General features: G+C 43.8%; 2 protein-coding genes across 3 annotated transcripts in view; both read left to right on the top strand.

Annotated features, from left to right (window-relative positions):
* Positions 1–6,316: 6,316 nt before the first annotated feature.
* LOC118232095 (kelch-like protein 5) lies at positions 6,317–53,423 on the top strand. 2 transcript variants are annotated; one of them, XM_035426713.1, is made up of 11 exons: positions 6,317–7,309; positions 16,460–16,642; positions 29,043–29,179; positions 34,067–34,263; positions 38,971–39,204; positions 43,482–43,668; positions 46,087–46,311; positions 47,633–47,795; positions 50,138–50,350; positions 50,810–50,981; positions 53,311–53,423. In XM_035426713.1, exons 1-11 carry the CDS (start codon positions 6,795–6,797, stop codon positions 53,365–53,367), a joined length of 2,283 nt encoding a protein of 760 aa, XP_035282604.1. In that variant the 5' UTR covers positions 6,317–6,794; the 3' UTR covers positions 53,368–53,423. The 2 variants fall into 2 exon arrangements, with proteins under 2 accessions (XP_035282604.1, XP_035282605.1); XM_035426714.1 differs by having other exon boundaries at positions 6,320–7,309; positions 38,992–39,204.
* Positions 53,424–71,006: 17,583 nt separating this feature from the next.
* Positions 71,007–72,089, top strand: part of klb (klotho beta) — an 8,451-nt gene continuing 7,368 nt past the window's right edge. The window contains exon 1 of the mRNA XM_035424953.1: positions 71,007–72,089. This exon is cut by the window's right edge and continues 444 nt beyond it. Within this exon, the coding sequence (XP_035280844.1) occupies positions 71,721–72,089 (369 nt within the window). The 5' untranslated portion in view covers positions 71,007–71,720.

Below are 72,089 nucleotides of genomic sequence, written 5' to 3' on the forward strand. Positions count from 1 at the left end.
CCGCAAACACACACACACACACACACACACACACATGCACGCACACACACACACACGCACACACACACATATGCACATACACACACACACACACCCCACACAAACACACACACACACACACACACACACATGCACGCACACACAGACACACACACACACACACACCCCACATACACACACATACACGCACACACTCACACACACACGCACACACACACACACTTACACACACCCCATACACACACACACACACACACATGCACGCACACACTCACTCACACACACACACACACACACACACGCACACACACACACATCCCACACACACACACAGTATATTCAGCGAGTCCCTCGTTTTTCTTTTTCTACAAATCTTGAAGCGGAATGGCGTGTAAGGACATGGTGTCAACATCACTGCAATGCGCTTCTATTTGTTCTCAAGGTGCATATCCTTGTTGGTACAGCCGCCCACGGGTTTTTTATTCAATCCTTTCACGGCTGGTGCAGGGGAACGGCAGGAGCCTGAGGAGCCGTTCATTCTTCTCTGGAAGACACTGTACCTCCCTGACCACGGCTGAGGTTTGGAATCCAATGAGTCAGATAACTGCTCTGAGAACGAGAGCTATTGCTGGACGTGCCACCCATTAACCCCCATTGTCTGCGTCTGTGTGTATGATAATCCAATGTGTCTATGCGAAAGGCAGACCAAAACAGAAGAATAAAAACAGGTGACCCATTAACCTGGGTCCGTGTTTTACACTTCATCTAAACCTTGCAAAACCATAAACCTTGTCGGTTATTTATTTAAATAATGTCCAAATGGTTGTACGTTGTGGATATCGAGAGAGCAGGAAAACGCGACGGTTTTTCATCGAAAGACAATTTTCGGCCAATCGAAATTAGCGTGCGCTCCGCTGAGTCGTCGGAGCGTGACGGTCCCTGCTCGCCCGAGCCCTTTTCAGCCCCGCGCTTGGAAATTAATTCCGGACTCCAAATATTGTACCGCCAGATCGTTCAATTATCGCTGCCCTTTACGCGTTTCTGGGGAATAAAGAAAAGAAGAGGAGGGGGGGGGGGGGGAGAAAAAGGAAATCAGAGAAGCAATTATTTGCTTGGCTAGTCAAATCCTATGTCTGTCCGTCAAGCCGGAGTTGGCTTTCGGCGAGCAGAGTTAATCGTGGTGTGAATATCAGGTGAAGGACTCGGCATAAATAAGAGAGGGCTGAAGGTTGAAGTGGATATGACTGACACGCCTGTGCTTTGATTAATTGGAATCCTACCCAGTAAACTTCTGTGGTAGCAATTATGTTCTACTGTTTCTGACAGACAGATGGCGGAAGCCACCATCAGACAGGAAGTGGTGCTGCGGCTCTTCCTGTAGTGGTATTTCCTGATGTCCACGTGTAGGATGGCCCATTAGCCAAAATAGAACTCATTTCTGTACCTTCTCGTTTTGAAAGGCAGTTTTTGCACTCACGGTTTCACATTTCTTTGCCAAATTTTGCCTGCTCACTCTTTACTCTCGTCTCTCAGTTCAATCTTCACTTTAGGCCAGGGTCGTCCGGGAAGCGTATTGAGACAGTTGTTGTGAAATGCGCTATATAAATACATTTTGTTTGATTGATTGATTGATTGGTCTCTACACTCTGCACTCTTCTCTCCGTGCTCCTCTTCACTCCTCTCTGCTCCTCCCTCTGTGCTCCCCCCTCCCCCCACCCCCGGCTCCTCCTCACCAGGCAAACAGCTGGACAGAGGGCGCTGAAAGAGAGCGCGTTTGTTGGGGGTTGGGGCGTCGCCCGGGCTCGCGCGTCTCTCCGGCTCATTGAGATGCAGGGCCAGCCCCTGGGCCTCTCCCATCGCATTACGGCGCTTCGCCGACGGGTCCGCCGGAGCCCTGCGGGGCGCGGTAATGTAGCGCCGCTGGAAATCAGCGCCAATCCCCCCACCCCCCACTCCCCCACCCCCCCCCGGCCACAGCTAAGGGGAGGACTCCAAACTGTCCTTGAGGAAGATGCAATTCAGGGTTTTATATCCAAAGAGGTGTCGTGTCGCATTTTGACATTAAAAAGAAAGAATTGGAAAAGCGTTCTATTTTCTGCTGGTGACCCATTGTATATGCTTTGTAAAAGTTGTGTAAGTCGCTCTGGATAAGAGCGTCTGCTAAATGCCTGTAATGTAATGTAATGTATTGTAAGGCTTGTATTATAGAAACATCTTTATATAGGGGTTGATTTATTCAGCTTTGAATGGAAGTAATTTTAAATGAGCTTTGACTGCGGTCTTAAATGAGCACGTCTTCATCTTTGGATGATTTCAATCACCGTAGTCATGTGCATTCTCTCAAAATTGTCAGCCCAGGATGAGGGTGAGAATTTACAATAAGCAAATAATGGGCCAGATTTTCTAAGAGCTTCAGCTAGCACACCTTTTAACCTTTAACCTTTTAAACACATTTTAACCTTTTAACGCAAGACTAGCACAATCAATTATTGGTGCAAAACAAATACCATGACAAGTCATTGGTCATGTTGTTGGTTTTGTGTGTATTAGAAGGTTTTGCACACACTAAAGGTCTTAGTGAATCAGGCCCTAAGTTGGGTGGCGTACTGCAATCAGGGAGAAGGCTGATTGGTCCAGTGAAAGGGTGTAGCAAAGTGTACTGTGTGATGTATGTTCTAGTATGATGAGAAGGTGTGCACAAGGGAATTGTGGGATTTCCTGCAGACTCAGTGAGAATCATGCATTGTGTGGAGGTGCCCAAAAGGTGTGTCCCAAGTCATTTTCAGATTATGGGTTAACACAGTAAAGTCTACTAGTGTTTGTTGTGAGCTTCACATGTTATGAATTTGCAATCAAATGAAAGATATGATATGAACTCTATCAAATGAATCATAGAGTCATGCAGTTGGTTACTTAGTGCACTATTTGTCTGTCAAGCCCCAGTCACATTAATGACAGGAGATATTAACACAAGAAAAGTTAAAAGGTGAAAAAAGGGGAGACCCTTTGGTGTAGGGCAACAGACTGTCAATCCATAAACAAAATTTCCTGTGAGACTAAGGGTTTGCTTCCTCGTCATGGCACTGTAATCCCATCTCTGTCTCTGACCGATTCTGCTCTCTCCATGCTTGAATAAAGTAAAAAAAAAAAACATAAGGAGGGTGGAGTGTCCGATTTCCTTTTTTTTTTCTCTTTAAAGAAAAGCCTGCAATTTATATATCCTGTTTCCCTGGGGGGACACCCTGGATCAGTGCATTACTTTTACTTCAGGAAATGAAAAATGAGCCCGGACCCGCTTCCTCGCCGCTACGCCGGATTCCCCCGTTCACAGGGAGCGTGGAAATCGTCCCCCCGGCTGCCCGGGACCCACGACCCGGGACGCGTTTCCCAGGGGTCTCGGCGAAAGGCGGGGGGGGGGGGGGGGGGGGGCGTGAGAAAATGTTTTTGGGGTTGCCTGGAAAAAAAACCTGCTTCGCTTGTAAAATAATATGCGGCGATAAATTAAAAGTGCTGCACGATCGTGTTTACTGAAAAGTTAATGTCTTTTAGAGCCCTGTTCATAAAGCCTTTATGGCAGCCCCCGCAGATATTAAAGCTCTCTGCTTTATTTGTATCTGGGGCGCCTCTGAACCTTTGCGATGTGTGGATGCCTATTCAAAACAACACTTCACGAGGCACCTAGGATTGGTGGGTAAGAAAACAAAAAGCCAATGAAAACTAATCAGCGTAGGTGCTTTGCTTAATCGCTTCACCCTGGAGCTATCCTAATGAAAACACCCCTGTTGAGGGACAGAGTGACTCACTGGTATTAGACTGGAGTAGAAACAATGGCAGCACTGTTCTCTGGTGAATGAACATCAAACACCTATAGACCTGTTTGGCTATGGGAATCTTGGCCCAGAAAAGATCCCAGGGTGAATTCAAGCAAAGTAAAGGCGGGAATACCTGACCAGGGCCCTGCACAGACTTTTTGAAGGGTGAATGTTGAAAGTAGTAGATGGAGAATGTGCATGTTCCCAATCCTCATAGTCTTGTCCCCCTTGTTTTGAGGTGCCTAGTCACCTGTGGTAAACATTCATCATCCTTCTGCAGTGATGACTCTGAGGAAACACACTCAACTGACTGGCAACAGCACCATAAGGCTTTGGCCATTATTACCGCTCTACACAACTGCATAATTACCAGAGACTGTTATTGGTTCTGATAACTACCTTCTCCCTTTCACTTCTCTCGCGCTCTCTACCTCCTCTCTCTCTTTCTTTCTCTCACTCTCCCTCTCTTTATATCTCTCCTTACTGTTTCAATTCTCAGTTGATATCTAAGTGAAAATCTGATTGTTGAACACTGAGAATACCAGTGCCTGTTTGTGGCTGTGCCTCGTCCACCAATGTGTGTGTGTACGTGTGTGTGCGTGTTTGTGTGTGTGTGATGTGTGTGTTTCACAGTTCCAATATGGCTATTTTTAGCAAAGGGCTAGCAGCTCTGTGTGTGTCTACTCAGAGTTGATTTAATACAGTACATTTTTAAAAACACACCGTGATCTGCCATTTACAACTACAGTATATACCCCACATTTTGCTTATGGGAATTAATGTCAAACTCTCATCATAACAGACAAGTTGAAACTTACAGATTATTTATTAGGCCTCTTTAATTAATATGTTACTACTCAGGTGTATTAATAAGCTTCTCCCCCATCTTCATATATACTGCTGTTTCTCCAATGTGCAGCTGCTCATGGCCGTGGGTTTTTCAAGGATGAGATTTGATGCCATAATGTTGCGGAGCAGCTGGGCACATTGTGTTCAAACAGGAGAGTGGGTCCTCAAGGAAGATATTGAAAAAACAAATGGCCACGGTCATTTGACAGGAAACATGTGCCACAAAAGGGGGAGAGGGATGAGAAATGATATTTTCTGAGTATAAATTATCACATATTTCTTTGGTAGACAGAGATATGCAAAAGGTTATTGTGGAACGCAAATTCATGTATACCATTGAAGTATGGGTATGGAAGAGTTATTATGGTTTAGCAGAATTAAACATTATAATTCTTAAATGTTATCAAAAAGAGTCATCATTTTGTCAAACACATTATGAAAACACCCACACTAAAATCAGTGTGCTGTAATTAGATTTCCCTCAGTAATTTTATACAGTGAACTAGGAATAGGACATGTCCAGGTTACTAAGGTAACCGATAAACTGGTGGGCTATGGTTGCTTTGATAAGAAATTATGCAGCTCTGCGGTCACACATCACAGCTCTCCCACCGCTGGAGAACCAGTGCGAATATAAATAACGAGGGTTAGGATTGATTTGCTTCCACTGTTTTGGAGGTCCCCAGGACCAGTAGTTGCAAAATACTACATAACCTCACACAGTCACCAACACATCTCACAGTTGGTTGGTATGTATTTCAACATAAGCATCCTTCTTCCTCTGCTAATCCCTCTGCTAGTGTGTGTTTCCAAAAAGCTACATTTTTGTCTCATCTGACTACAACCCCTGATTTGAATTGAAATTCCAATGCTGCTCAGCAAACTACAGATGCCTATTTTTGCTGGTTGCCCTCGGTAGCCAACACTTCCAGAAAACCTACTGGCATAGAGGTGGCATGTGATGGTCGATGGTAGACTTTTGGCTCTTGAATTTTTCTTTGCCTCCCAAACATTTTGCCTCACTGTATCTCTGTGTGCACCAGACAGGTTTATCACTGTTTCAGTGGTTTTAAGTGCCTTAAATTATTGACCCATAGTAATAATGGAAAGTGGTTTCTTTAGTTTTTTTATTTATTTATTCCTAACCATCTCCTGACATGTGAAGGTTACATCATTATAAAAACATAATTACCCCATTTTTGAAATATGGTTCATTGCCTGTTTTGTTTATTTTATATTTATGCTTTATCAAGGGTGTGATTAATTTTGAAGGGCACTGTATGTACAGTATATCTACTTCTTCCACTCAACCGCACTTATTCGCGACTAGCATATCTCTTACTTAACTCACAGTTGCTTGAAACAGTGCGCTTGCTCCGTTAGTGGCAATAATGTATTCCAAGATTCGTTTACTTTAATCATTTTTATTTTGTTTCTATTTCTATTATTTGTTGTTACTGTACATCATAAAACCTGAACCTACACCGGTAACTGTCCATGGATCGCATCTGTCAGTTAGCGGTATTCAACCTATGAACCATGAAATCTTGTGTGGCTCTAAAACGAGACATCTAATTGTAATTAAAGGGTTAAATGGCGCGGTCGCTCAGGGATGCTGCACCCGTCAATCACGCATTACGTGCCAGTAGCCTACCTCCATCTTCTGCACACTTTACTTCTATACGGTGGTTGTTATGAGCGCGATTTTATATAAAACCAAAAGTATCTTAGAAAGCTGTCAACTGTTCAACGCTAATTTCCTCACTATTATTAAACATCCGTCAAATAGATGATTTTTTTTTTTTCTTGAAGCTTATGTATAACAGCAAGCTGGTGGGTGGATGTTTGTAAATAATTATTTAATTATTTATCTGGGAATGTGCAGGGCGCCGTTAATGTGTGTGTGTGCCGGGGTGTCTGTGCGAATTGGGTGAAGCGCACTTCATCAGAGCGAGTCGGAGGAGAGCGAGCAGTGACTGCGTGCTGCGTTCAGGAGGCTGTAGAAAGGAGCCTCCTCTCTTCTATACTCTCTCATTCGCTACCTCTGCGAGCGTGGTGCCGAGTGCAGTTGGTGTGTCGTTGCCAAGGCGATCACGGGCCTCTTTGCTTTCTTTGCTGGAGTGGAGAAGGGGAATGTCTGGTTCCAGGAAGGAGTTTGACGTGAAGCAGATTTTACGAATTCGATGGAGGTGGTTCGGTCACCCGACGTCTCCACCGCCCCACAGCCAGCCACTGGGCGACTTCTTTAGCGGGAGGAGTACGAGAAATCCAGCGGAAAACTCCTCCATGAGCGGGGGTGCCAGCAGCTCCAACAACCTTAGCAGTAGCGGTAGCGGTAGCAGTAGTAGTAATAGTGGCGGTTCCTGCAGCAACAGCAGTGATAATAGAAAGTTTTTGGACTCGTCAAGTAATTCGGTGGCTTTAGCCGCCAGTGCTTCTGGTTGCCGCCGCTCTTTTAGCCATCAGGACTGTCGGAGCCCACCACCCCTGCCCTGGGTCGCCTCCCCACCCCCGGAGGTTCCCGTCCAGGAGTTAGCAAACGAAGGTTGCCCGGAGTCCCAGCAGCATCCTCCGGAGGCAGAAGCAGAGGAAACCGGTGGAAGTGAAGAGGACAACAACAATATTGATTCAGATTCCAGCTCCTGCAGGTATTCAATAGAATATATTTTTAAAGTCTTTGGTACGTCAGGGTATAGCCTAGATTTATTTTTCCAGACGCGATATAGAAGAAATGACGGAGCTTGGGTGTCGCGGTGTTGTCTTGAAACTTTTTTGGGAATGAAGGATTGCTTGCTCATTTACATTATACGGGAAATTGCTAAACACTTTGTTATTACAACTTTGGTTGTGGCGTTGAATTACGGAAACACTCACTGTAGTGTTCTTCCATAGGCGTATAATTGTTTAGCTAGGTTTAGTTCAGTGAGCAGCACTGGGGTTCCGTTGATGGCCTTTTAGCGTGCCTAAAGTGTCATTGGTTCGTACTCCTTGACAGTATGTGTCGGAGCAGTAGTACCTATACCACAAAAAGCGATACGCTGGAAATACAAAGTCCTGCCAGATGTGCGTAAGAACTCAGATACTACTAGCCCACTGGAGTCACGGTTGGTGAGATTCATTATTGTTCAGCTGCACTGCCCGCAAATACTTTGGTACCGTAAATATGCTTCGACAGTTGGCGTAATATAGGCTACTTGCTTTACTCTTAAAAATGATCACGGGAAATTTGACGCAACACGCCTCGATGACTGACGAGACTGGCCGTTTAAAGCCCTCTAAAGCATATTTAAATTCAATTTATTCGTCGTGTCAATGCAGTTGGAGGTCGGCGTTGTATCAATTTATGTCTTGGTGAATAATATCCGGAATTCAAAAGTTACAAACATTTAAATTTAAAGACCCTACAACACAAGGCTATTTTGCATGCGTTTTCGCCCCGCATTTTACGTGGGACATTATTGGTTGGTATTTCTGTCGGTTAGGGTCTGTATCCAGCTGTTGAGAATCCAGCAAGCACAGTTGCAGCCGTCCTATTGTTACGCATTAGAATCATCCATATGTGGCCAACTGAGCACTACAGACTGTTCGCATAAGGTTAACGTTTTTTTCTTCTGATAACTATGCTTGTTTCATTACAGCTCTGCTTTCTTTAAATATATGTTTGGTTCATCCTGGAGATCATTTCTTAGAGTTTCTTATCCCTGTACGCGCTGTGATAACGTTGAGATGACGAACATTTACATGTAAATTCACCAGAAGCACCATGCGGTTTCGAAAATGCATGCACTTGGGCGTGCTCATGAATTCCCCTTCCTCATTCATGTATTTTTTCTTCTAAGCTTTCGTGATAAAATCACTATCGTAAATTCGATACGGTTACAATTTGACTGGAGTATGCATATGGTATTGTATCCTGACGTATCGTATCCTGAATACAGCATGTCGCCAGGTTCGTGAGAGGGGTGGGAAGACGAGCAGCGGTGCTGTAGGAGCACTAAGGACTTCTCCATAAAATCGTGCTACACTGGCAACCGTGCTGTGTTTTCCACTCCATTAATATTTCTGTTTGTAGTGAAGGAATTTCACGCTAACAAGAGCGGTCGTGTGCATTCAATAGGTCTTTTGTCCTGAGGAAAATTGGGTCATTTCAGCCAGGTGCTGGCGTAGACAGTTTTAATAGTAACAATAACAACGATAACAGCAACAACAATAAGAATATTCTTCTTCTTCTTCTTATTATTATTATTATTGATATAAATGACTGATACACAAAATGACAAATCCATATGAAATAAAACATGATGGAGTAGAGTATGGACGCTGTCGTTCAAAAAAAAAAAGAAGGTCCTCATAGACCCTAATACTGTATTTGTGTCAAATATGATCCAGTGCTTAAATGAGATCTGTAATGGGACCCGGTGCCTTCTTAGTTGCCCTTTTCCCTCTGCAGTCATCACTGTTAGCAAAATGCTTAGCGTACGCCCATATCCATGAAGGTGTACGGAGTTGAGCTTTTAGGATACACGTCTTCAGTCTGTACAGTAGGATTTTCCCCAAAAACATTTTTGGCTATACACTGTCCTCCAGGCAACAGGGTTCTAACAGAATTCAGAGCTGAATCCCCTGGTACTCTGCCATATGGAACTGTAGTTTTCCACCTGCTCTGCCCGTTGTGTGATGGCTTGGCATTCGCTGGGAACTCTGACCAGTTCTTTGCACCACTGCTGTGACTTACAGGTCTGCCCAAGCTAGCGACACAAAGGCGCGAGCGCCTATGCTTATATTGTCACCAAATTGGTATCTTTTAATGCACAATAGCACTTGCCTGGCTGGGAATTCAGTAGTCTGTTCGTGTTCAGTTTACATTGTGCTAGAACTGGCAGATTTGCAGTGCAGTTATTCGCAGTAGTTATCACAGGGTGGAAAATTCATATTCAGTTACTATAATGGCACAGAAATAAATTAGTTCCCTGAACAGTACCCATCATGCACCTTAATAGAAACAAGGAAATTGTTGTAGTGAATAGTGGCATGCTTGAAATGCGTTTCATTGCACGTCTATGGGGAATCTTCAGTGAGTAATTCCATCGTTTCATATTGAACTCCACTCTTGTAGACTCATTGGCAGTGAGTGTCTCGCTCGTGTATTGCCAGCTATAGTAATTTTTAGCTGAAATGGTGATCTGAACGGTCAGTCATCACGCAAGATTTGGCTTCCTTTTGCTCTCCTCTGTTATGTGTGCTGTGGTGTTGCCTGCAAATGAATAATATATCATCACTGAAATTGTCTTCACTGAAAAACAACAGTCATCATTCATCACATCTCTTCTGCCCATCGAACTGTAATCTGTGCGGCCCAAACAAGGCCAAAGCTCTGGTAGGCTATATCTCAGCATAAGGCTCATTTATCTTCCTTGAACTTAACAGGAGCTACATTCCTTCTAATGTGGCTATCCGCTCTGAACACCGCCTCTACTGCCATATGGGTGTCAGTATATTGCAGTAATGGTGCCACAGCGCTGTTGCTGCTAGTGCTAACCAAACCGGGCTGAGGCCCATTACCCTTGCAACCACACTGCTCAACTCCTGGCTATATAGGCACAGGCTGTTTTCATACATGGGTGTGGAATTACAGAGGATCAGTGTTTGAGATCCTTCACTGTGCACCCGTTCACACAGTATCTGCAATGCCCACTCATAAACACAATCAATAGCCTATATATTTGATAATCTGTAGTAGGTTTTTAAAAAGAAATTAGTACGACTGCAGAGGGCAATAGGGTCTCCTGATATTCTGAAGTGCACATGGCAATTGATTGTAGCCCCGGTTTTTTTTGTTAGCGTACATTGCGTTGTTCAATCAGAATACCCTGATCTCACACTATACTGTAGTTCTATTGCGCCTGTTCGCAAGGCACCACAATGATTGGAGTGCTCTTTTCATTCAGAGATCTATTACCGCAATCTCGGTTCGCCGCTACAATGTGGGGCGGTCTGTCTTTAGGTGGCGGTCCAGACAGGACAGGTCCCAGGCCAATCCCGGCCATGGGTCCCACAACTCAGCCGGCTGAAGGAAAAGCAGCAGATTGAGGCACGGTCCCAGAGGGGACGTCATTATCCTCCGCGTGGAATGTGACCGAAACCTGTTCCCCATATAACTGCCTCTCAGGGTAGTTAGTGTGAATGAAAGGACCCCTGAATGAAGGCTCAGCAGCAAGCACAGTGCTGTGCTCCACAGTGCTCCAGTCATCTACATCTTTCCTGCAGTTCCATTGGCCCGGCGCTAGAACTTCAGTGGAAACAGTGGAAGTTAACTGCAGAACTTTCCCAGCTGAATGTTCTATCAGAGATCATCTATAACTAATGACTACAGAATCTTCTCTCTGCCAGTCATGACACATTATTTTTTTTCATAATAAATGCCCTCATTTTCAGACAGACAAGGCTTGTGTTTTATACATTACACAGTCCATTATAAACTACACCGTTTTCCGGAAGGATTTTCTATTCCGCATCTTTTGGTTGCTGAAATATGTACATGTTTATTTCATGAACATGAACAACGTTACAGTCATTATTTAAGACAGAATATTTTATACAGAATAATATTTTTGGAATGTTGCTTTTATTCTTGGAACAGCGCTGATGGGTTGGCTCCAAGCCCAGAGGAGCCAAGTGGAAGTAGGTGTGTATTTATCCTGCTTAAAATAGCATTGCAAGAAAGTCCTCTCAAAAGCGCACTTTTTCCCAGATAGATAGCACAGACTGTTTACATATCAGCAGTGAGCAACTGGGGATATTTGGCATGTGTTGAGTTCATTTTCTGGGGTAAGTTTCAATTCAGCTTCAGTTAAATCGCAAACAAACATTTTGCGGTGAAGAAAACCAACGCTTGTGCACCTAAGGAAGGCCAATGCCAATCAGACTCATGCCTATCTATCTGCCAAAAAACACCTTAGTAACATGTTTGGGTGGGGCATATTATTATGTTTAGGCAAACTTTTACAGTGCCCTTATCACATGTTAGGGATAGGCTATATCCGGACCTGAATACCCTACTTGGAAATGCACAGATAATGAGATGTGTACAGATATTTTTTGTTACTGCCAAAGTTGACTAATGACACTAGAAAGATCTGATACTGTGTGTATGTATTTTATTAATATATTATTATTGCAGTATACATATATATATATGTGTGTGTGCGTGTGTATGTGTGTGTGTGTCTGTGTGGGTGTGTGCGTGCATGTGTGTGTGTGCTTGAGTGTGTGCGTGTGTGTGTACACGTGCGTGTACTGCTGCCCTTTTTCCACGAGAAGCCTGTGCTGCTTACAGCCTTTGATAGCCACACAGCTGAAGCTGCGCTCGAGCGAGCTGCGAGCGAGCCCGTCTCCCTGCTCCGGCTCTCGTTTGAAGTCGAGTCGCGGGATCGGGAGGAACGGATTCCCACGCGCTAGAGAAAACGCGAGCGCGCGCGTGCATCGGTGAGCCGGCTGTACTCTGCGCACGCTTTGCGTCTGTGCCCGCACGTGCCCTGACCGAATCGCCCATCTCTCCTAGCGCCACCTCCCGCCCAGCAAAAATCTCCAGTGTCAATTCAACACTAACAGAGTTCATATGAGTCCAGTTGGGAGAGTTTATTTACCGCCGAACGTTTCACGGCGCGTGCGGTTAGCTCGCACTTGCTGAATTCCGCCCGATTTAAAAATTTGGCTGAGCGAAAGTGAGAAGCGAACGCGGGCGCGGCGTTTTTGCCGCGGGATTAGCGGTAACGTCCCGGCACCCACGCGCCGATAACAAGCAGGGGCCTGAAAGCAGCCGGGACCCCGCAGGCCCGCTGTTCCCCCCCCCCCCCCCGGAGCCGCCGGCGGCTCCAATTAACCAGGACGGGCACGCGGCGAACATTTCGACGAGAGGCTCCTCCTGTTGTGTTTCGCCGGACCGTGTGCTCGCCCCCTTCTCGAAGCACACGGCGCAACGCAAACGCTTTTCATAACAGAGAGAGAAGGAGAGAGAGACTCAAGATAAACTGACACGGTCCGTGTAGACGTCCTATCTGCAGGGGTGTGTGAAAACACAAAAAAAGGAGTTAAACACCCCGAGGCTTGTAAATAATTGCTTGGAAGATGAGGTTGAGCATGTCTTGGAAGCAGAAAGACTCTGATCTGTACAGGAGCCTCCTAATTTTGACCATTTGAGACCAGGAATACAATTAATAAATAAATAAGAAAAAGCTTGGTTTAGTAAGAGGAAAAACAACTCTTTGGGAAAAGCACCGCCTGGCCAAAACCCAGCCAACACGAAATGTTCTCACACTGTTACTGGAAGGTTTTGGCAACGTTACGACGTTGCCGCTACGTCTCAGCAACACTGCGAGAATGTTTCGTGTTGGCCGAGAAATGGCGATGCCGAATTGGAGAAGGACTCGTCTCCCTGGTTTGCGCGGAAGAAAAAAAAAACACATTTGCATTCACAGGCGGTAGATCTGCTTGTTATGCTTGCTAAGAGATGGAACATACGCAGAATCGGGGGGAGAAAAAAGAATTGCGTTTAAGGCAGCGAGCCAGCGAGATGACAAGTTAATAAGGGATATAAGAGGCCTCCTGAAGCGAGGAACGGGATTTAAGGAGAAGGATCTGCATTCCAGGAAGCGAGGGAAACTTAAGAACTTAAGTCCAGGTTTTGTGAGAGGGGCTATAGAACCACTGCCAATTGCTACACCCGACATTTCTGATTCGTGTATTTGATATCGCTTAATAACAACACGTCAGCGGTTTTAATGTTGCAATCTGTTACATGTGAAGTGCGCTGAGAATCCAGCCCAAAGGCGTGAGCTGCAACTTTTGGGTACAATTCATTAACAGCAGCAGCGCGCGACTCAAACCGCACAGTGTCTGAAAATTACCAGTTTTAATCTCACGGGGGTTTAATTCCACACAAGTTATTGCGCATTCCTTCGGTTGCTCAAACAAGCCGCCGTGTGCTTATTGACACCGACCTATCGACGGAAACGCACGCTTTCGTTGTATATTTATTTTCGGAGCGGCACTTCATATTGAACGCCTATCATGTCCTCTGAAGGGTGAAATAGACCAGTATGTGGATGATGAATAATGCATCGGCGGTAAATGAACCTACGTGGTGCAGGGTAGGTCAGTGCCCGTGATGCGGTTCCCCAGCCAAAGCTGTAAAAACTGGAGACTCTGCAGGACCACGGACAGCGAGTGCTCACGTTTATATTTCAGGACCTTGGACAGCACTGCTAGTGTCACCTGAGCACTGACAGCATCCATCTTACCTGTACTGTCCTGCCACAGGCAGAGCTCCATGGAACCTTCATTGTGGCATCACGGACCACCCAAATCCTTGTATTACAGTGGCGGGCTACACATACGCAGGCGAATTAGCACATCTGTGGGTGGTAGATCATTAGCATGGAAGGGAATAAAGCTCTTCTCCCAAGCAGCTTATCACCAGGTCCTCTGAAACTGAGAAAAATGTGTTGTGGCCTCGCTAAACCTTTAAATGCTTCATCCGCGGTAGTTGCATCTTGTCCGCAGACAAGATTTATGCTAATTTCTTTTACATTGCGTTTCAAGTGTGTCAGAAGCACACAGAAGCTCCAGTGCTTTTCTTCACATTCTGAACAAATTTTAGGTTTCTATTTTTTCTCCCCTCTAAATATGGACTGCTCAGCGTGATCTGCAGGCTCATCCCATCGCTGCAGCATCTGTTGTTGGTTCGGCAGTGCGAAGACCGGCACATGCTCATGCTTCAAAGTGCAAAGCTACCACCCACTATTTTTTTTTTGATTCTGCAGTTGTGCTGAGTCATTCAGTTATTGCACTGAAGACTGCAGCTGATAGGTCACCTTAAGGCGATCTCTGTTGTAGCGAGGCAGGGTAAACCCTGCCGACTGAATGTGTCCCTCCCTGGGTGCCACTGCTACCAGTTGCGCCTTGTTTTCCCAATGGAGCCCCAACCGCAAGTGTCATGGTTAGCGATCGATTCTGCACTATTGCAGTGATTGCGCCACAGGCTATTGCTTTATTCTAACAAAGGAATTCCTTTCTTAATTGAGAGACAATCCGTGCAACATTCTCATGTATTCAGGAGGCTGTATGCATGCATGTTTGCATGCGCATCTTCTAAAATGGATGCAGCCAGCTGCTGCTTCTGTTCGCTCTGCAGTTCAGCATGCGCGCTGCACTCTTACTGCGCTGGAGGCAGATTGCAGCGGACTCCCCGGCTCCTGGGTGAGACCTCAGCCAAGTAAACGGAGCCATTCCAGGCGCTCTCACGGGAAACGCCGACGCTCTTGAAGCGGGTTCCTCGTCCGGGCTCGTCAGCCGGGACCCCGAGCCCCGAGCTCTCTGCCGACATCCGACGCGCCGCCGCTCCCGAACGAAAGGGCGTCCCGGGGACGGGACGCGATCGCCAGGAGGGGAGAGAGGCGATACTCTGAGACTTCAGACGAACCGAGAACGGGGCGTCGGTCGGCGTAGCTGGAGGGGTCGCTCTTCGCCGTATTGAAATTTGAGCGTTTGAAATCAAACTGTGTCCCCGAGCGCCTGACAGCACGCAAACAAACACGCTGTCTTCACATTGCAGGCGTTCAGCAGGCGCTCTTATCCAGTGCGACTCAGACAACTGCTTTGAACGTAGCATTTGCATTTATACGGCTAGATATATACTGAAGCGACGCAGGTTACGTAGCGTGCTCAAAGGAACAACGGTAGTATTTCTCACCCGGGAATCGAACCTGTGACCTTTTGCTTACGAGACCAGTTCCCTAACCGTCGTACTACTCAGCCACCCGATGTTCACGTTCACCGTCTCTAACATCGTCTGCACCCCCCCACAGAGGACAGAGCAGCTGAAGCATGCGAATTCCTTCAATGCATTTTGCCCACACGCCTATTGTGACTCCTTGTCACGAGTCATGCAATTGCCCATTGCATACATTGTTTAATCAATAGCACATTAAATACATAGTTTAATCAATAGCCCATTAAATGCATGGCTTTAATCATAGGCTTTGTCATCATCATCATGTTTAAAGGTGAGTCATGCTTGTCTAGGTCTGAGATGTGATTGGGTGTCTCATGCCGTGGAATCTTAAGATGCCCGGGTTTGCTGTTATGTTTTGCTTTGTTAAACAACTTGTGGTCTTTTTTAATTGTATTTTATTGTTGATATGCTTCCGGATGTTATTATGAAACATAGTATTTTTGGTTGTTTAAAATATTTTTACATGATTTAAAAAAAATTTATTTTATGAATTCTTTAAAATATACGAGTTGACTACCTCTGATGTGGATCAAGGATTTCCTCCAATCACAGGGTGGCAATTAATGAATTACCATTAACAGTTTAGAATAATTTTGGAGGAAGCTACCAGTGCCTTTAATTTTCTGTTTTGATCCCCCTTCTTTCCAGCTCTTTGGAGGAGATACACAGTGAAATGTCCAGTGTCAATTCAACTCCAACAGTGTTAATTCAACTCTTTACAGATAACGTTTGATCCCACTCTGGAATGTGGGACCAAATGTTATCTATGAATGTTGAATCAACACTGTGTAATATCTAGTATTGCAAGAGTAATAAAACTAATCTCCCTACACTGATGAGATTTTGATGAGATGGGATTTTAAGAAAAAAAAGCGAGAGTGATAATATTATTCGTTAATGAATGAACGGTACACTGTATGAATGTACAGTACACCGTACTGCTTTCCAGAAAGTGAATACTGCAGGTTGGGTTTGTCTTAAGTGTGTTTGTTACCTCCGCCTGTAGGACCTCGAACAGCGCTCAGACCATATCCTCATGCCACACCATGGAGCCCTGTGGGCCCGAGGAGCTCTTCCAGGCCCTGAGCCACGCTGAGCACACCTTCCACAAGATGGAGAGCTACCTGAGGCACAAGCAGCTGTGCGACGTGGTGCTGCTGGCTGGGGAGCGCAGGATCCCCGCACACAGGTGAGAAGCACGCACAAACATACACATACATACATACATACACACATACCCAAACACATACGTACCTGCACACATACAGTACACACAAGTACACACACATGGACACATACATACATACACAAACATGCACATACATACATACATACATACATACATGCACACATACCCAAACACATACATACCTACACACATACAGTACACACAAGTACACACACATGGACACATACATACATACACAAACATACACATGCACATGCACGGACACACGCACAAACACACATACATACAAACATACATACAGTACACACAAGCACATACACACATACGCACACACAAACATACACAGACACGTACACGCACACACCATACGCACACACACACATGCACACACGCACACACATGCACCGACACACACACATAAACGTACACAGACGCATAAAGCACACACACACACGCGCACACACATGTCTGTTTGCTTGCGGGCGTGAGTCTGTGTACTGTGCCCTGTATCTCTGCGCTGAAGCGGTCTCCTTACTTGCCTCCTGCTGTTTGTGATAAAGATCTGAGGATGAAGGAGCAGCCGTGAGCTTTCTGGCCAATACCCCGAGACCCTCTTCAGTGCCAGAGCTGTGTACTCTGGTTACAAATCAACCCACCACCTGCACTTCCGTAATTAAGCCCTGTGTCTGGCTCCGTGTGTGGGGGGGTGGAGGGAGAAGGGTGGTGGTAAACAGAGGAAGACTCTGTTCCCTAAATTACGGATGCAGCCCACGCCCACTATCCGCAGCACACTCAGGACTGTAGAGGGTGGCATATGTTAAACCAGCGGCCGAGCCGTGGCCTCTTGTAAACCAGACGAGGACTCGCCCCCGTGTGACCCCTGCGTGGACCCCGCCCACAACCCTCACGCAAAGAGACGCAAAGAAGGCTGTCTGTCTCCTTGCCACGCCCACCCCGCTCTCTAACTCTGGCTCTTTGGTCCCACGCCGGAAGAACGCTAGGTTGAGAGCGCGCACCGCGTCGCACAAGCTCTCCCGAAAGCAGCATCTGCTGCAGGAATTGGACTTGAGCGGGGCTCCCCCCCATACATCCTCATAGGGGGCAAGTCTGAGGCGTCTGATGCGAAGTGACAGGGCCTATTTTCAGCTCAGCTGGAAGTGTAATCGAACAGAGAGTGAGGAAAAGAAAAGGGGACAGGGCGAGTGAGAGATAGAGGGAGAGAAAATAAGCGAGGCAGGGAAGGAGAGGGAGATAGACACCGGATGAGTGGGCTATAGTGGGAGGGAGAGATAGCAATGAGCAAGTGTGAGAAAGTATGTTAAGCTCTTTTGACATATTATAATAGAGAGATACGTGGTAAGCCTTTTATAATTATCTTTGGATTTAGATGATGTCAGCGCTGTACAGACAGACAAGACAGAGCATGTTTGTGTTTCTTCTGTGGTGTTTCAGGGGACTATGCCAGTGTAGTTCCTTACACACTCAATGCCTTGTGTGACTGCGCTGGTCAAAGTGAGCCAAAGAGACAGAAATAGCGTGCTCAGTATTTTCACAATATAGTTGGCCTTAACCCTTTAAAGAGTAGGAATGTGTTTTTCAAAATTTTAAGTTAGTGTTCTAGAACTCTCTTGCTTTCAGTCACCAGCAGCGATTGTTACATCAGCATTAGAATGTCTCGTTAAGAACATTCTAATCACATATTTATGATGTCACAATTAAAGGGTTAAAAAAAGAACCCTAGCTTACCCACGCACCCGCCCAGTCTGCATCAATCATCGCCGCCTCCGCTTTCTGAAAAGCCGAAGCGACCCGCCTCCCCCTTCCCTCCCACGCCCCCCCCCTCCCCCCACCCCGCTGAGCCGCTATGATTTACACGTGTTGCTATGATAACGTTTCCCCCTGCCCCCTCGGCCCGACAGAGCTGCATCAAGCTGTGTTCACTGCCGTTCTGCAACTGCTCTCGGCTAGATGGGGACAAGACAGCTTGAGAGAAATGCGACGCGACTGCGTGCAATCGAACGGCCGCATGTCCGCCGCTGCTTGTTCCCGTATTCGCGCCGCGCGTTCGAACTGCTCGTGAAATATCCTTCGTGCTAGCGAGCGGCTTCGTCCTGATGAGAACCTGTGCGGAAATCTTTCTCGGTTCGTTTTGCAGAAAATGCTTTGAGCTTGTTTGCAAGCCGATCAACACTCGTGCATTATTTATGTTCCTCTGTCACTGGCCCAAAATGTCATTCTTGTGAATTATTAGGCTCATAAAGAAGATCAATTCTAAGCCTATACTGAATTATCAGTCTATTGTCTATGCTGGTGTCAGAGGCTTATCAATAACAATTCAGTCTGTGGTTCTGAGTGATATTTAAAGAAGCTTGAACTAAAAGTAAACAATTCTATTAAAGACAGGAGCAAAATTGACCCATGACACACCTTGACGAGAAGTGGTTTCACAGTGGTTTGTAATATTTCACATCTTTTGAAACCCCAAACTACCCGCTGCCTGGCTCAACTGACTTATCTCGCGTACATCTAGTATTTTTTTTGTATTTAGTCATTTAGCAGATACTTTGGTGCTTTTATCCGGATGTGGTGTCTCAAACACGACGCACAGTTCTGCTTTGGCTAGCCGGCGCCGGCCTCGAGATCACCTTGCGGCACGCCTCAGCTGTAAGCACCGCGGTTCTGACCCTGTGCGTCGCGGTTAATGAATAAATCAGAGGACCGAGGAGTAAGCGCTCCCGTTTTTGAGTGATGGGTTAGGAGGACGCCTCGGTGCACGATCTCCCACCCCGGGGGGGGGGGGGGGGGGGGGGGGGCGGGGGGGGGAGGGTGGGAGGGGTTCCAGAGCAAAAGCGTTGGCACGAGGACTCAGAGAGAGATGCTCTGACCCGACAGATGCGCTCACCCTCGCCATTTCACTTGAAGGTCCTGGACCTTGTACGATAGACAAAGAGGTGGAGATGGAGAGCGATAGTGAGAGAGAGAGAGAGAGGCAGAGGGAGAGAAAAAGAGGAAGCGAGAGAGAGATTTGTTAGTAAACGGAACTCACATTTATAGATTTTCACATGCTGCAGCTGTTCTGAATTGTATGATAGGCAAAAAGGAATGGATAAGAGAGAGCGAGAGAGAGAGAGAGAGAGAGAGAGAGAGAGAGACATGAAGGAGACAGTCCCTTGTCTTTATTTTCACTGTTGTTTCAATCATATACTGTGCTGGCTTTTAAAATACTGGAGGTGGACGCACCAAAAATAATTCTAGACTTTTGTTAGGAATAACAATAGGGTGGGCACCGTCATTACACATGAGAGGAGACCAAAGAAACAAAGTGCAAGGAAAAGACAAAGAAAGGATCTAGATTGAGATGACAGTCTTTGACAAGCAAGAGCCATCTCTCGATAATACCAAACACCTCTTTGTGTTCTATGTTGTTTGTTTGCCCCTATTGGTCTAACTCACTGTGCACTCGTGTCTATAATTATTGGAAAAACTAAATCGCTTTGTGTCACTGACTCAGCTCTCTGTGACATTATACAAAGGAAACAGCATCTAGACATTCTAATGAGGGAGCTGTATTTCTGAGTTTGCCCGAATGTCGAATAACTAAGTAAAAATCTATATCCAAAAACATTTCTGTGAGAGAAAGCAGAAAACTTATCAGCAACACAACTTCCACAACAAGTCATATTTAATAAATAGAGTTGGGACTTTTTTTTTTTTACTTGAAATTCAGCGCGAGCTTCGGCGAGTCTGTTCCGAAATCGCATTTTCCAGCAACCCACCCTCGGAGGGGAGCCGGAGATGCATTCAAAGATCTTCAGCGGCGTGCGGCGAACCGCTCGCGACTGGCGGCGTGAAAATAAAGATAAGGGGCGAACGGAAGGACCGTATTAACAATGGGAAAACGAAGGCCGTGGCGGAAACAGCCGGAATTCCCGTTGGCGGGAATAAAGACGCTGAGCAGCCCGAGCGGGGTCAGCGGTAAGACCCTGGGCAGAACCGGGCCCTCTGAAGGACTTTATAAAGGCTCGCTTGGGGGGTTTTATGGATTTCCTTTTGATGTCGCGAGCCGATCGGCGGTCCACCCGAGACACGGAGGCTCTTTGTGCGAAGCCCCGCCCCGCTGACCTTTTAGAAGCCCGTCGCCAGATCGACCCGGCGTTCTCCACCGGGAGCGCGGGGCCGCCGAGCCGGCTCGAAAAGGGGGGGGGGGGGCGAGGTTCGGCGAGCCGGAAGACGCGCTGGCGTTGGAGCGGGGGACCGGGCCAGCGCCGGTACGCCGAGGAGGAGGAGGAGGGGCCGCCGTGACCCACTTTCCCTGTGCGATGCGCGCCCACCCTCGCCATGCGTGCGTCTTCCAGGAAACAGAAAAATCTGTGGAAGGGCCGCTTGACACAAAATGACACATTTGACTGTATTATGGCTGTTGCACTTTAACAGCAGCAGTGCACTCCTTACAGCAGATAAATGGATAAATGTACATCTGTAATAATTCAAAAGAGTCTTTGACAACAGTGAGTCTCCCTGTCTGCCATTTTAACACTCTCTTTATTAGGGGTCCAAGCAGCAAAGCCGGTGGAACCCTATTGTATCTGTTAGGATTATTATTCTTATTATTTTTCTCCGCCAAAAGTGTCTGAGGCTCGGCAACCATAAGTCCTAGAGCAACCAAATTTGGTAGGTGGGTTCCTATGGCCCCCCACTACTCAGACACTAGAAATCACCTATGTCGGCCAGAAGGTGGCGCTATAACAAAGTGTCATGTTTGAAAGGTCATAACTCCCACACCATAAGTCAGATCAACACAAAACTTCATCGACCGATGCATCTGAATGTGCTCTACTTTGCAGTTGGGACCACCTATGTCCGCCATTTGGACTTTTTTATTAGTTGGGGTGCGGAACAGCTGTAGCTCCACATCTAAAGTGTTACGATATCTAGTAAACTTCTTCACGGCAAGCGGCTAGAAGACATCCATGGCGATGCAAGTAATCCGATACCGTAGGGTCTAGTTTTTATCAGTGAGGGGGGGGTCTGAACGTCGGGGAAGCAATGGAAGACAGTGCCAGCGAGAGTGCATGCCAGGCTACTAAAAGTTTGTTAGTAAAAGCTTTTTGAGAGGATGAATAATTACTTTTCTTTGGCATAGATCCATTTGAAGACAGTATCGGGTGAGTTTGTTTAGTCTGCAATTACTAATATTGAATATAAACAAAAGACACAATTTATGCTGTAGCCTGCCAATGTCTAAATTAATAATACGGTACTCTGAGCGCAATAGCTATGCAGGTAGCAGGGATGGCGAGTTGATATTTCGTTTTTTGCTACTAAAAGTTTGTTAGTAAAAGCTTTTTAAGAGGATGAATCATTACTTTTCTTTGGCATGGATCCATTTGAAGACAATATCGGGTGAGCTCGTTTAGTCTTTGAATCTGTCATTATGCTGAGAAATAGCTAAACCAATTTATTGATAGTGTTTTATGCTGAGAGAAATCGTATTTCATAGCTACAAGATAAACCCGACATTAGCCCTAAAATATGCTAATACAGCAGTGAAAACGCTGCTCACTGAATAACGAAATAAACGAGACAAAGTTTTTAAAAGTTATACCATGTCATTCTACAGTCAATATCTGGGACTAAACATTGAATAAATATACAATCTTACCACTGGTTTTACGCGTAGAGATGTCGCTTTTGAGACTGAGTGGTCATATATTGTCTTGGACAATCCGTTTGAAATATACACGCATTTGTGATGCCTGGGTAGGCTACCTTAAAAAATAGCTGTGCGTAATACCACACCTGTTGCTTACGGCGTTGTCGCCCTTTTTAGTACAATTTGGCTTGATTGACAATTCATTTATTCAGTAGGTGAGAGTATAAGCTTTCTAACGATGTATTACATGTCTGATTTTGCTTTTGGAATAACGTTTCATAGGTCAGCGTAACCAAAATTTTCTTATCTGCCAATGTCTAAATAAATAATACGGTAGGCTGTTCTGTGCGCAGCACGCAGGTCGCGAGTTGATATTTTGTCTTTTGTTTTGTTTTTTCTCAATGCTATATTTATTATTTGAAATGTGTATTTATGTGTTATTATTCTATCTGTCTCTGAGGCGCTCTGAAATGTGCATTCTCTGCTAAGCTGAGCAATGGATTGGAATATGTGTCTGATGCCTATTTCAGTTGCGGCGCGGAAGCGCTGCAGCTCTACATACACGCCGGACCATCTAAATGCTGTTTTATACTTTTGCGTAGTCTGCATAGTTTCCGTTGTGTGCGGCACTCGCGAACGGCCAGATCATTTATACATGTGTGGCATATTGCACAGGTTGCGCAGGCCACGTAATTAGATTTTGTTACTGACCGTTATAGTTCAAAAGACAACACCTTCATTCATATTTCCAAACCTACTAAATACTGCACCAATGACCTCAAAAATGCTCAGCTAGATGTAACTTGTTGCAACGAAGACATTCACCTGACAAAAGCGCTTCTAGTCGCATATTTAACGTTGCCTATCGGTTTTGTGAAACAACTGTTATAACCTGTCAACCAATCATCTTCTTTATGGCGTATACCGGCACTGTTTACTAACTACGCACTTTTAATTTCTTGAGGAGGTCTGCGTCTTCAACGCGGCCATGGTCTGCAACAGTCGCACATGCCGCACATTGCGCACAACCACTACACAGACCCATTTTTACGTGTACTATGCAGAAGTGTAAAACAGCCTTTAGTGTTACGACATAGTAAAGGCCTTTACGCCTAGCGGCTAGGAGACATCCATGGCGATGCAGTAGATATGTTGGGTGAAGGTATATGATCATGTGGACAAAACCATTTAACCCTCCTATTATGTTTGGGGCTTTTTTCAGCTAGATATTTCATGACTTTTCCTAACTTTATGGGGAAAACATGGAAAACATGAAATTAACTGAAAAAAATATTTTCAATGTCCTGTACACATGTTGTATGCATTGGTGTTGCTGGGGTCATTTTGACCCCAAACTCTATTGTTATATAAAACCATCATTTTGATCTCGTTTTTGTTATGTTGGCTGAGGGCACTTTCACATTAATTTGTGTGTGTGTGTGTGTGTGTGTGTGTGTGAGAGAGAGGAAGCGAGAGAGAGAGAGAGCATGCGTGTGTGTGAGGAGAAAACATGGTTCCCACGAGATCTCTAATCATTCTCGCAACATGGGGGCGGGGCAAACTTATAATAAGGGCTGCACACACAGCCCTCTAAACCATTTCTCTTTGCATTTGTGCCTCAACTAAAGATTTTGACAATGACCACCAGACAGAGGTGTATATTTTTGCTACTGAGGTTCTGTCACAGATCTCGAGGGTGAAAGTGATTTAGATGAGGATATGTCTGAGACTGAGGATAATGTTGAGGAGGACCCTGACTATGTGGCATCCTCCTCTGATGATGAGAATGAAACCTTTGAGATACCACATTCTCACACTCCTTTTGTTTCTCAACCACCAATAAACCATCCTGTCATCTCTCAACCACCAAGAAACCCTCCTGCCATCTCTCAACCCCCAAGAAACACCCCTGTCATCTCTCAACCACCACGAACTGTCATGTTCACTTCCAAAAATGGAGAACTACTATGATTCGGATCCCCAGTTGAAAGACAGGGTAGGCTTAGTGCTGCTAATGTCATCAAAATGGTTCCAGGTCCCACCAGATATGCTAGCAGTCATGTACAAGACATAAAGTCTGCATATGAACTTTTCATAACGCCATCAATGCAAAAGGATATTCTTGAGATGACAAACTAAGAGGGGAGGCGTGTGTATGGTGACAATTGGAAAGAGCTAGATGTGACACTAGCAATCCTATAATGGGTTGCTTATTTTGGCAGGAGTGTACAAGTCAACAGGTGAAGCAACAGCAAGCCTTTAGAATGCTGACACTGGTAGGGCAATTTTTCCAGCCACAATGTCTCTGGAGACATTTCATGTTTTCTCCCACATTATACGCTTTGATGACAGGGAAACAAGGCAGAGTCGACAGGAGCGTGACAAACTTGCACCTATCTCGTCTGAATGAAGAATTGATACCCATGGGTTCCTAGTTGAGCTGTTATGTTCATTTTTTATCAAAACACAATTCTGGTGATTAATTTACTTTTTATTGGTGTTTCATCATTATTGAATAACTGTCATATGTTACTTATTGATGTTCTGAAGTGTTTTCTGAACCTAAACATTTGAAATGTTTGACATTTTTAATATTTTCTCCTGGGGTCAAATTGACCCTGAACATAAAATGTTACTACGCTTGATAATAAAAGGTGTGTTTCTTTCCAAATGTTATTTTTCTTTTTCAATGAGCACTGAATACCAACATAAAGCCCTGCAAACACCAAAACATACCTTGTTTTCCATTTTAGGTCAATGAATGAGATTGTACAGTCATTGCATATTTCGCAATAGTCATATAAAATCAATACTTGATGTATAAGGGGAGGATGGGGGGAGTCATGTTTTATTTACTGGGCTATTAAGATGGTCAATAGAAAGGCCTAAAGTAGCTGAGAGAGAAACTTCAGTAACACTTTCAGTTACAGTTATTTTCTGCAGGTTTACATTGCTGGGGTCAAATTGGCCCCAAACATAAAAGTTGTTTGTTAATTTGAACATAGTAGGAGGGTTAAAAATCGCTCCATAGGGGGTGCAAGCGGCTTTAATTATTATTATTATTATTATTATTATTATTATTATTATTATTATTATTAGCAGTAGTAGTAGTAGTAATGCTAATACTGCTAAATGTATTACTGCGTCTGCTAAATGTATTTATTTATTTAAATCAAATGTAAAATTACTGGTAATTCATATTATAATTATGTACACATATTCTAATAAAGATTTCAAGGACAGCCAAGAGCAACTTGAAAAATCCAAGGCATTACATCTGAGATGTCAATGTGAGCCAGCTCTGGAGATGTCAATCAAAAGGACTCATCTCATTAGTCTATGGATGTTATAAGGCAGACACATGTGGCCTTCCAACCCAGTTCTAGCAAGGCTCCACTTCTTCCAGGAATGGCTTTTGCTGTAGCTCTTTTTTCTTCAAACTAATAGCTCCAGTCTGAAAGTAAATACATCTACACTATGCTGTATACTTGCCAATAGGAGCGTATTAATTTATTTGGTTGTAGTTTTCTGATAAATCATTTTTTAAACTAATATTGCACTATTTCTATTAATACATTTGTAAACACGTGCTGTACATATGCTTATTATTTAAGTTCTTAACATGCATGCTGGATGATCCCAGAGGACTAATTCCTACATCTGCTCTTCAGAGATTGGATTGTATTACTGAATTTATATCTCAGCAGTTAATTGGAAGGAACTCAAATACTGACATTAATTAATAGCTCAACCAAACAAATAACTGGGAGGAATACACTGTACGTGGATGTTTTCTGGATAAGTGTTCACCAGTTTAAAACCTCTGCATAATTTAACTGTAAGCTTAGGGTTGTAACTAGGTATCTGTTTCGTAGGTGACTTAGTCAATGCACTCGTCTTATCTACTGCTTGTATTTTTGCGTAATCTGCGTTGTTGCTCTTCTCGTTTGTGTTGGTATTAATCAGTTTATCCTTCAGGGTCCAAGTTGAACTATGCGGTTGTTCCCTGCACTTGGAACGGTACTTCTCTCTAGGGTTTTCGACACACTTGTTCCTGGTTATGGATATACACTTTGTTGTACGTCGCTCTGGATAAGAGCGTCTGCCAAATGCCTGTAATGTAATGTAATGTAATGTAATAATCAACATGAAAATGAAATCATATATTTCACGACGAAAGGCACGACCGTGAACAGAATAGAGAAAAAAAATAGAGAAAAATCAGTACAGTCAGGCTGAACATCCACAGTCACTCCATCAAGTTTATCTTTAGTACAGAATAATCCTTGACTCGCAGCTCATACCTAGATTACACAAGGACACAAGGACCGCTCGTTAAACCTGACAAGATGTCAGCACGACAGACAGATCGAGCGCCTGAAATGATCCGAGATCCGTTTGGCTGCAGACCAAATGCGTATTTGTTTTGGATGCAAATACTTTTCTACGCTTTACTGATCTTGTCCGGTGCATTGGAACCAATGAAATACTCTCAAAAACTGCAAACCCCGCCTTCTGTTCATATTGGCAGGCTCAGTTACACCAGGCAAGATTAGTAGAGCGCAGAAAAATCCAGAATCCAAAACAAATACGCATTTGACCCAGGTCTGTGTGGGTGGCATGCCTCCTGTGTCCCTGGACCATCTCATATTTAACAAATCAGATTAAAAGAGCTCTTGTTTCCTGCGCAGTGCGGATATATAGACAGACAGAATCAACAGTCAAAGTTCCAGAAAATCCCAGAGCCTCATTAGTAACCCAATTAATTAAGTGACGGGGGGGATGAACCTCGTTTGGAAATAATGAGGCATTCTCACAGGCATTGCTTCATGGGCTGAGTTTATCTGTACGTGCGTGCATGTGAAAATAGATACTGCTTCCGTGCCATTTGTTGTATTGATGGGTGTGTGTGAGAAAGTGAGATGCAAACACAGGCAGAGAGAACCAAGTATTTATAAGATAAGGAACCAGAGCCTGAAACCAAAAGAGCTGACATTATGATGAATTGCCCCTCAGAACCTCATTGCTTCTTAATTAATTGTATTTAATGTGGTAGTATTACCTTTGTACAGCTCTAATGAAATACATTTAATTATGACAATGTGACTAGGTTACATTAATTAAATTCCAGTGCGATGAAGAGGTTGGGGATGTGTGTGTGTGTGTGTGTGTGTGTGTGTGTGTCTGTGTGTGTGCCTGTGTGTGTGCAACCATCACCTCCAGTGCGTTCACACACATGCACACGCACACATACACACACACACACACACACACACACATCACAACCACCGACACACACACTGACATAAACACAGACACTCACAACACACACACATACACACAAACACACACTCACTCACCACCACCCCTACCGACACACACACAGACACACAAACCACCACTACTGCCGATGTACACACACTCAGACACACGCACACACACACCACCAGCACCACCACTACCACTGACACACGAATACACACGCACTCACATGCTCAGACACTCAGACCAAACCACAGGTCGTGTGTATCGCAGAATGATTTCCTTTCGCTACTTGCGCTTAAAAGCCCTGACAGAACAAAGGTGAGCTCCCTGAGGAGCTCTGACTGTTGCTTTGGAGCGTACGAAGCGAAGACATCAGGAGGAACTAAAGGGGGTTCCAGATAGGCGACGTACAATCTGTGTCAATATTTAAACTGCAGTATTATTCTCAGTGATTCATTGGATGACAGCCCAGCAGTAAGAAGAGGGCTAGGGGGAGATTTAGGGGAGGGCTAGGGGAGATGTCATCTGCGAACTCCTTTGAATTCATTCCCCTGCACACTTCAGTGAATTGGTGTGAAATGTTTTATAAATTGCACTCACCGAAGATGCCGCTCTGGGAGGCTGAAAGGAAACATGGGGATCGACAGTGTGAATTTCGGGGATTTGACGACAGGAAATGAAAGTAATGCTATTTTATTGTCCTTCATTCCTTTGGCTGAGGCCCTTATCCAGCTGATTTAGTTGCCAAAGAATAATTGTTCAAATGCGACAGACGGCGGTATCTGTTGTGGAAAATGTAACGTCCCTCTAGCAAAATCGTGAGCACCTTCCGGAAGACTCTAAGCATTCCTTTTGGTGTGTAACTACAGTTGTCCGTCCTGATTAATCACTGTGACCCTATACCATGGGTCATTTCCCCATTTCACAAAATGCTAACAGATGCCTGAATCCCTGAAATATGCGAAAAGGGACTCATTTATTTAAAACCCTTTTCAATGGTCTAATTAGTCATCCGCTGAATTTCTATGTAAGTGTGTCTCCACGGCAACATTTTACTTTTAGTGCCATAAATGAGAAGTTTAACCGATTCTCGGAGAGCACTTTAATTGAGTTTCTGTATAGCCTGTGCCTCTGAATGTGTCATCTGGCAAGAAGATGTTCAGTGCTTTTTATTCAGCTGGAATTGATTCATTATAGAAATGTGCGTTTTAGCCTCCGTTAGTTGAGTATCAAATCAAACCTGTGAGCGAGATGGCCAAGATGAAAACATTTCTTTTGTCCAGAAATAAGAGCAAAGTTGTGATTAGAATGTCCTTAACTGAAGATTCTAATGCTGATGTAGCAATTCTTCTAGAACACTGACTTAAAATGTTGAAAAAACATTCCAAATAACCTTCTCTTAAAAGGGTTAAGTCCCTGTCGTTTCATCTTTTTTCTTTGTTCTTTATCCGTTCTCACCCTGTCCATCGCTCCCTCGCCCAGACTGGTCCTGTCCTCAGTGTCGGATTACTTTGCCGCCATGTTCACCAGTGACGTCAGGGAGGCCAAGCAGGAGGAGGTGAAGATGGAGAGCGTGGACCCAGATGCATTGTGGGCACTGGTGCAGTACGCCTATTCAGGTATGCTAAACAAGCACTGGAACACCTTTCGGGTTCTACAGGGTGCTGACCTGTGTTACCTTCTGCAATTTGATTTAGAAATGTCTGCTTCCAAACAGTTCCTGTTATCATCTTTGCTGTTATTGCTACTGGTGTCCCTATTTTATTTATTCATTCTGCAGACACAGTATCTATAGTCTCCTGATGTCTCCTCTGCACTTTGTGTGTACCTTGTGGTGCTCTCATGCCGATGGCTGATCTGAGATCAGTTGGGAAAATTCGAGAGGCAAAGATGTGACCTGAATTCACCAGGCCCACTGAACTATCTGAGCTCTCCCTACCTTGGAACATGGTGACTGTGTTTACAGTGGCATGACCACATTGCATATGAAAAATTCTTGCAAAGCAGGTGATAAAGTGCAGCACGACAGCTTGTTTCCTGGTCCCCTGCCCCATAAAGTTTACTTTGAAAGTGTAATCTAACCCATACAACCGATTGGAATTTAAATAGATAAAAAGTAAAAATAAATGTCTAGGGCTTCTGGAAGGAGTCGACACGTTATCGATAAAGAACACCCAGTGGGAAGGCTTTACATGAGCATGCTAAGCACACACCAATCAATGGCTTAGAAGGCTGATTGATACGTGCTTGGAACGTTAAACCAAACACGTTCCCCAGGCTTAATTTTCTCATGAAGGTTGAATACATGATTGTAGCTGATGTATGCTAGTGCAGCTGTATATGCTTAAGGTATAATCAACAAAAAACACTGTTGGTCAGATGATATGAAACCCCAGGATGTATGTGTTCTATACTCATGTATTTATTATTTATTTATTCTTTCATTGATAACTTCATTTAAAATGAAAGGCGTGACACTTGCTTGTAAAAAAAAGTGTTTGCTTTATTATTAAAATACAACATTGTATTGGCCACCTTTGCCTTAATCATAATACAACAGAAGAATTTTTTTTCTTGGCGGTGAACGTCCAGTCACAATTGTAAAGATGTTGCATGTAAACAGCAGCATTCATCCTCAGAAGAAGGCACACTAGCCTCGAGTTGGGAAGTTCTGAATGCAGTTACTTCCTGGACTGAATTCACTGAAGCCAGTTATATGTTGCTCTGCTGAACTCTTGGATTGAGCTGCTCAGGAGAATTTTACAGGTACTGCAGAAAAGTTCTGTACCCTTGTGGGAGAAAGCAGGAATCTAAACTCACAATGGATTGAACCAGTGAGGAAGCATTTTGAGTTTTATCTCTCATAATGAAGATGTGTCCTGGATAGCAGTCCTTTTTTTATTTTTATCTAGCTGTTACTCCTACAAAACTAAGGTATAGAGCCCTGCTATCCATCTGTTTCCTCCTCAGATCATTGAACCTGTCTTAAAGAATGCTGCTTCAGAGTAAACTTAGTTATTAGCATGAATTATGCATTTCAAAATTACAAGATAGCTATAACTGTAAACAACTTCTTCTTCCCTATTTTCTGCATTTACATCTCTGAAATACAGTCACGGTAATGTCACGTTCCTGCTTCCTCTTTAGCAAGAGAATGTCACGGCAGCACTTGTGAGTTCCTGTTTTCAGCAGAAGCATGTTGCTTGCTGCTGGGCTAGTTGAGATTATATCGCAGTTTGAACAGTATAACAGTGTTTTCCATGAATATAAATTACGATCAGATGTCCAAAGGAACCAGAGACATGAATTAATAATTTCCTCCAGTGCAAGAAAGAAAGAAATTAAAACTAAAGAGCAAAATGTGATCCAATTAATTCTAATTTCTCCTGTGAAATGAGGCCAAAATATCATTCTGACTGATGCTCAGGGCCAGGTTTACAAAGCCTTTTGCGACTATTTTCAGATGTGGATATGATGCATTCTGCCCCCTCTTATGTATCTAAGAGGTGCAGGAGGCTGTAAGTGCAGTATGCATGCTAGCCACATGAGTCATCGCAAGGCTCACTTCTCTCCTTAATGCATATGCGTTTAAGGGAGGGTCATGCAAAAAACTGGCAGAGATATTGCAAGTGTGGCTGATTATGTAGTCAATAGAATTTACGCAAAATTAACGAGGGTCGATTTTTGCGTGGAATTTCTCCGCCCCTAAAGACAAAGACCAGGCGTAAATCAAGGCACAAGCAAGATTGAGGCACAGGTATAGCCCTCAAAGATGCACTGAGAGATCTATGCAAGAGGAATCACTGTATTTCAACTTTCCGACCAAGGGATCATCAAACAGGTGATTTAAAAAGAAATATTAATTTTCATTGATTGAATATTGCTGCCAAGCAATTGCTGCTTTTATTTCTTCAAAGTTATATGTGGTACATGTTTTGAGGTTTGAGTCTTTGAGCACCAGTTGTCACTGACAGCTTTACCATAGCTATGGGAAGAGCACTCAGAACAGTGAAATTCAGGAGGCTGTCATAAAATAGACAAAAATAATGTCATCTGTGACACCTGCGACTTCTGTGACAAACACCCAGCCATAGAAATAATTACTCTTGTGGGAGAAATGAAAGATGACCTAGAACCTCCCACACGTTCCATCCCGGCAATAGTCAAGCTGCTTGCAACATTACACTGTCACATCTGGATTAATTCAATCGGCCATTGTCGCCACAGATGGAATATCACAGTACGAATTTTGTTGTGTGTTGTCTGTAGTGCTGGATACGCTCTTATATGGTAATAGAAGTACCAATTTCCCACATCCAGTGACGATACATAGTACAATGTTCAGTGTTAAATCAAATCTTACAGGGTTTATAGGAATTCACTATGGGCAGAGTGGACTCATATAAAGTATGTCAGAATCAGAATCAGAATCAGAATCAGAAACAGGTTTATTGCCAAATAGGTTCTCACGTACAAGGAATTTGCTTTGGTCTGATAATGCATAACAATAAACATAAATAAAATAAAATAAACATAGTGCAATAAACATAGACATAGTGCAAACAATAAACATAGGAAGTACATCCTCTGCTGTGCCTTCTTGGCGAGGGAGCTGATGTTCAGCTCCCACTTGAGGTCCTGGGTGATGATGGTGCCCAGGAAGTGGAAGGAGTCCACAGTGTCGACTGGGGGGTCACACAGGGTTATGGGGGCGGGTGGGGCTGGGTTCTTTCTGAAGTCCACAACCATCTCCACTGTCTTTAGAGCATTGAGCTCCAAGTTGTTTTGGCTGCACCAGGACACCAGATGGTCAATCTCCCACCTGTAGGCAGACTCATCCCCATACACAGAAGTCGAAAATAGCACAAAGTCAAAATAGCACAAAGTCAATACAGAAGTGGACTAAAATTCAAATCCAAGTCACTCCCGGGTAACTGACAATATTAGCTATATATAGGTGTGGGTCGGTTCCTCATTGGCCGCCAGGCAGGACCGCAGAAGAGGATTGGGGGGGAAAACAACGCACTCTTCCTCTGCCTCACCAGTTGCGGAGTGACCTGTAGCAGACTTGACGGGATAATGAAACCGGGAGAAAACAAAAACCTGGCACGTAACAGCTATAGCCTTAGCAAATAAGATGTTAAGTTCAGGCAGACTGCGAACGCACCAGCACACCCTCGACCGGCCTACAGTAATTTGCCCTGTGAGTTTTATGTACATGAATCTGACCCTTACTTTAAATCTTTATTCTTCTTAGGTTTTTATGCAAGTCTTATATATCTTTAATGGGAAAGCTTTTATTTGACCTAGTTGATTTATATCAGCAATTCTAATGACTGTCTGTGTCTGTACTGAGTATCAATTATTTGATGTTAAATCCCAGCATGTCTTGGGGATTTAGAAATTCTGGCTCCTCATTGGCTTATAACACTAGCCAGTGTTACGGTAAGGAGTAATACACTGACAAAAACGTTTTTGTCATTTGTCTTGTGGGCCATTACTGGAAATGTTCCCCATGGGGGTCTCAGTGCCTTGCCACTCTCAGCTATACAGAATGCTATTTTGCAGTGCAAGACCATCACGCACCAGGCTAAGATGCATCACCTGAAATTTAGTGCGCTCTCAAAATGTGTCCGCTCACTTCAACAATCAGGAAAATGAAGGTCGCCCTAGGGAGTGCTTTTTAATGGATGCCCTCCTTCTCTCATACAGTGTCAGTGTTCTGCCTGTACCTTTAAATCTGAAAAAGGAGAGTCTTGTTTTCCTTAAACATTCATTAAATTCATCATTTTGCCCAGTCTCTGCCTGTGGAAAACACAATGTCTGCTTTTGTGTGCGTGCCAGCCTTTGTACTGCCTTATGCTTGTGTTTTTCTGGAAAGTACTAATTAATTAAACCCAGAGTTACACATTCTCCTTACTCCAATGAATTTGTTAAAGCCAGTATGCAGATTTTTTTCCCCATGTTTTTTCACATTATACTGTAGTTGGGTAGTTGATAATAGTATGTAGATTTTGTCATTGCTCCCTCATCCAGTAGTCTGGTGATAATTATGTCATGCAGTGTAGATCATTATATCCCATCGGACCGGAAACAATTATTCAAAATTCTTTGGACATTCTTACTGATTCAATTTGGCTTATTTATAAAAAATGAAAAAAAAGGATATTCATTTAGGTAACATTAAACTGCTGGCGTAATAGCTTTGAATTATTTATAAAAGTTCTTTCAAGGTTTTAAATGTGCTTGTGACTGTATCTCAAGTGTGTCCTTTGCGCTCAAAATGAAATATTTTTACTTGTTTATTATTTTACTTTATTGAGAGTTTACTAACTGATATTAACATAGTTAGTAAACTCTCAATAACACATAGTAAGTGTATTGATTTGTTGACTGTCTTACCTAGATATCTGTACCCTTAAAATATAGTATGACTCAAGCTTAATCACTTGACTGGACGTGTGTAACAGATCTGGGTGCCTCTGCTCTCCCACTGGTGTCCCCAGGGCGCCTGGAGCTTCGGGAGGAGACTATCGAGAGCCTGCTGTCGGCCTCCTGCCTGCTACAGCTGCCCGCCGTGGTCCAGGCCTGCTGCTCCTTCCTGGCCAAGCAGCTCCACCCTTCCAACTGCCTGGGCATCCGCTCATTCGCTGACGCCCAGGGCTGCGTGGACCTGCAAGGGCTGGCGCACGACTACACCATGGTGAGCCGTCCCACCTCCCTACCCACAATTCACTGCACCTTAGGAAGGTATGTCCAGGAACTCTTCGTTCTACGCTTTATCAAAGCCAGATTGTGAGATCCTGAATTTCTTCCATCCTCTGGCCTTCGTTATGGGAGGAAGTTGCAGTTGCTAACAGGAAGTTCCAGTACGACTGTTGCTATGCTAGCTATAGGTTATTTTTGATCAACAAACCCCTTCCTGATCGGTCAGCTAGCCTTCATACTGGACCTCAAAGCCTGGATTTCTTCCTCAATGAGAGTGGAAGGATGACCTGATTTTCACAATGATGATGAATTCGATGCGAAATATTCTCCGAAATGGTCTCGCTTGGATTCATTAAGTCACCTAACTTCAAAGACAACATTTTTGCAGGCACATCCAGAAACATTAAATCAGTCATTTTACAAAGTTGTTGTGAAGCTCATGCATTTTCAGACAGCGGCTGCAGGATGAAAATCTATCTTTTGAAATGGAAATTTGCCTGGGAAAATGAAAGAATGCATTAAGTTGCATTTAATAACCATGCCATAGATATGGTATCCTTAGGGAGGAACAGGGGCTATCAGACAACACAGTTTTAAATAAACTAATTTGATGTGATCTTCCCTGGCTGGTTATTCGTAGATTGACTAGATAACCAGGTCTCTAGGCATCACACACTGTGTACGTGTGAGGAATTTATTTATCCATACAACAGTCGCATACAGTCACATGTCTTTGTACGTCTCCAAACAGTAAATAAATAGTGGAGTAAATTAATACATGTATTTAATATCTTTGACTTCTCATTAATAATTTTGGTACTGTGGGGAAATATTTGATGAGAAGGAAAGAAGAATTGATAGTAAGTACTGTATATTTATTGTTTTAACAATACAGTACATTGCAACACTGCACGTTGCCGCACAGCAGCTATTTCTAAGGTTTACAATGCATAATATCGTCATACATATTGCGTGCTTCTTCACTGTCTCGGTTTAAGTAAGAATAACTTCAGACTATAGTACAAATACCTTTGCCAATCAGAAGTTCACATTAATTCACATTACGAAACACAGCTGGATAAAATTAGCCAGCTTGGCAGAAACACTATCAAAGACAATGGACAGAAGTGGACGACGTGGACGAGTTGCCACATTGTCGTAAGTGGCTTTACGCGGGTTCTCCCGCTAGACCGCGAGGCGGCCTGCGTTCCTGCCGACGCTGCAGCGCGCCGCTCGGGGTGCGGCTTGCTTGTGTGTCTGGGGCCCGTTTTTGCGACCGTTTCTCCCGTTTCAGTCCAGGCGCTGCAGGGATTGTTATGGCCGACCCTTCTCCTCGTCCTTGCACCGCAAATGAATTTGTCACGCAACGTGACCAGGTGCTCGGTCACAGCTCGCTGCGCCCGGGTTTGACGTTGTGTTTGGCTCCGGAAAGAGGCGGAGCTACGTCGATAATGGACGGCCTCGCTACCTTCTAGCCCTGTACTGTGCTTGTCGCTGGCGGTTGCTATAGAAACCCCTCGTAAAAAAGCCACTCTGTCTTTCTCCTCTTCCAGCGGGATTATTAATAAACCGTAATCCTGAAATAATTAGCTTGCTTAGGAGGCTGTAACGGGCTGTAATAGCTTTCAGGTTCCTTTGAATGTAGCTATTGAGTGCTTAGCTGAATTTGCACAACGGTTTTCCTTTTTGAAGGATTTAAGGTCTTTTTCAGGCTTTAAACCTTTAGAAATGTGTAGTTGTGATCTCTTTAGATTGCTGTCCCAGTAGAACAGTGCAACACTACACTGTTTGCTTTTCTTAGTACCCTTATCTGGCCTTATCCCTGTGTTGCTTGTATATAAAAATATGTTTATAGGTGTAAGAGAAGTTGTATTAACTAAGATTAGAACAGGCCAGATTCTATTTTGCCAACGAACCAGTTGTATACACATTTTTTTTTTGTGAGTGGAAGGCTATTGTAGATCATTTGGTACCGGTGCGTGGGTTAGGGGAATGTCTTTGTGTTTTTGTGTTTGCATGTTTGTGTGTGTGTGTGCATGTGTGTGTGTACCCGTGTATTTGTGCGTTTCTCTGGTTGAACCACTCCCGAAAACCTCTCCTCCACCCTTCAAAGAGGATAAAATGCAGACACCTTTCCAATGGCGGTGTGGAAAGAGGACGTTCCTCTCAGCCATGCATTTTACCCCCTCAATTATACAGTCCTATGTGACTAATCTCAGCAATCAGGCTTGCTGTAATGGGCTGCACGTCTCACCACAAACTCCATTAGAGAGAGCCTGAGGAGCTGACTGGCTGTAGAGTGATTCCAGCCACTGAACTCTTGCATGCCAGCAATAGGGTAAGACAGATGCACGCCCCTACCGGCTCCATTCCTCTCTCGGGTCGAGATAACAGCGGACTAGCTGATGCCGAGGGAGGCTGAGAGGCCTGTCTGTGTGTACTACATCCTGTGCCGGAGGACGGAGTGTAGCACAGTGGGTAAGGAACTGGGCTCGTAACCGAAAGGTCGCAGGTCCGATTCCCGGGTAGGACACTGCCGTTGTACCCCTTGAGCAAGGTACTTAACCGAAATTGCTTCAGTATATATCCAGCTGTATAAATGGATACAATGTAAAATGCTATGTAAAAGTTGTGCAAGTCGCTCTGGATAAGAGCGTCTGCTAAATGCCTGTAATGTAAAAAAATGTAATGTGCGGATTACGTAATTCGAGAAGTGCAGAAAAGGCCGTTCCATCTCCTCGATTGCTCTTTGAAAGCAGAGCCGGATTCCATCAGACAAAAAGCAGCAACCCCCCACGCCACCCACAGCCCCCCCGATGGGCTCCAGCGTTGCAAGGTTATCCTTCTCTGTCGCTCCCTCTTTTCTTCTGCCGGCAACAGGAAATTAAATCGAGTGCCCTTTGATAATGACGGCGGCGGCGGCGGGGGCTTCGCGGGACGAGCGCGGGCGCTCGGTAATTTATGGATGCGCCCGACCGGGGGGGTGGATTGGATTGGGGGGGGAGGGAGGAGAGGGGCGGGAGGCCCCCCGTTGCATTACAATGTCCGAGCGGGGGCCTGCCGAGAACGTTCCGGTCTCCTCGCCCGCCGCGGTGCTGCGGGGGGGGGTCCAATTAAGGGGACGTCGCGGCCGCGGAATCGATCAGCCGCGGTTCGACCGACCCCGGGCTCCCTGTTCCCGGCTCCGCCGAACGCCTTCATTTCCCTTCCGAACTCCGAACGATCTGGGTTCCTTCACAAAGGGCAAAAAACAAAAGTTGTGGACGAGGCAATATCCTTCAGTTTGATAAATGTTGGGAGCAAATATGCATCGCAGCGCTTATTTCCCATTAAAGAGTTGGATTTTTCAATAGATAGTTTTAATGTTCTGCTGGAACTCAATTCTGCCTTTTGCCAACCCACGCTTAATGGAGCATAAAGAGCAGCCCCAATGTTGTTTGTCAAAAAAATCTTCTATTCTTCTTTTCTGAAGGCTTCTATTCTTTCTGAATATTCCTCTGTCGTTCTTTCCAGGCTACCTATTATTTCCAGAAACAAACAATAGTGCAAACCAGTGGAGAAAAGAGCTGGTCTTTGTCTTTGTTTGTGTGCAAGTTTACCTTGGGCGTTGTGCCAGTAAGAAGGAGTGAGCATATGTTTGGTGCATATCATTCAGTTCCAGTTCCAGTCTTTCAGCAGTAATCCAAAAGTGCCAACTGAACAACTCGAAAAGTATTTTCAGTTGATGAGCAGGTGGCATTGTCTCAGAATGGCTCTTCTGGTGCGGCATAGTTTCTGTGCACGTACTACTCCTGCATGCACACTATTTCTGTGGGCTTTTCCGGAATTCCTCAGAGAAACAGAGATTGCAAAATAGGTCGGTTTCTTTGCCAAAGCACTGATGTACAATTTCCTGCTCACAAATCTGTTCCTCATTATCGGTTTATCTATTTCCTATCTCAGGCTCGGCTCTTTCGTTAGCTGAATGTTGAAGTAGCAACCACCAGTGGAAATTGCAAGCAAATAAATAGGCTTGGAAAGCCAACATCTTGCCAGGGATGGGTGGGAGTATTGTAGGGTGCCAGAGCTCGCTGTGTGTACCCCTCCCCCAGATTAAATTCATGACTGCGCACCATGGGTCCTCGGGGATGTACAGCCAGGCTGCCTCGGTTCATGCCTGACTGGAGCGCAGACCTCTAACTTGCCTCTCTTAATTGACCGGAAAAAAAGATACACCGTGGCTGCCTATGAGACAATTACTGAATGAATTGGTTAATAAATTGCTATGTGGATGTGTTCGTTGAAGCACCCTTCACCCTTTCTTTCCCTGCCACTTTTTTTTCTCTCTCTCATTCACTCTCTTTCTCTTTTCTCATTTGTGTAGCGCAGTTAGGCACTTTGTGTTCATTAGCAGTTAAGGCTAGCAGTTATGGCTAAGCCTCTCTCTCTGTCTCTGTCTTCCTGATTATCATTTTCTCTCTTTATTTTTCTCTCTCTCTCTCACACACACTCTCTCTCTCTCTCTATCTCTCTCACACACACACACTCTCTCTCTCTATCTCTCTTTCTCTCTGTCTCACAGATATGGTTTTTGAAAGGTCTTTATTGGAATGACGGTAGTCTTTGTGCTGTTGTTCCACACCGGTGCTCTCCCATGTATAAAACATGACCGGCTCGGGGGCAGGTCTGAACACGTCACTCCGCTGTAACCCTTCAAATACAGGGCGGCCCCTCTGTTCCGCAGGAGCACTTCCTGGAGGTGATGAGGAACCAGGAGTTCCTGCTGCTGCCCCCGGCGGAGATGGAGAAGCTGCTCTCCTCGGACGACATGAACGTGCCGGACGAGGAGACGGTCGTGGGCGCCCTGCTGGGCTGGGTGCAGCACGACGTGGCGCAGCGGCGGCAGCACCTGCCCGAGCTCCTGGCGCACATCCGGCTCCCCCTGCTGGCCCCGCAGGTGAGGGGGGAGGGGCAAAGCCCGGTTAAACAGGGGAGAGGGAAGCCTGAGAAGGACAATAGAGTCCACTGCTGGTCTTGGAGATCCACAGGCCTGAAGGTTGTTGTTGGAGGCCTCTCAACTAGTCACTGAATGGCCCAAATTAAGATTTTAATTCATTACATTACATTACATTGCATTTATTTAGCAGACACTTTTATCCAAAGCGACATACAAACGTGCATATCAAGGTTATTGGAACAACTACAAAACTCAGGTTTGATAAGGTACAATGCTCATTTTGTACAGTTATTCATAGCCAAGAACACAAAGTCCCATTCACACAGTGAAGATTATTCTGACCTAACCTATGCTAAGTCAAACTAGGGGCAGTACAAGCCACAACATCAGGATGATAATACAAAGTACAATAAGTACTGGAATTCCCATCCAATCATTGGCTCCAACTAAGCAATTGATCCCCTCATTGTAGCTAAACCAACAGATCTTCTGTGGCCCCATTACAACATAAATGTCAGGCAGTCAAGTTATCCTGTCAACTATGGGTGATGACAGCAACACAGAAGAAATGGTCTGAAGGAATAGCTAAGACAACAGACTCCCGTTTTTAAAAATTCAGCTCGTGTCCACAAATCTGAATATCATATCTGAGTGATTACATTTTGGTGCTCCCAGATATTTATGACTTCCCTTCTAGAGGATAACTAATGCTTTTCAGTTTGGAAAACAAAACTGGGTATTGGTCTTGGCGACAGTGGTATTGTGACAGTGGTCGTCGGGGAGAATGTAACTGGGTCTGTGTTGGCGAGATATTTCTATGTGCCTCTGTGTGAACTCTCAGTCAGGGACGTGCCACGGGGTCCACAGTACGTGAACGAAATCCCTGAAATTTTCAGCTTTCCTTTATTGGCGCATTAATTTGCTGTCGCTGGTTTAAGGTCTAACAGCCCATTAGGAAAAGGAAACCATAGAGAGCGTTCGGACAGCCTCTTGCCGGATTCCGAGGAGTGTTTCATGTGGCCCATTAGGAGAAAAAACACAATCTGGACACGAGCAGGTGATACATCTCCCAGCCTTCCTGAAGCCGTTAAGACTTTAAGTTCAAAGAGAAAATATAAAATAAAATTAAAAAAAAAACCCGTGGCTCTGCAGGACGGACGCTTCTGCGAGAGTCCCGTTCATTAGAGAGAAATGCATTTGCCTGATGAATGCCGCGGCGCGGAGCTCCGGCCGTTTGAGGCTCTTTAGCGAGGACAGCGGTCGTAAATAGCGGGGAGGAGTCGGATTTATGGACGGAGGAGAAGAGCAGCGCAAGGTTGCCCTGCCGAGGAGAGGCCGCGTCTCAGACACGCTTTGCAAACTTGCAAAAGATTACTTTGGAGAATTAGCCATTAAGGAGCTCTGCAGTGAGTGATTCATTCAGGTTTTTTTTTTGGGTGGGGGGGGGGAGATATATGGAGCAGGAGATCTTCTTGGAGCTGAGAGTGAATAGCGCTGTCGCCTCACTAGCAAGAAAGTACCGAGTTTGAATCCTGAACGAAGGCCTTTCTGTGTGGAGTTTGCATGTTCTCCGCATGTCCGTGTGGGATTCCTCCGGGTACTCTGGTGTCCTCCCACAGTCCAAAGACATCCAGTAGGCTAACTGGAGACTCTAAATTGCCCATAGGTATGAGTGTGTGAGTGAATGGTGTGTGTGCCCTGTGATGGATTGGTGACCTGTCCAGGGTGCATTCCTGCCTCTCGCCCACTGCATGCTGGTTCCAACCTCCCCTGGGACCCTGGCCAGGAATAAGTTTAGAAAATGGATGGATGGACGCAGTCCTGTGCCAGGAGTTATTTTGCCGATATACAATGGATATTTTATGTTTTTTACTGATTCATTAAAAGAAAAAAAAAGAAAAAGAAGAAGAAAAAAAAAAAAAAAAATATATATATATATATATATATATATATATATATATATCACATTTGTATTTGAACACAATTTTAAAAATTAGCCTGCAGTTCCCAACTGACATGGGTAGAGCCAGGTTATAATTTGCCCTTCTGGCTCAGGCATGATTGGAGCTGCACTTATACTTTTTTATTTATTCTTTTTTTTTTTTTTTTTAGAATTTGCCAACCCTTGTTCAGCAAAATAATTAAACTCCCTCGATTTGAGGTGATTGCAAGTGCACTCAATCAGAAAATAATTGTTTCACATACTAACTGTCTAGACAGTTTGGTTGCGTTGTGGATCATTTAGTTCAGAGTAGAAACTGCAACACATACTTAGGGTACCAATGTTTAATCATTGTAAAACCAGACCAATTGCTAGTTTTTCACCTGTGTGTCTCAGAAATCGAAATCTGGTTTTCAGGTGCCTTGTAATACTTATCTTTCGCCCCTTTTAGCAGTCACACAATATTGGGAAAATTGACAGACTAGATTTATTATTTTATCTTTTTGGTTTTCTTTTTTCCCATGAAAATAAAATCCTAAAAGACATGCACCTCAGTAATTTGGAACTCTGTCAATAAGTCCCAGAAATAAGGGGAAGTAGCCAGGCTTTTATATTTCTGGGAAAATAATTATGTTTCAACATCTTGGGGAAAAAAGGATTTTTCTGCTTTAAATGTAAATGCTTGTGTGCTCATGGTACAACTCACCCATTCACATATTCAAACCTTTGTATGCCACCCTTTCAAGGGATGATGACATGTATCAAACTGACTCAACCTAAGGGACAGCAAGTAACCGCCCAGCAAACATAATGCAATATTTACTGCATGTCCTCCATGCTAATAAAGCACGTTGCATCGAAAATTGATACGTGTATCCCCATGCTTGTAAGGCTCACGGGAGTGTTGTACGTGTGGCTGGTATCCACATAGGAATGCAAATGAACTTTCTGGTAGAATATAAAATGGCGATCCCTTTGTTTTTCAAGAAAGATGGGGTTCCTGATGGATAGATCCAAGTGTCAGATATGGGTAATTTATTACTGTCGGGGTGGGCTTGGCGAGATCAAAGGTGTATCTTCCAGTGAGGGAATAAGGCTGTGACTACACTCAGCACGAGCGTGCCGAGAAGATCACAGGCGGCTGGCTTGTGCAGAGCATGAGAATAGCAGAATTATTAGAGACCAGGTCGACAAGTGGCTGGGACAGGTAGCCTACTACCTCAGCAGCACATTCTGTAGAATAGGTCCATAATTACACCTCGTCAATTACAAATTGAAGACAGATGGGAATATACTTTTAGACATTGTTTGTAGCTGTTGAACTGTGCATCTGTCAGATGCGTCAAGCTTTTTATAACGGAATGAATAGAATGCAAATAGAATGCCTCACAAGTATATGAAAACATGTATGTGTGCGTGTGCGTGAGGGGTGAGGGGGGGTTGCTCAAACACAGGGAGGGAACCTGCAGGAAAATGAGCAGCAAAAAATCTGTTTACGGAACCAGAATTAATTAAAGCACAAGTGCAGCAAGCGGTGAGTTTTTTTTTACGTAACTCTGCCGCTCTAATTAAAAACGGCCTTGACTGAGGGTGCAAAGGGAAGCACCGAACCACGAAGTAGGAGAAAAGATGAAATAGGAAAGCTGAGGCAGTTCGTAATGAACAGCGCGTGTAATCGCCTCTGAGCTAGCCCGGTTTCGCTAGTCACTGTATGTTTTCCGCGAGGACTTTTCGCCCCGTTTCTGTCTGGGAAACGGTGTCAGCTTACGCACAGCTAATCAAGACGGTGATTTCTATTTTGATTGAGGAATATGCGGAGCCGGGACTGACTTTGGTTTTTATCTTCTGCAGTTCTGTGCCCTCTCTCAGCTGTAAAACTGACAGCTCCAACAGATGAAACCATTCAGTGCTGTGATTTGCATCTTAACGATTACCACCTTTCACCAAGATGTGTAGGCGATATCGGACTGTAGGCCTACTTACGGCATTCATGTCATGTAAAAAACATTCGGTGGTTCAAAATCCAGAGAATGTATTTGGTTGGACATACCAAGAATTTACTAATTGGCCTTGTTTGGGCAATTATTTTAACTCGGCTTCAGATGCTTATTGGCTTCTCAACATTTTTAAGCTTCATATTAGATATTCTAAATTCTTAACTTTAAGAGAAACTTCTAAACATTCAGAAAATTCCTCTAGGGGCCCTTTCAGTTCTTCTGTACAGGTTTGCACAGGTAGTGAAGAGACTGGAAAGGCAGCAGCACTCCTGTTAAAACAACAGAAAAGTTCTCCTAATCTGCTAATACCAATGATGACCCTCTCCCTCTCCACCCAGTTTCTAGTGGACATGGAGTCGAACCCGCTGCTCCAGGAGAGCGTGGAGTGCCAGCGCTTGGTGATGGAGGCCATGAGGTACCACCTTCTGCCCGAGCGCCGCCCGCAGCTCCAGAGCCCTCGCACCCGGCCCCGCAAGGCCACCGTCGGCGCCTTGTTCGCCGTGGGCGGCATGGATGCCACCAAAGGTGGGCTCTCTGATAGTCATCAGCGTGCTCATATGCCTGTATCTCGCTTTCACTGTCTGTCTGTTTCTCACATACTCATATCCCTGTATCTCGCTCTCAATGTCTGTCTGTTTCTCACATACTCATATCCCTGTATCTCGCTCTCAATGTCTGTCTGTTTCTCACATACTCATATCCCTGTATCTCGCTCTCACTGTCTGTCTGTTTCTCTTGTGTGCTCATATCCCACCATTTCTCTCTCACTGTCTGTCTGTTTCTCACGTGCTCATATCCCTCTGTCTCCCTCTCACTGTTTGTCTGTTTCTCTCTCGTGCTCATACCTCACTGTCTCACTTTCCCTGTCTGTCTGTTTCTCTCTCTCATGCTCATATCCCTGTACCTCACTCTGACTGTCTGTCTGTTTCTCTCTCGCGTGCTAATATCCCACTGTCTTGCTCTCGTTGTCTGTCTGTTTCGCACATGCTCATATCCCTCTGTCACACTCTTACTGTCTGTCTGTTTCTCTCTTGTGTGATCATATCCCACTACCTCGCTCTCATTGTCTATCTGTTTCTCTGTTGCGTGCTCATATTCCACTGTCTCACTCTTACTGTCTGTCTGTTTCTCTCTTGTGTGATCATATCCCACTATCTCACTCTCACTGTCTGTCTGTTTCTCACATACTCATATCCCTCTGTCTCACTCTTACTGTCTGTCTGTTTCTCTGTTGCGTGCTCATATTCCACTGTCTCACTCTTACTGTCTGTCTGTTTCTCTCTTGTGTGATCATATCCCACTATCTCACTCTCACTGTCTGTCTGTTTCTCACATACTCATATCCCTCTGTCTCACTCTTACTGTCTGTCTGTTTCTCACATGCTCATATCCCTGTACCTCGCTCTCATTGTCTGTCTGTTTCTCTCTTGTCTGATCATATCCCACCATTTCTCTCTCACTGTCTGTCTGTTTCTCACATGCTCATATCCCTCTGTCTCACTCTTACTGCCTGTCTGTTTCTCTCTTGTGTGATCATATCCCACTATCTCGCTCTCATTGTCTCTCTGTTTCGCTCTCCCTCCCTCCCTCTTAATCAGTCTCTTTGATTATCTCTGCGTGTTTCTAATCAATACATTGCTAGAGGTCACAATCCCGTATGTTCTACCTCTCTGACACGGCTTTCATTATTCTCTCTCTCTCTCTCTCTCTCTCTCTCGGGTTATATAGGAGTTTCCCCTCTGTGCTCTGTTTAACAATTTGGTTAAGAGCTTTAACTGTGAAAGCAAGACAAGCTTCTCTCTGACTTTCTTTCTCGCCCTCTCTAACTCTCTGTCACTCTCTCCATATCTCTGCATGTCTCCCTTTATCTCTCTTTCGGTCTCGCTCGCTCTCTTTCTTCCCTCTCTCTTTCACACATTTTTCCTCCTGCCTGCTCCCTTTTCTGTAGATAAAGAGAGGGAAAGACATTATGGTTGAAATACTATTTGTATAAATGTTCATAAGAAATATAAATCTTCTCTTTTAGCTTTTACAGAAAGATAACTAATGAGCCTTTGGAAGTGACATTTTGAAGGGACGTGTGCACCAGAAGAAGACTGGCTGATTATTCAGCTGAGCGTTTGCCTGTTTAGAATTGATATATAAGTCTGATAGCCGTAATCCTAGGAAATGATTGATCGCGGAGTGTATCAGAGGACACTGGAAACTGAAGGAGAGGCACATCTCTCACTGACAATAACTGGTAATGTGTAGGCACTTGGGGCTCAATTCTGACTTAATAAATTTTATTTAATTATTTATTTATTTTAGTGCACTCCCATCTACATGCACTTGAAGTATGCAGTTCCTTATTTTGTGGTCCATGCTGAGTTGCACTGAATATGAATTAGCTTGTCCCAACCAACGCCCAATGATGGTAAATTTGCCTGCATTTCCCCATTCCACTGAGATATACATCTTAAAAGCTGGATTTTCCTTTTGGCCATTTAGGATGTGGAAAGAAAAAGTGTTCCCATGTCACAGGCTCAAGCCTATGACACGTTGGCTGTTTGATTCAGCTAATAAATAATCTTTACCCACTAAACCACTCTGCAGTCCTTTCTAGTCTGTGGTATATGATTGCTCAATGCTGAATAATTTGAGCAAGCTAGCTTCCTCCAGAAGTCTGCATGTAAATTAAGCTTTCGGGTCACAAAAAGACCTGCGAGACTTTTGTAGTTTGAGTAACTTTTTCAAGCATAGCAGTGCTTTACGGGAAGTACTGGGGGGAATCACTATTGATTTGTAGCTGTAGATCATCCTTCACAGCAGGTATTCATCCTCTCTATCAGTACCCCCAGTGAACAGATGGATGTGATGGGTGAACTGCTCTCTCCCCCCTCTCTCTCTCTCTCTCTCTCTCTCTCGTTCTGAAGTGTTCAGTGATTCAGAGTCTCTTCCTAGGTGCCACCAGTATTGAGCAGTACTGCCTGCGCCGGAACGTGTGGAGGCAGGTGGCGGTGATGAGCGGGCGGAGGCTGCAGTTCGGCGTGGCCGTGCTGGAGGACCGCCTCTACGTGGTCGGGGGGCGGGACGGACTCAAGACCCTCAACACGGTGGAGTGCTACAACCCCCGCAGCAAGAGCTGGAGCGTCATGCCCGCCATGTCCACTCACAGACACGGCCTGGGTGAGTGACACGCCCCCCCCCCCCTACCCCCCATGTCAAGTCACAGTCACTGCCTGGGTGAGTGACACGCCCCCGCATCCACTCACAGACGTGGCCTGGGTGAGTGACACACCCCCTTGTCCACTCACAGGCGCGGCCTGAGTGAATGGCACGCCCTCCCCTTCGCTGACAGACACATCCCGGTGAGAGTCAAGCCCCCACATCATCTCAGAGACATGGCCAGGGTGAATTCATCAGCACCACTATAAGAAATGAGACAGCTTTACCATTTTTTCTGGGCATAAGCAAGGCCAGACCAAGGCAGTAATAGAATGTGTGTGCACTCTTGTCATCTGAAGTGTCAGCTGCACACAGAAAGGGTTTTCATCAACAGATACACACACACACTGTCTACATGCACATACACACATAGACACACACACGCACGTCATCTACACACACACACCGGCCACACGCACATATATACACACACATAAACACACACACGTTTGTCGTGCACAGACACACACGCACACACACACCGTCCACACGCACTTACACACACAAACACACACACATACACACGCACGCACGCACGTCACGGACACACAGACATATACACACACACACACACACACGTGCGCGCACGAAAACAAGCAAAGACACAGCTCGCGTGATGGATGAGAGGCGGGCGGGATCAGTGGAGTCGGGCGGCAGAATCTCGCGATGCGTAATTCATCAGACGCGAAGCCGCGCAGATGGGGACGGTATGGAAACGGGGACGCGGACGCCGGCCGCAATAAATTTCCGAGATTACGCGGGTTCAGAGATCGACGAGGGCGAGGCGCGCTGACAGCTATCTCGCTGATGTATGTTAATCCCTGTGGCACTGACGCTGCAGCCGGCGAGACTTTCCCCAGTGAGGGGCCCAACGTGGCCATTAATCCCAGATGTGTGCAATTTAGTGCGAAAAGCGATTGTGCGCGATCGCGCGTGTGTGTAAATACGCCGGGCTTACTGCGACCTTGCCTTGGAGCACATGACACTTTTTGACCTTGAGAGCGTGTGGATGTACCATTCAGGCTGTAGTGTGCGTGTATGTCTGTGTGTTCATGTGTGAGCATGTGTGTGCGTGCGTGCGTGTGTGCATGTGTGTGCATGTGTGTGTGTTTATTAATGAGTCATGCAGGCTGGCTGACTCAATGTACGCGCTCATAGTCAAAATCATCAGTGTTAATTCCTCTTTGACAGCCCAAACCAGATGAAAGGCGCTCTTTCAGTGTAGACTGTGCTCTGTCAGAGTTGATTTTACACTCTGCGTTTCACTGCGTGTGTGGCGCAGGGGTGGCGGTGCTGGGAGGGCCCATGTACGCCGTGGGGGGCCATGACGGGTGGAGCTACCTGAGCACCGTGGAACGCTGGGACCCTCAGGCGCGGCAGTGGAGCTTCGTGGCCAGCATGGCCACGCCCCGCAGCACCGTGGGCATGGCCGTGCTCAACAACAAGTGGGTCCCTCCCCCCCCCGTCTCCCTGCTTTCACTGTCCATTATGACATCATAACGGCCACTAACCACTTTATAAATTCAGGACGAGCAAATTTACTGCTTTCTGATAGCACAGTGACACAGTGTATCACCCTCACCCCAGATTTTAATGACTTACCCAGCATGCATCATACCATTCTGCATCAGTCATGATTGCATTTGCTTTCATGACATGTGTTATGTCATTGCTTATGGAAGCGTTGTACATGCTTCATGAATGCTTTATGAAAGGCTGCTTCGCCTGTGGTCTCCCAGGTTCTGAAAAGACACAAGTGTGATTTCCTGAACTTCTGCAGTAATGAGAATTCAGAGAAGGCCAGTGCAAACAGTGCAAACTGCTTTTTATTTGGTGAGATTTCTCTGAATCGCGGTCTCGCAGTAAAAGATGATGAGGTATTAGCGATTCAGGCTCTAGCAGATGGTGCCAGTGAGAGTGTGGCAATGGAACAGTGTGGCGCTGAGTGTCGATCAGGAGCGCTCCACTTCAACTTATCGTCCCTCTTCAACTGATTAAAGCAGGCATGTACACTCTTACCCAAAAGGGCTGGTGTGGATGCACATTTTTGTTTTAGGTCAGGACTGTGGTAATTGATTCAACAATCAGTTAATACAGTGCCTTGAAAAAGTATTTGCCCCCTTCCTGATTTTCCTCTGTTATTTCAGATTTTGAATTTGAATTCTCATAGTGCTGTGCTAAAAATGTGCATGCACATATGCAGTAATAGAGCAAATCAGGAAGGGGACAAATACTTTTTCAAGGCACTGTTTCTTGAGCAGTACGATCAAGCATCTTAGTCCTGGGCTAAAACAAAAACCTGCACCCACGCCGATAAGATAAGGATAAGATTGGACACCCCTGGATTAAAACGATCACTTGCTCAGACAAGCAAGATTGCATCTCCAAAAAAATCCGCTCCACCCGCTGTTGTGTTTTCTGGGGTTTCTGTGTTGCTGTGAGTTTAATCTGCACGGGCTTGCCGCAGGGCCCCTCTCCTCCCCTCCCCTCGCGCCTCTCTCCTTCGCTGCCGGCTTCGGTCCCGCGCGTGCAGCCAATCTCTCCACCATCCCTTCTTCTCCCTCCCCTCCGTCTTTGTGGAAATTGAAATGGGATTCTCAGTGTGCCTCAACCAACCCCCCCCCCCCCCCACACTGCCCTCTGTGAGTGCACAGGGTGTGAAATGAGTGGCAGCGAGGGGTCTACGACTCTTCCCCGAGAAACATCTATTTCTCTGAGCTCTGCTGCGCCATCGGAGGTGGAAGTTGTTTTATTATCATTGGTGGATGTATATTTCATTATTATTTTTGTAACTATAATATAGCCATGGATATCTTTACCAGTACATTGTCATTTATGCTTTTGATTATTGTTATTATTAGTAGTAGTAGTAGTAGCAGTAGTAATGGTGGTAGTATTAGTATGCTGTATGCTGATTGGTTGTGAAGGATTTGAATTGCAGTACCAGCTGAGTTAGGGAGGGTTTCAGTTTGCAGGTTTGTCCTTGTAACATGGCATCATGGTGAACTAACTGTGCAGCACAGCTGATGGACTGTTGAGTGAAAAGAAGCAGAGGTCTGCTGAATTAGCATTCCAATGGCATTACAGACCACCATGTACGACCGGACTCTCCAAATTAAGAGAAAAGAACAACTGGGAATGGTGGGGCTGCCGGGTGCCTCATCCTGTTAAGGCACTGTTCTAATGCATGGATGGACCCCAGTGGGCTGGTATTGAAGCCGGACCATACCAGTGCTGTTTGTGCGGCTGGCTCCCCTACAGAATGACACAGAGTTGGGTGTAGCATTGCCCAGGGATGGGAGGGTTTCAGTTGGCCGGGATGGTAGCATCCCATCGCACACCGGCGCCCCCATCTGGTCAACAAGGCCAACGAGCCCGGCTTGCGAACCGCAGTGTGATAATAAATAACGGCTGATGTCAGCTGCTTCAGAGGAAATCACACGCTTATCCCAAATCAATCAATCATCCTTTATTTGTATAGTACATTTCATACACCTTAATGCAGCAGCAAGTGCTTCACAATGAATTATAAGAACAGATAAACTGAGAACATAAAAGGGCATTAAAAAAGCACAATGAAATATAAGAGGCAATAAAATTAAATCAATTTTTAAAAAATGGAAATTTAATTAAAGTTAATTAAAAACATTAAAACAGATAGAAAGGAGTGCCAGTGAGCGCTGATAAATTTTGAGCAGCTGTTGACAAAGCCTCTGAAAGCATTTATAGAATCACTTTAAACAGCGGCTTTTTAAAAAGGCTATCGGTGTTTATTTCGGCGTCCCAGGCTGTACGCGGTGGGCGGGCGGGACGGCAGCTCCTGTCTGAGGTCGGTGGAGTGCTTCGACCCGCACACCAACAAGTGGAGCACCTGCGGTCAGATGGCCAACCGCCGCGGCGGAGTGGGCGTGGCCACGTGGAACGGCTTCCTGTACGCCATCGGGGGCCACGACGCGCCCGCCTCCAGCCTCGCCTCGCGGCTGTCGGACTGCGTGGAGAGGTGAGGGGGGCGGGAGGAAGGTGGGGTTGTGGGGGGGGGGGGCTGTCCGTCTCCATTGCAGTCCCTCCCAGGACAAACACTGAGATTAAATGACCGCCCTTTCCGTCCTGTACTTTGTAATCTGCAATCTGTTGGTCGGGTTACCCAGCTGTCAGGTGATGACATCATCCTAGCTGTGAGGGCTGGGAGCAAAATCAGTCGAGTGCCTTTCTGTTCGGCCTAATGACTGGAGCAGATCTCACTGCTGTTCGTGTGACTGTGTACCACGATGTTTAAAATCTAGCATGCTACCAACCTGGATATAGTCTGTCCTGGGTTAGTGGAGAAAGAAATGAAATATGAACTCAATGCATCCAAACCTTAAAAGTATTCATGTCAGATCTACAGGTGTTTTAGTTTTAGCCATGCATAATATTATTTTCTGTGCTGTTTCCCTGCGGTTTTTTTTGCCCTCTACAGGTACGACCCCAAAACAGACACCTGGACTGCCGTGGCCCCCATGAGCATCAGCCGGGACGCCGTGGGGGTGTGTCTCCTGGGCGACCGTCTCTACGCGGTGGGGGGCTACGACGGGCAGATCTACCTCAACACGGTGGAAGCCTACGACCCCCAGACCAACGAGTGGACTCAGGTGAGGCACTCGTTTTTTTTCTCTCGCCGTCTCTCCCGCACTCCTCCTCCTCTTCTCTCGCCTCGCATTTCCGGTGTCGTTCTGTCGCTGTAGCGATTTGTCCTCCTCTTTTCTTTTCGCTTTCGCTTTTCTTTCCTCTTGGTTTTTTCACGACTGCTTTTTCCTTCGTTTCATCGTTTGTGCATTTTCTCAAGGGTCTTTAGAAAGATAGCTCTTTGGCAGTGCACTGTGTATTATCTAAGTAATTCTTCCTGCCTCTCTCTGGGAATTCTGCAAGAACCAAGCATTTTGTAGGGCCCTGCATTTTTAAAAATGTTATATGTAATTTATGGGAGCAGGTGGTCAGATAAGAAAGTCATGGGAAAAAATTATTGAAATTACAACAAACAGAAAACCAAAAGTAATGTATTAATTTTACAACTGCGATGCATTAGTAATAACAATAAAACGGTAAAGGCTAAATGGTAAAGGCTGTCATTGTTGGTTAAATCTGTCTTGGTTCTCTTTCTGCAGCCATTTAAATAAAAACCAGTCAGGATACTGTCAATATGGAGAATGGCTCTACTGAAATGCTGCTGTCTCTCTCATCAGATAGCAAGGATATGGAGTGAATAATGGCAGAAGCCGTTTAAATAATTTTCAGCAACACAGACAGACCAATTATAGATGTTAAATATGAAATGCCCAACAGCACTCAACACAGCGATTTGGATGCCAATTTCACTGATGATGCAGTAAGGAGAAATGTAGGCTGCTATTTGTTCGCTGAAAAATGCATTTCTATGCAGTCCTTTTTCTTATACTTAAACAATCAATATCATTTTTTGTAAAAAAAAAAAAAAAAAAGGAAAGAAAGCTTGTGTTTACCAGTGATCATCAGATTATTCCTAGTAGATCCTTATTGTTATAACACTGCAGAATTGTAGGTGGCAGCATTATGAAACCATGCAGGGGAAGGGTTAAGAAAACAGTCTCGCATAGACCTCTACCATCTCAGTTTCCTCACATATGGTATCGGTTGTATTTCCTCACAGTAATTTTTATATAAGATACCTTCTATGTTCCTCACAGTAATTCCTCCATAGTATACCTTCTATGTTCCTCACAGTAATTCCTCCATAGTATACCTTCTATGTTCCTCACAGTAATTCCTCCATAGTATACCTTCTATGTTCCTCACAGTAATTCCTTCGTAGTATACCTTCTATGTTCCTCACAGTAATTCCTTCATAGTGTACCCTCTATGTTCCTCACAGTAATTCCTCCATAGTATACCTTCTATGTTCCTCACAGTAATTCCTTCATAGTGTACCCTCTATGTTCCTCACAGTAATTATTCCATAATGTACCATTGTATTTCCTCAGATTAATTCTTCCCTTGCATACCCTCCATATTTCCCGCAGTGCCCAAAAAACATTTTTTTTTCTCCCGCTACTTTTGTACCATTTATCAGGAGAAATGAGCATTGGAAACAAAAAAGTACCACACCCCCTAAGGGCTTTCGCATTACACCACCGCTTCGGGTGTGAGAAATGGGAACATCGTTGGTAGTGTCACCCCTCTGACTCTCGGCTCGGTTATTGTAAACTAATCTCAGGGTGTCGAGGCAAATGTGCGAAAAACGCGGGAAGGAAGCGTGCCGTCGCACACGAAGAACGGATCTGTCTCGGGCAGTCTGTCAGGAGCGTACAAGGAAGCGCTGTGGACCGAGCTTTACAACAATGCAAAGCATATGAGTGTTGTGTGGACCTATCCCATTTGACACGTTCCACCATTTATGTTACAGATTGCAAATTGTGAAAGTACCGAGTATGTCCTGTATGTGCGTTTATGCTATCGATATATTGCTGTCAGTGACGCAGCTGCTAATGTTATATTGGACAAGATATAGATTCATTATTACATTACTATAAAAGTTGATTAAGTCTTATTATTCAAGTTCTTTTTTGTAAATCCCATTGCATAAAGTCGCTAACGTGAAAGAATAATAACATCTTTTTGTCAATATTCCTGCAGCAAATGAACATCAATTTAATTTACTTCTTACGATATTTTCAGGCTGAAATATTCATGTCACAAAGGATTTGTGGTTCTTGAGAAATATAATTTAAACATTAGCGGTTTTCACCAGCTGATAAATATGTCATCAAATAATACTTCTGGGCATGTGAAATGACTTGCCTATTTTTTATTATTTAACAATACTTTTTCCTTCAAAGAGAGTACCTTTTTTATTAATTTCTCTTCATTTTAGTGATGCTCTATGCAGCTTCTGCATGCAGTTTGAACTCCATGGACTCATATGAGGTGTTCTTTGTTCTCCTCCAGGTAGCGCCCCTGTGTCTGGGGAGGGCGGGGGCCTGCGTGGTGGCGGTTAAGCTGTGACAGCCCGCCGCGGGCCGTCTCCATGGTTACTTTAATGTGACTTCGCCGCCGTTCTCCAAAAAACTTACCTACATGGAAGACGGAAGTTTTTTTTCCAGACACGAGGCCCTGTCATCTACTCCCCAAGCGATGAGGACTTTGCTCCTGTGGAGTTTGGTTGGACTGATTTTGAGTTTGAGCCGAGTGGAGGCCCTGCTTCGGTCCTTCCTCTCGTCTCCATTAGCATGGCGGATGGGGGGTCGTTCGCTTGTAAAGTTTCCGTGTCTCCCTCCTCACTGCTTTAACCAGCTGGGTCGAAACTATGACGTTTAAATGTCAAACCGTTCCCCCTGAAAGTATTATAAATGCAGAGCTGGAAAGACTAGGGGTCAGAAAGTAAAAGTCCTTCGATGACTTTCTTCCACCCATGAACTCAGCCAGCTGATTTCACTAGTTAGTTGAAGAATTGTGCTAATTAGTAAAATCCAGGTGATTGGAACAAAATACTGGGGAGGACTTTTACTTTCTGAACCTAGATTTTCCACCTCTGCATAAATATAATTTGCTTTTCCTGCTATTCATTTTGTCCACAGCCAATTCGATCACAGCCAGGATAACAGTAGCCAGACTAGAGGCAGAACTGGAATCGTTTTTTCAATTGTCACTATTTTTTTTTTCCTCCTTCCAGGACATGTCTGTGACCTAAAAAGTGAAGCAGAGCTTTGTTTTTGTATGCCCGGGCTTGCCTACAGTACATACTTTAAATTCCCCAGAAACTTCCTTTTGTTTTTCACTGGAGATGGAACAGAGTAAGATGGATGGAAGAAAACAGAAGAACAGAGTGAAAGAGAGAGAGCCATCTATTAGCTCCTGTCCTCCACACAGGGAAACAATTGTATTAGGAAACCCATAGAATGAGCAGGCTGTTTCTTCAGATGGACTTTAATAAGAACTTGACAGAAAGGGGCCTGATGGAAGGCAATGTTGAGGTGAAAGCTTGGAAGAGGCGAGGAGTGGGGTATCTCTCCCCAGGCACAGCAGCTCCAGGGTGGGCTGGGAGCCAGGGAAGGGCAGGGCGCTTGTATGTGCTATATGCACCCCAGCCAGCAGGGGGCTCACTAACTGAAACTGCACAGCTCCGAATTGCGAATTTTTCTCTCAAGATCGTCGGCGGAGGGCCATCTCAATTAATGTTAGCAAGCGCCACATTTACATGAAAATGAGGTGTGGATACTCCTGGGCCACAGTGTTGTACATGGAGTCATTATGAGGGTGCCAAGATGGATTGCAAAACATCTGTACATCTGTCAATCTTCTATGTAAGAGGTGGAACGGGGGGTGGAGGGCATGCAGTGCAAAGCTGTCCACAGCATATTGGCCACAATAAATACACAGATGCTGTGCGGTGGCAAAACATCAATGCTGTTTTAATTAGGTAATACAGTTTGTGAAGTCCCCAAACTGATCCAAATGTGCTGATGGGGCAACAAAACATGGCTAAAACTAGAGCTGGCATTATTGCATTTTGTATTTTATTTTATTTGACTTTTTTTGCTGCCTCATCATTGTTCGTTTGGAGATAAATGCAGGAACTGTTAGCTGCAGGAGTTGGTGTGCACAATTTTTTTTTACCACTTGTAAATTGAGGAGACATTTTGAGGCATTTTTAACGTATTTATTTGTTCAGGAATAACCGTTAACTGAGAAGATAACTGTGTGTAAGGCTGGTGGTGTGGACACAGTAAAATTCCCAGTGTTAAATTGACACTAACAGAGTGCACTGTCCAAATTGGGACCATATTTACTCTGTAAGAGTTGATTTAACACTGAAAATGTCACTGTGTAACTAACAGGGGCTGTTTAGATTGTGGTGTAGGCAGGAGTCTTAGGCTGAAGTATTGATTGCATTTTCAGTTCCTGCTAGACCTTGAATTCGAGCAGCCTTCTCGTCATGGTTGCTGATGTCGAGGCATTGTTCTGAATATGTGGGTAAAAAATCACTACTGTAACAGACTGGGGCCCATGGCAACTTGATGTGGCCTTTTTTTCCACAAATAATTAATGTTGGGGGCCTCCTGAGTGGAAAATTCCCATTGAGGGACTTGCTCTTTGTGCAGTTATCTGACCTACACTTTGACTTAAAGTTCCATAAGACAACGCATCACTTGCTATAGGGTTTCCCAGGGAGGGAGGGAGGGGCTATGCTAGGGGAGTGTTGCCCACCTCATCGCTCATTTTCAACTCTCATAGCTGATTGGTTCAAGCCACAACCTGCCTGTGCTGGCTGCGTCATTGGTCAGTCCTCATAGCCCGGCATCAACATAAGAAAAGTCAACTGGCTGCACAAATTTCATGCTTGTGTGCTCACTCCTGAATTGACAGATGCCATTATAATACGGCAAGCTGTGATTGGGCATTTCAAACTTGGGAAGAAATACTGGAAAAATTCTGATGGCTGTTGGAATGTTGTCAATTTGGAGTTTGTGGAAAAAGTACTTTGATCGGGCTGTTTGTCTACAGGACCTTAACACTCAGGTACCTATACTAGAGCCAGCTTGACTTTAAAACATCCTTTGTTTTGCCTATATTCACACAAAAAAAGACCAACACTTTCTCCATCCATGCACTGCTTCAAGGTCTATATGATGTGTGCCAAACAAATTATGTTAATGGAAGAGGAATGTGAATAATTAGTTGGCATCACTTCCTTCCTGGTTTTTAAGAAGAAAATCATTTGGCAGATGTATTACATTCTGTCTCCATTTGGCTGTGTGGAGCTCCAGTTTGAGAGGACCAAGTCTCTGTCCTCTGTGACAATGTAGTGTTGCCAAATGGAAATTTGAATGCTAAAAAAAAACTGTGTAGCATCTCCATAATTTATAGAAAATGTTTATTGTGAAACTTATTGTACATTGATTTTATACAGGCGCTGACAAACTGAACTGTTGTTTCATCTGCATAATAAACTGTGTGTACAGGTTAAGTTGAAGTGGTGGTTTTTGAACTATATATACAGTATGAGAGTACTAGATTACATGCTTACAGTAAATATCCCTGACACTGCAATGTGTTGCCTTTCCCCAAAATTCACCCAAAATGTAACATTTTTATTATCTGGAATTAATAAAAACACCCAGGTTACCAAAATGTAATATTCTGTTTCACAAGTTCTCCTAAAAGTTAGGCAAACTACTGATGATGTCAGTGAGACTTTCAACCTTGTTTAGAATGGAAGGTATATGGGCTTTCTCAATCTGTATGGATATCATTCTTTTCAGTCATTATTACTCTCTGTTTAGGTCAATTTTTTCAATGTAAAAAAAAGACACTTCAAGTACATAATAACAAGTAACAAGACCAAGGATTTCATTTAAACACACACATGCATGCAGAACACATGCAAAAATATATATGAACTTCCACATAACTGACCTCAATTGAACCAGAGGTGAGGTGGATACATTAAATGTTGGATAAGCCAATGAAAATAAAAATAAGCTCAGTGGCTTTCTCTATCTCAAAATTCAGCAGTTTTGTACAAATAAATATGTAAACTTTTAATGCCAACAACACTACATGTGGGATTTCAAATGATTGCCAGAAATTGATGACATTGTCCAAAGACAGCAGTCTGAGCTGAACATGCTTTAGGACAGATATTGTGAATCACATTTCCGTTCCTCTGCAACCTGGTTCTGTCCCACTGGATCGTGGTGTGATATGCTGGGATACGACCTTGAAAGGGACTGTAATTTGTCATCGGCATGTGGGTTGAGATTTTTGATAAATCCATTAAAGAGAGCAGCAGTTCAGTATGGCCATCTAAACACTGTGTATTAGTGTTGAGTCAGCTATCTGTCAACCCTGAGACTGACTCCTCCCCTTCCTACACAAAGGCCAGGAAGAAACAGTCACGCTGACCTTCAAAGAAAACCACACCTCTCTGCCCATCCTAATCTGCAGAGACTGTATAGGAGCTCCTGTGTACTTCTGGGGGACAGTTCTGTTAGAGTTAAGGTTTGTTTAGGGTTCTATTATCAGTGAACAAAGTTATGACCTCAGCCACATGAAAGGTCATACCACAGATTTAATCAGATAACTAATGGTCCTTGCTTCAAGACCTGCATATTCTTCAGGATTGTGGGAATGTGATTTAGGCAAAGCCATGAAAGATTCATGGACATCCATTTTGTAGCATGGCCTTCAACTCAGCAGTGCACCATCCTGTGGATCTGTGAATATAGTAGGTCTATAAGGACCTTTTCGTGTTAATGTGGTTGTAATGCTGAGGCTGTGCATCCTGCACCTCCTGAAGCAGGCAAATCATCCATGCCTTCTGGGCCTGTCACAAAATAAGCCACAACTCCTCTTATATATGCAGTTAAATGGAATTTTTTTAAATGACAATTTTGTGTTGTTTTCACTTTGTGTTCCAGCACGTTAGATGTGAAATAAAACACTGAATATCATGATAAAGTGTAGACTGTCAGCTTTAATTTAAGGGTATGTACAATTATATTGGATGATCCTGGCATGAATGACATCCCTTTTAAATGTCTAATTGCATCATTCATTCATGCACAAGAAAGCTTGCAAAAGTTTCCTGTGTATGTAATTTGGAGTCTGTGGCTCAGAGATGGCTCACTCATAGCTCTGGTACTTTCAGAAGCCTAGAGCTCTTCTTCGGTTAGCATAGTTAACATGCACTGGTGCTCTAGGTTACTGGTAGAACAATTTCATATGAATACTGTATTTTTTATTTATTTATTTAAATCTCCAGTGTACTGTTTGTGTTTGTGTGTTGATCCTTTTGAGTGTGTCTTTGTATATGTATTTTTTACATCCATAATTACATACTAGGAAATACAAAACAAATTCAGTCCACATTCATGAGATATCATCAGCTTAACAGTGCAGAATATTTATATTCAGCTGTTTCAATTCTCTTTCCAAGGCTCTGTATACGACTTCTTTTTTTAACCTGTTCCAGTGAGGGAAGAAGAACTGGGAAAATAGAGACAAGGAAATGCGAACAAGTCATTGGAAGGGTATTGTGCACAGTTGGGGTTCACCAAAACGAATGAGTATGAGCGTACACGAGTCATTAATTGACAGCTTGACGTGATCTCACGAGATGCTCTGTGTCAGCTCGTATCGTCCCTCGCGGCGTTCGTCACCTTTAAGACCCGCAGGTAGCTTCTGAATATTCACGCGTCTCCGTGCGCGATTGTCATGCGTCTCGCGGCTATTCTGCTTCGTCGATGGACCGCTTTTCCTCTTTGTTTTTTTTTTGTAACGTGACACGGCCCCCTCCATAGCTCCACCCGGGCCCTGAAGCGGCGGTCCCTGGACTGGAAACGGACACGAGCTGCTCTGTCGTTCTCGTTAGCGGGCGAGGCTGTCAGTTGCGTCGCCAGCCTGGATGGCAGGTAAGGCTGCGAGGTGGATGCCATTTTGAGTACAGTTCTCCTGGGACAGGAACAGGCCGGGGGCAACGCTGGCACATCCTCTCACTTATTAATGCGTTTGGAGTGTGCTCGGGGTCTTAAACACCACTAGATTTCTGTCACGCGTTATAATTTATCATAAACGAGAGCCTTACATTATTTTTATTTTTTTTCCCTGAGATAGACTTCCTGCTGTGAGATGCATTTAGCTGTGGCAGATCAAAGGGGCTCTGTGTTCATAAGCAATTATTCAGCTTCAGAAATCTCTATCTAAATACCAATCCCAAGCACTATAAATACATCCAGATATGTCTGCACATATCAGGATGGAAGTGACAGCAATTCAATTTCATACCATTTAAATCCTTGTTCAAATCATTTATTGTGTACAATAAATATAAGTGGAGTGGATGAAATTTGGCAGTTGGAATTTGGAACTGCCCACAATAGTAGTCCCATCATCTTGCCAATGGGGGTCAAAATATTAACTTCTGTGGAAAAACAAGAAAACAGAACACAACAATGTGGGGAGAGAACAGAGCAGGACTAAGAAACTGAGCCATACATTGTCCTGTGCCCACTGCTGTCAACCAGTCTGTTGACTGATTATTTACATCAGTGGTTTTCAAACCATGTGTATGCTGGTTTTTGTTCTGGCCACAACTGCAAGCCCAACATTTTAATAAGGTGTACATTTTTCATAATTACCCTTAATATTTTGAGGGCTTTTTTACCCTCCTAAGGCCCATTAAGTAAAAATAGCTGTGCATGCCATGTAGAAAAGGTTTTATATTCACATTGTGCTATATTGCAAACTATTACATAAAGAGAGGTAAAACATTTTAACTGATCAAATTAAAGACTGAGGTCACTCAGTAGGCTCTTAATTGGTGAAAGTGTGGAAACATGGCCACTTATACAAACCATTTTGCGGATAATTAATCATTCTAAGACAAAGCTAATTATAATGAGTCAGACTTCCCATGTGTTAACACGTTTAAGGATAAAATTATCAAAGTGCTTAAGGACATGAATTCAACGACCTTAACGGACAAGAGATTGGCTGGAACAAAAGCCTGCGTACACAGGGGTCCCCCAGGAACAAGTTTGAGAACCACATCATGTCATCGTGTCACAATTTACACACCCCGTATTGACTTTTCTGTCAATGAGTTGAACCACCCCTCTGGTCAAATAACCAACCGCACACATTGTCCCTGTCTAACACAGTGTTTGGCAGGCCCTGACAGCACGCTGACATCAAATCCAGTTGTGAGCGATGTGGAGGTTGTCAATCTGTTCTGTGATGTGGCACATCACAGTGATTTTGCATGTCCCCAGAGAATAGGTCAAATATGGAATCTGAATACGAGGAGCAGAATGCCAATATGTTTTGACATGTCACAATGTGCAGGGTGCATTAACAGAAAAAAATAAAAACACCAAATGTGGGCATTAGTTTGCACCTCATTGCATGAGTCTTACAACTTACAGCATCAGACCTACACTATGTTTACTGTATATATTTCTTTAACAACTGCTCGCGAAATGCAAAGTGTACTATTAAAAGGAGATTTCTGTTCAGGTTCTTTGTTTCTGTGTCCTCAACAATCAATGCAGCCGGTCTTTGTACATGATAAACATGAAAAAATTCCCTGCAGTAGACAAAGGTGATGTTGTGGTGTTACGGTTCATTCAAGGAGAGAATGTCGGACAATTATATATTCTCATTAGAATGTGAAACAAGACTGCAGTATTGATAACTGTCTAAGTGACCTGTTTTGACATCAGCAGGGGGGTATAAATGATGTTTAACTGACATTTTTTATCATGTAAGCGATCGTAGAGGCAACTGTGGTTTATGGGAAAGTCAGAAATTAGTAGTTGCCTTTGTGTTTTATTTGTTGCTTTTGGGGGAGGGGGTTTGAGTAGTTGGATAATTGTTGTGGAGCTGCAGTGGTAGCAGAAGTAATTTGTGTTTGGAGGTGAGAGAGGACTTATACTTCATTTTTAAGAAGAGAGCCATTCTCTTAACATTCATGTTCCATGAAAAGAAAGAAAGACATAGAAAAAGTGACTCAAAATAAGGTGAGGTGGAAATGGTCGCCCTTCCATATTGGGGAAAGTAAAATTGCTCTGAATGGGAGCCCGCGCTCGGTCCCTGGCCTTGCTGTCCATGGCAACGAATCACATTTGATTAACTTCTACCCATTAGCATCATCCACACAATGAACATGCATGTTTTTTTTTTTTTGTTTTTCTCAAGATGCTTACACACGCTGAAAGGTTGAGTAGGTTGCAAACAGCAATCAGCCTACAGGTAAAAATGTCGAGTAGCACCAGATAAATCACGAGTGTTCACACCAGTACGTACAATCGATCCCGTGGCAATTGTAATCTTGACCTTGAACTTAATGTTCCGTTGAGGATAATGCCAAACGGTAACATTTTCAAATTTAAAAAGCACATAACCCTTTTCAGCGCAACCTAATTATCGTATATTTGCGCTAAATGATGCTAACGGATTGTGCTATTATTCTAATTTATGCACAAACTAGTCATCTCTGAGGTGGAAGAACAAATGTACGACATGTCTCAGCACCCATGAAAGCCAAATATGGATTTTGCCCAAAGCCATCATTAGTATTAAATTATATTTAAAAACAGACTCAGCATATATGCTGATACTATGCATCGGCTTGTTTAAACCTCACTGGTATGAAAATAGAATTTGTTGTAAGGCTTTAGCATTGGAAGCTAACTAACATGGGACCCTCTTGTTATTGAAGTTGCAAAAAGCGTGATGCGCAGAGTGCTATAATCATACTGTGCCTATGGGAAAGGTGTGATTCTAAAGTTTCAAACCATCATTGCGGTATCACTGTCCATTAATGGCCATTGACCTGCTGTTAAAGGGAGCATCCGATGTACATGTATGACATGTTTCACTAAGTAAGCCACTGTGAAGAATCACTTTGTATTGAAAAGCTTGCAAATGCAGACACACACACACACACCCTCACACATGAATTTGTGTTTTATGTGTGCATGCGTGTATGTACACGTGCATGCTTGTTTGTGTGTGTGTGCGCATGTGCTTCAATGCATGTGTGTATTTGTGTGCATGGATGTATATGTGCTTACCTGTGTGTGTGTGTGTGTGTGTCCTATTGCGTGTGTGCATGCAATAGGATCGCTTATGTTAAGGAGCCACTGTCAGAGAAGATTGCAACTGCTGATGTGCTGCTCGTTTTCCCGACCACTTACAGTGACTGGGAGCTTGGCCAACTTCCATGTGATTTATCTTTTTATTTATTATAGTGAATCTCTAAATCACGGTATAGATATAATGAAGTCTTTGTGTTAGCCAGTCAAATGAATCCTATTGCTCATGCAGAAAACTGGTTGACCTTGGCTTTGCCACAGCCAGCTGAGAATTGATTAGCCACTCTGCTCTGTGCATTGTGGATAAATAATTATGGCACCCGTTGATTTTTAATTAAATGTGTTTGAATGACTGTAGGAAAGCCATGCCTGTATGAATAAGCACGGTCATACAATTAGCATAAGTAATTGAACCGCAATATTGAAACGCAAAATTGTTGTGTTTGGCTCGCTGACCTTGAGTGATTTTAATTTTACAGATTCACGAGGCTCCTGCACAAAACGTGTATTACTCTGCCCTCTTCTGGCAGAAACAATAACTACTATTTCATCCGTACTTCCACAAATACTGCTGTATGTCTGTATTGTAACAAAAGGCAAGAAAAAAGAACATGTATCAGAGGATTCTTCTTCTTCTTCTTCTTCTTCTTCTTCTTCTTCTTCTTCTTATTATTATTATTATTATTATTATTATTATTGTTATTGTTATTATTATAAATAATAAAGTGGCAAAAATGCCATGAGTGAGTGAATCCAGCTTATGCCAGTGTGCCGACTATGGCTGGTAGCCCTGCTGAGGTGGCGCACAATTGGTATTGCTTCACCTGTTTTTCATTGCTTGAGTGGCTCATGTTGGCTTGCCCTCTGCCATGACATTCTGATGGAGTTACAGTAGGTGTAATTCAGGTGGAGATACCCCATAAATAAATAAACAAACAAATAAATTCTAATTGAACAAAAAAAATTTCTAACACTGTTAGAACAGTGTAACCAAAAATAAATAAATAAAAAATAATGGTCAGGAGTTACATTTTGTGATAATGTAAATATTATGAACAAGAGAGATCGGTTTGTCAAATTATTCATGTGAGCCCACAATACAGATACAGTAATAAACTGCTGAGCCTGCACACTCTACTGGATTAATGCATAATTGTGTCCATAAACTATAAACTATGTGACCTTTAAACTGAACGGCTCATGGACGGCCATTGGCACGGCAACCAAATCTTTCTCTACCCAGTAATATATCTACTTCTAATGTATTCTGTGAAGTTAAGGGTGGAGAAGTCCAGTCATATTTCATTAACTTAAGTCTTCTTTATCTAGAGAGAAAGATGACTATGAGGTCTTATTGGCTGTTTTCCATACTGGAGTTCAAGTAATAGCTTTGGCAAGGGGGAAAACAACCTCTAGAGGAGAATCAGACGACCGGGCGATTCTGTCGATAGCTAATGAAAGATTGAGAAGATTCATGCCTCAGAGCAGGGGGAGGCAACGGAAGAAATGCAAGGACTGTACGGAGCATCAATTGTTGTTTTTGAACCAGTAAACTCGCAGAGTGCTTGGAAGTATAAAGGCAGTAAATTGTCCTGTGTGCCTGCTTGTGTGTGTGTATGCGTGTGTATGTGTGTGCATTTGTGGAGGGCATTTTTTTCAGTGAGAACAGTCTTATTAAATATAAATATCCACATTATAGATAACATTAGTATTCATCATGCCATTTATTATTCAGAGAGGTTGTTCTTATTTTAGATCATTGTTTTAGGTGGTCTTTCATTTTGGAAGCGATTATTCCCATTCTTGAACTTAATTTTTATCGGTCATCCATGGTGAGATATGTTAGCTGCCTGTTGTTGTTTTAAAGACATCTTGGCAATATGACAAGGACAAAATAACAAGCCTGTTTCCATTTGTCTATGTACTGTATGCCTGCTGTAACAACAGCAACAAATCAATAGAATTGTTGCCTCACAGCAAGAAAGTCCTGGGTTCAAATCCCAGCCGGGACCTTTCTGTGTGGAGTTTGCGTGTTCTCTCCGTACTGTGTGGGTTTGTTCTGGGTACTCCGTTTTCCTCCCACAGTCCAAAGACGTCTGTAGTATTTGCTTTTACATGCTAGGCCATTTGTAGACTAGGATAGCTTTTCAAATTGGCAGAATTCCCCAGAGATGGTTAAGTATTCAACAACCAGTGATCAAAGTCAGTCATTTTGAGGGATTATGTCTGAAGTGAGATGAAGCAGGATTTATGCTTCTCCGGGCTTAGTATCGCAGTACATGGTATTTTCAAGTTGTCGAACTTTCTCATTTCTGGCAGCCCAGATCCTTATCTGTGCACACAAAACAGAAGTTCTCTTGTAAGTAATAATAACTTTTTATCGGTGAGCATTTTGCTTCCAGAACACACCGTAAGCCGCACAAACACGTGCACTCTCCAGTTAAAGTGCGCTGAAAGCGTTTATAATCACAGGTGGACTGCTGTGCGCGACTGAACTAAAATATTAATGTGAGTACCGAGGAACTGCGAAGAGGCCACGGCCCCTTTGATCTGACCGTTTCCAGTTAAACCGTATTATTTCTTCATCTTAATTCATTCCATGCATTGCTGCCACTGCAGTAGCTAATGAACATGTTACTCCTATACAATTGGTCTTCTTTGTAAATGCAGTACATCATCCACCATTGTACAACAACAACTAATAATAATAATAATACTAATAATAATACTACTACTAATAATAATAATAATAATAATAAAGCAGAGACCAAATGAGAATATGAAGAAAAGAAAATTAAAATAAAATAAAATAATTTTAATAAAGAATACAACTTAATGACTATAAAAGGATATAGGTATAACTTAAAATATGTTGCGCTTAATTAAAAGCAAGTTGAGAACGGTGAGTTGTTCAAAGAAGACGGGGGCATGGCTGCTCTGATTTCTTCAAAACGACTGTTCTAGAGTCTTGGAGCTATAACTAAAAAGCTGTAACTATAAAAAGCTTGATATCCTTGAGACGTTTAAGCAGTTATTCCGTGGAAGTTAACTTAAAAAAGATATAGACAGCCTAGCCCACATTGTGCCTTAAAAGTAACAGAATCCTGACATAAATTCTAAAAGATAGCAGAAAACAGGGGCCTCATTTATAAAAATGTTCTTAGATTTATACTTGAACTTAGTCTTAAGATCATTTCCGCCGGTGTGCTTATGTTCGATTCATAAAAGATACTGAGCATAAAATACATTGCTTACGCAGGTTCTATGAATCTCATTTGTAACTTATGCACCTGTGATCTATAAATCTCAAATTAACTTAAAATTGATGGTACCTGAACGTGCCTTACAATCAGCGATTTCCCCTTATATTATTGTGAAACACCACGTGTCACAAAGCACTGAAACAGGGTGTGAATGTGTGTGGCATTTCTTTGGGGAAATAAAATCACATTTTTAGAAAAGTGTTCTTTTTGTTGCTTCCACTGTATTGTTATCAGAATTGAATGTTTGGAAATAAAAATATACATTTATTGTATTGTTTATTAATATCTTTATCATGGGTGTGAATAATTTTGGTGGGCACTTTTACACAGAAGTAACGATACTTGCTTAAGGGACTGGGCATTTTCAAGTGTTTTGGGTGACAAAACATGTTCCAGTGAAAATGTATTCAGAAACATTATTTCGTTTATTTTTATTGAATGTCCCTTTCTAATGCAGGTTTTAGCATAGTATAATATATTGTTCTTGAGATTGTGCACCAATAGACTGATCTTACATTGCATCTAATATTCTAGCTTCCTGCTCAGTTCTTGACAACGTACACTGAAATAATATGATCCATGCTTTATGCTCATATGAAAAATAAAGGACTTCCATCTTCCTTGGTTTCTTGCCAGTCTGTGTTACAGTGTGTGATAAAGCCCTTCCTTTGGTGCCCGTATAGGGGACCACATTGACAGATGGTCACAGAAACAGTGAGAGCTGGAGCTTACGGTGCCTCCTGGGAAACGGATGTGTGGATTTACACCATCCTCCATGTCATAAATTCTCTTTCGCAACTACACTTCATTTCATCCGTATCAGTGCCTACTAATGTCATCATGAGATTCCATAAAAGTCTAAGCATTGCCCTGGAAGAATGGTGCCATAAAATGATAATGCATTTCTACCTGCTATCAGAGGAAATAGGTTTTTTTTTATTTTACTTTTCACACGTGTGGCAGAGAAAACACTGACCACCAGGGGGGGATGGAGAGGTGACAGTTGAACACATTTGTAAATCACCGTTCCTTTCCCTTCTGAGATGTCCTTTCATTTCCTGCATTCTTTGAAATCCCTGGAACGCTATTGGACGTACTGTTCACCCACGGATTCCTTGTCAGATGGCTGTGTCGTGAGCTGTGACCATCTCCTTGGCTCCAGCTGTGATTGACATCTGCTCCACCCAATCTCCTGCTGTGTCTGCCATGTGTGCACTGCCCCTGTGGGGGCAGTCATGCAAGAGAATCCCTGTCACCAGTGTGACCATCAGGTGACCTAAAACCGCTAATAGCAGGTACAAGAGAAAAAGTGTGATGTGTGCAGAGAGATAAAAAGGAGTCATATTTTACATATTGCATCTGCATTCCTGCAAGAGGAAAGGTCGGAATAGTATGACAGCAAACAGCCACCTGCTTGCTTTTCGTTGATGGTCACAGACAACTTAAGGCAGTAATAATAAGGCACACGGAGAGGGAAGATTGCAATCGAATCTGACCCACTTCCGTTAATCCCATCTCTTTTGTCATTTCCTGTACGGCAGCCTTGATATCACATCAGAAATGTGACGTGGTGATTGTGTTTTGGACAAACGGCAGGACACAAGGTCAAGCCTCCCATTAACAGCGACAGTGTTCATATCAGACATCCATAACGGTGTAACTCAATAGCCCCAGCAGCCTCGCCCACTGCCCAAAGTACCTTGGGTACTGCAAATATTGTTAACAAATCACAAACGAGGACCTAGGGCGGGCTATCATATATATTTGCTCATTGGATTAACACCATTATCCCAGTTCGAAGTAACCATGAAACCGAACCCTTTCAGGTCACAGCAATATGTTTTTTTTTTCTTTTTTACAGTAGACACTTTTTTTTTTACAGTACAGTAAATACATAATTTAAAATAAAAATGTACCAGCATTGTTCAATTATTGCCTCACATTTGGAGATAAAATGAGATTACAGTTTGATGGAAACCAAATATTTGGTTTGATTAATGCAGTCATAAACATGACGTGTCATAATATGTACAGAATGGGCTAACTGAAAAGGGTTAGCATGTCATTGTAATTTATTATACCACCACGCTTGGCAATCTCCTCTCAAACCATCTTCCCACATCAATAGATTTTGAGACTTTACTTGCAGCTAGAAATGATGTACACAAACAAATCCATGTACAAATGATGCATTTGCGAATTGTCCTATTTGTTCTGTGTGTGTCTGTTTGTCTTTGTCATATCCTTTTTATTTGTCTGTTTTAGGGTATGCTATGTTTTTATGTGGGTGCATGCATGGGGGGTAGGTGGGGGTGGAAGGGGAGGACGTTTACACATAGTATTAAATCAATGGGTGGATTTAATAGCTGTAAAAGTGTATTACTTTTTCTGTTGTCACAGTGGCTTTATATTGATCGGTCTTTGATGTTTGGTTTGTGAACTGCATTGATGCGTCGAATGTAAATAAATATTAATTATATAAAAAGCACAATTTTCTTACTCTAATTGTACTTAAAATAAATAACAGTGTAATAAGTACCAGAAACTATTGTATTGGGCATTTTGAATGATGATGACAGTTGCTAATGGCATACTGTATATTTGACCTGAATCACACAGGCTGTTACTATTAGAAGAAAAAAAAACAATGAGAGAGCTCTGAGTTTCTGTGAACATTCATTTATTTTTGCCCTCCAGCCACTCTCAGTCACATGGTGCTGTACCTAATCAAAAACCTCAGTTCAATAAAAGATAAATCCTTGATATAAATCTCAAGAAAAGCTCATGGGAATTGCTTGAACAGCCTTAAAACAGGATACTGCATCATACAACATTACAGTAGTTTCTGAAGGGACTTAATCACACACTTGCAAAAGTGTTTAATTCTATGCAACCTATCAGAGCATATTTTAATATTGATTTAAATTTTTTAACTTGCATTTAAAGACCTAAATGAGACAGAACCTGGGTCCATTTGCAATATTTCCATTTATTGAATTTATTACAGCATACCAAGTAAGGGGTCCTTTCAGGTTATGACCAACTTGACATTTGCCTTTGATTTTATTTTTTCATAGAACAACAGTGTCTGACACAATTGGGCCCTGCTGCTGTGTCAATGTTTTTAATACTCTCACAGATCATACTGTACGTGATGCAGGCATGCACAGCCTCAATAAGAGACCTGACATAATGGTCATCTGCTAGTGTGAGATCATTGCAACCAAAGTGTTCTTCTGCTGAAACAGACTGTAGATAGCATTGGTACCCGGTCACCCGTGAAGGAAATTTAATTGGCACAGTCAATATTTTGCCCTGCTTGTCTTCTGAAGCGTTCCGATTATTTCATATCCTTCCTGTCCTATGACGCTCGTTGTTTTGTTTGCATTTGTCAGTCCTAGGCTTTCCTTTCAGATCTTCCTGTAGAGTCTGAATGTGGCTGTGGTCACATTTATTGGTGACCTTTCATTCCTTGTTGTCCTGTAAACGTCAAGGACGTCATCCGAATAATAAACTTTGGAATGCTGCAGTTTTATACGTTGGAACAGAAGACGCAGTATTTCCTATTTCACAATAGTTTGCTTGCTGTGACGTCGGGTATCTCAGGCCTCTGCCACAGCACACTGTTGGCTATTATTAATATCCAAAGATGAGGTGATTCCAGCCAAAGATATTCATGCAACTTTGGGACTTTTGGAAAATATAGCTGACTAGTTTTATAAAACGTATTACACGTTGCCTATATGGCTCAGGTTTGCAGCAGGGATTCTTGACAGCTAACAGAGCATATGTTTGTGGCTTAATATTGTAACCTCGTTATCAGCAAACAGATTTATATATTGGTGTAATAAAACAATAAAGACCATAAATTTGGCCTATAGCACAGCCCACTGGAGTAAATATGATCAGCCGTGATACTTTGTCCCTTCCCCTTGTAAATTATATGCATATTTCAAGTAGATGTGGAACTCATATTAGGATACTTTGTCAAGACAAATTCACTGTTGTTAAATGTGCTGTGTCATTCACAGGAAAAAAATATCAATATGGTTTAATGCGTGTTTGAAATACATGTCTAATATAAGTTCAAGACAGACATATCTGGCAGTTCAACTCAAAACATATTTCATGAAATGAAATGTCAGGCATGACTAACATGATAATTTGTACAGGATGCATTTATTCACTTATCAAAAAAGGTTTATTCTGCTTGCTGTTAACCCCAAATGTCACTGCACAGATGTCAGGGAGCCACTAGAAAGTGATTACCATGGATACGGAAATGTACACCCTTGTTCATTTCAGCAAGTCTAATGTCTGATTAATAGTTTCAGTAATGCAGAGGAGAGAGGTGTTTGGATGAACAGCATGTCCTATTAGAATTTGAGTGTGACACGCATCACCGATATTGTAGCATCCTAAACAATAAATCAGTAGATCTATACATTTAGTAGAAAATTTATCTGAAAACTGATCATCGTTCCTCCTCATATTTGTCAAACTGAACAAGCTTTAGATACTCTGAATGTGTCTGAAGAGCATACACTGGGTTTATGTTACTTGCTTACTTGTCAAACTAGGCAGCATGTTTATAAGGACAATATCAAAAGTCATGTGTTAGGGATAAATAGATTATATTTTAAATTGATTTTGGCCCAGCGTTTATATCAAGCTCCTTACTCGGTAAAGCTGGAAAAGCAATTCTGAAATAACAATGTTACTTGTTTTTGCACAATATGTGAACAGCACTGTGAGGTCTTTCTGCAATCTCCATCAGTTAATCCTAATAAGCCTTCCTGCTCCCTGCCCACAGGCTGTAGTGAAACTGAGTCAAGCAAAGCGCGATGTTTTCGCACCCTATCCAGTCCGTAATCAAATCCGAGAGACACAAACACCTTGGAGTGCACGCACGAGGAAGGCGGAAGGCTCTACCATTGAAGCTTCCTGTCATCATACAATAGTTGCCGTCATCATCATCATCATCGTCATCACCAGAATTGCTATTTGTTCGGAGTGGAGGTCTTAATTCCTTCACAGCCAGATTTTAATACATTTAGTTCTTTCTGTAATAATAAAGAATAGTATATTATTATTATTTTTTTTATATGATATCACTGTCATTGATGTGGAGCAGAGCCTTCCTGGGGTAAATTCAGTTTGGCTTAAGACTGCTGACACTGGCCACGTGGAGGTCACCGTATTGACAAATGGTCTGCTTATTATGGTCTGCTGGTTGTTACAGTAAATGGTCTGCTAAAATGGAAAAAGGGTTTCAAATGCCTCACTGGCCATCAGCTGCAGTAGAAGGTAGGTGAAGTGGCAGGATGCTTACCCACTGAAGAAAATTACATCTGTCATCATCATCATTATCATCATCGCCATCATCATTGTAAATATCATTGTTGGCAAAAAATTCTGAAGGGTATGCCTGTTTTTCTTTATTTTATTTTTGACATTTTAAAAAAGAAATTTGAAGCATTATGAACAACGGAATTTATTTGTGTTGGCCAAGGTTACCAGAGTCGTATCACCAAAACAAATGCGTTAACAGTAATCTATGTTTTCAACTACCTTTTTTCCATTACGTTCAAATGAGTCACTGCCAAACTGCATATGTGCCTTTCCATATTGAAATGTCCCCTGCAAATCCGTTGGGCGAGATTCAAATTAGGTGGTTGGCAGACAACACATCATTGCACAGCTTTCCTCAAAAAGCAGAGATTACAGAGATAAGGTTAGCACATTTAGCACGTCCCCATATTTTATGCACAAGAGCTGCAGTTCACGTCTCCCCTCAGGCTGTTCTGACAATAGCATACTGTATATGCCATGAAGCCTTTGTTTTGCATATTTGCATCCAGTGTGTTCCACGTGACCCCAGAGGGACACGGGCAGGAAGGATTAAATATCCCTTCACTGATTCACTTTGTGTTTAATTTTGCATTAATGGGAGAGAAAGAGGGATGGTGATGGAGAGAGCAGTTAGCAGTGAAGCGGAAGACAAACAGGAATGGGATATATGTGGGAAGAGTCTGAGTGAGCAAATTAGAGGAGGGGATGAAGTGAGAGAGAGAGAGAGAGAGAGGCAGAGAGATAGCGAGAGAGAGGGAGGGATAGAGAATAAAAAAATAAGCAGACAGGAGTGGTGCTAGCCTCTAGATTTCCTCCGTCTCACTCGTGGTAGAGATCAGAGTCCAGGATAATCATTGACAGGGTGATCGTCCTTCCATGCAATCGCACTGACTTGGGCTGATGCTGTTTTGAGAGATAGGGAAGTCCATCTGGGTCAAGTCGTCAGATGGAGGCTGCACTTCCGAGACGGACGGCACGCTCCGCTTCTCTCCGTTTATCTCCCATTTCCAAGGAGCTGCCATGCTCCCGTATGGTACTCCCCTGAGTCACCGGACCCTGGTCTCCAGCGCGAGGATTCTCCAGCCATGCCGCTCTCCACCGTGAACTAGCCAGTGCTCCTCTGACGGCGCTCTTAAGACTCCCAGGTATGGCCTTCGCTCTGTTCCCAAGCTCCCTCGCCTGGGTCCTCCTCCTCCTCCTCCTGTGTGGCCGTGACGGCGTCACCGGTCTGGCGGGCGAGGGTCTGGTGGGCGAGGGTCTGGCGGGCGAGGGTCTGGCGGGCGAGGGTCTGGTGGGCGAGGGTCTGGTGGGCGAGGGTCTGGCGCTCTGGCAGCGACTCCAACCCAGTCCCGTGAGCGAGGGCCAGCTGCCCCTGCAGGACACGTTCCCCGAGGGCTTCCTGTGGGGGGCCGGGACCTCGGCCTTCCAGACCGAGGGGTCCAGCGGCAGGGACGGAAGAGGGCCGTCCATCTGGGACCGCTTCCGGTCTCCCGCGGCGACAGCGGACGAGGCCAGC

This window comes from Anguilla anguilla, chromosome 7 (genome assembly GCF_013347855.1).
Source record: "Anguilla anguilla isolate fAngAng1 chromosome 7, fAngAng1.pri, whole genome shotgun sequence".
Lineage (NCBI taxonomy): Eukaryota > Metazoa > Chordata > Actinopteri > Anguilliformes > Anguillidae > Anguilla > Anguilla anguilla.

Coding starts and splice junctions, on each gene's coding strand:
- LOC118232095 (XM_035426713.1), top strand. CDS start 6,795: ATGTCTGGTTCCAGGAAGGAGTTTGACGTGAAGCAGATTTTACGAATT. Junction 16,643..29,042: donor CGCAGGATCCCCGCACACAG/GTGAGAAGCACG, acceptor TCCCTCGCCCAG/ACTGGTCCTGTCCTCAGTGT. Junction 46,312..47,632: donor CACTCACAGACACGGCCTGG/GTGAGTGACACG, acceptor TGTGTGGCGCAG/GGGTGGCGGTGCTGGGAGGG.